We start from the raw sequence: 69,569 nt of genomic DNA, 5'->3' as shown, positions 1-69,569 counted from the left end.
TTCAAAAAGGACAAAAAACCCATATTCCTTTCTCCCATGGTCTATCTGTTGCGGCATATTTTGCATTTGCTGCTTGATGTTGCACTCCCTTGGGCAGGGGATACGCATGGAAACCAGTGCAGACCCTCATGGGCGCACAACCCTGACCTGACTTCCCTGCGCTTGTGCTCAGACCCTTGTCGGGGTGGAGGGTGGCAGTGGTCACTGAGCAGGAAGAGACAGGGGAGCGGGCAGCTGAGGCTCCATCCTCAGAAGCAGAAAGGCTGAGGGAGGCAGAACTGGGCAAGAGCCACGCCGCATGTCCCATCATCCCTTCAAATGTAGAAGTGACACAAACTTAGAAGATCACTGTGAATTTCAGGCAGTGACTCCAGAGCATGAAACCCCAAGAGAAGAGCCCCCTTCCAAGAGTGAGGCATGCTCTTGACTATGAAGTGGACCCTGGGATCAGTATACAGTAGGTGCTCAGCAAGTGCTTGATGACTAGGCACTGGGGTGTAGAGAGGGACAGGGCTCTCAGTTTGAGGACACATCTACAGAACTGACAATAGTAGCTGCTCATTCCCTGTTGAAGGACTGGATGATTCCTTTCTCGATCCTCATCTATACCCAGCTGGGTTTAGACCCTCAGTTTCCTCATCTATAAAATGGGAACGATAACAAAGGTACGTACATCAGAGAAAATCATGGAATGCATCCCATTTCTGGCATGCAGAGAAAGCCCAGTATTATCAAGATTATTATGCCCGATGCTAGAGACATAGCAGGCATTTAATAAACGTTTGAGCTGAGGCTTCCTAGAGAATATGAGATTGCAGCAAATTGGATGTAAAACTTCTCTTTACCTTTTTAAATCCGTCTGATTATCTTGTATCAGGATATAGCTGGTGTGGTCACAAAGCAGGGAAAAAGCTATTGATATCCCTGAGTAACAGCAAAACATGGAGTGGCCCCAGGAAGGTGCAGGGAGGAAGTCCCTTTTCGTTTGAAACTTTTTTAGTGTCCAGTCTTTCTTTCTCCTTCCTTCCCTCATTTTGTACCTGGGTCCAACTTTTTATACGTTTTTCAAAAGAAGAGCAGCCTTGGACCTACGAAAATCTGAGCCCAAGAAGCCTCCAGAAAGCTAGGAGGTTTCTAGCATCTGCCCCGAAACAACCAACGCAACTCACAGGCATAGTGAGTCACCTCCACGCCCCACCCACTGAGCACACACTGCAAAGTCCACTCAGGGGGTTCACCGGGGGTCTTCAGGGATCCCACCAGCAGGGCGCCTGTTCAGCTGCTTCTTCAAGTCCCTGTTGAAACCAACAGAGAGTACTTAGTTTTGAGGTTTATTTACAAATAAGCTGATGGTCAGATGGGCAAGACCCATGCCTCCGGCCAGCCCCTTGAAACTGTTGTCAATGAGTCCCCCGTTGGGGCAGGGAGTCTCTAAGGACAGGGAAAGATGGGGGCCCGAGGGTATCATCTGCCAAGACCTAAGGCACCTGCACCCATACTTCTGCCTGTGTGTCCTCAAAACCCTCTACTTTATTATGATTCTTCTTCCAGAGACCTCTGTCCTTTGAGGCAAGTCTGTAAACCAATGTTTGCTTTTTAACATTTTGACAAGGGACAGTTGCGGGGGAGTCACACCGTCCTTCCATGCTGTAAACGCAGGTAACGAAAGGATTGGCTGAGGGTCGGTGGTGACTCACTGCTCCGACATTTTACTTGAACTAGCTGTTTCTCTCCCAGAAGACTCAGAACATAAGCACCTTGAATGGACGGGTTGCATTTAGGACTCCAAATAAGTTCTGCTTTCCCATTTTTGTTTTCAATCTATGTGCTCTTTCAGGGACTCAAACCTGTTACCATTTTATCAGCAAAATGAGACTTTCTACTAATTTGGTGGGACAAGCCTCGCCGGGAGTGATGTGTGTGTCATGGAATTGTGGTTGTGCATTGGAATGGCTAATTCCCTGATGTCAGATGCTAAGGAAGTGGCCTCAGCTACTGAGCATCAATCACGTCACTGCTGGGTTTAGACACAACATGAACTTATATATGGATGACAGCACCACTAATAATGAATGCCAGTGACCTAAACAGGGAATAACTTCAAATGAAACAAAATGCACCTCATATCGTAGTTACCCTGAAAGACACAACTGGCTGAATAAAATCTGGTTAAATGAAACCTAGCAAAGGGTTGATAATTTTGGTGGAACTTGATGATGTGTGCATGCCCAACACGGTGTGACCCAAGTCCCCTGGGAGGGTCCTCTAAGTGAGTTTGGTTGGAGGCTACCATTCACAGTGCCTTGCATTTGCAGAGCGGCTCTTTCTAAGCCCAGTCCTGGGGTTATCTCCGGGATCATCCCACATCCCAGCGGGAAGATGGGCCAAGTCCCCACCTGACCTCATCTTAGGCAGAGAGGCTTCCACGGAAGTGTGGGCTGGCTGTGGGGAGTTGAGGCCTAGCCCTGCTCTTTTGACGTTTCACCCCATGTTCTCCAAACTCTAGCAAGCAGCTTCCATAGTTCATTAAATTGAACTGAAAGTCTGATGGCTTGTAAAGCAAATTCTTTATAACTATTATAAAGGTTTCATTGCTTAAGCATATAATCTAGCAAAACTGCCATGCCCCCTCCACTCCCTAAATTCTAAGACTTGCCAGGGAAGTGAACAGTGTCTAGTGGACTGCAGGAGTAACTGCACTCAGCCCAGAACTCCCTGGAGGACACAGGGAAGGTTCTGGAAAGTTGGTGGTACCTCACAGGGAGAGACGTGGTGCTCCAGGCCCCAACTTCCTCCTGTTCAGATACTCACTCTGCCACCCACCAGCCAGCTGGGAGTAGTTACACAGTCTCTGCCTCAGTTTCCCTATCTGTACATGGGTTGTTCATAGCCTCCACCTCAGAGGTTAGTAATGATGCCAGGCTCTTAGAACAGTACTCAGTATATGTGCATTCTGTGCCTACTCTATGCCAAGCACTATAGATAGAAAAATGAACAAAATAGGGAGAAATCCCTGCCCTCATGGAGTTTATTTACATCTGGGGCAGTTGGGGGCACACAGCAATCAATAGAGTGATTAGCCCCCAGTTAGGTTAGGTATTTCCAATCTTTGCCTATAAGCCACATATTTGCCCAAATTAGGCTGCCTCCTTCCCATGAACTTTGACTGTGAACTTTGACTGTGGGATGACATCTTATAGCTGTGGTGTTTTGCCAACCAGCAGCTCTTGGCACACAAAATGTGCTGCCAGCAGCCCTTGAAGTCCAGTAGGTGCCCTGGGCAGCCTTGTCCTCGACCCCACCCGCCTATTAAGAAAAGAGTGCTGTGTTTTGCATCAGCAGTAAAATGCATCAAGGTTTAGTCAATTGGAAGTTGTGTCAAAACTCACTACGGGTGGTTGAGGGCCTGAAGTCTCCCAGCATTCATTAACAACTATTGTTCAATGATTATCTCCCTGGGGCGTGTTGCAGTGAGTTGGCTCAAAGCATAGCTGACCCTGGCCATGATCCAGAGACCTGCCCCCTGATGTCAGTGGGGAGCCTCCCTGGGTGCAGCCGAGGGGCAGGACTATTGTTTTCCACAGTATTTAAAGCTGGGAGGTTCTGCCACCGAGCACGGCCTTCCCACTGGGAACACAAACTCGCCAGCGGGAAGAACCCGGAAAGAAACCTTGGATCTCCCTTCGAGATCATCTAAAGAGAAGAAGGGTAAGTAGAGCTTTGCATTTACATTTCGAAAAATTACAAAGATGAACTCATTTTTTTCCTGAGAGTAATAACTATTTGGCAATGCACGGCCCTAGCAAAAGGCCGTCGTCGAATGTGTTTGAAGATGTCTGTTGTTGTTTTTGTTCTGGACGCTTGCGTTTTCTATTTCAGGTGACCTCACATTCGTGCCCCTTAGCAGCACTCTGCAGAAATGCCTCCTCGACTGCAAAACGGCCTGAACCTCTCGGCCAAAGTCATCCAGGGAACCCTGGACAGCCTGCCCAAGGCAGTGAGGGAGTTTCTTGAGAACAGTGCTGAGCTGTGTCAGCCTGATCACGTCCACATCTGCGACGGCTCCGAGGAGGAGAATGCGCGGCTTCTGGGCCAGATGGAAGAGGAGGGCATCCTCAGGAGGCTGAAGAAGTATGACAACTGGTAAGCTCGGCCCGCACTGACTGCCCCAGCCCCCTGCAGGCAGGGCTCCCCTGTGTCTCCTGGGGGTTGGTGGAGAAAGGTGAATGAAGGCCTCTCGGGAGTTTCAGACTCTTGAGAAGTTGATTGCAATGGTCAGAACCATACAGATTTGAGTTTTGTGACGTTAGTGGGCTAGCCCAAGCTTTAAATGAGGTGGTGTGCACAAAAACTCTGCCAACTAGATTCTTGATAAAAACGAAAGACAGCCCCCGTCCTACAGACCAGCTCCTAGTTGAGTAAATGCCCACCTGGCCATGTCTTAGATGGTCTGTGTGTTCACACGGATGGACTGTTGTTAGCATGCTCAGCACTCTGCTAGGCATGGAAAGCCACGGTATTGAAGGAGATGGTTCGCTGCCTGTGGTGCTTGGCTGAAAGGAAGCCTGTGATTTTTGCAGCTGGTTGGCTCTCACTGACCCCAGGGATGTGGCCAGGATTGAAAGCAAGACAGTTATCGTCACCCAAGAGCAAAGAGACACAGTGCCCATCCCCAAAACAGGCCTCAGCCAGCTTGGTCGCTGGATGTCAGAGGAGGATTTTGAGAAAGCGTTCAATGCCAGGTTCCCAGGGTGCATGAAAGGTGAGCGGAACGTTGATTTGATTGGGAAAAATAGCAGAGAACCTTTTCTTATGACTTCTATCCTAATGGTAATTCAAACAGTAATGGAAGCTCCCACCACCTCAGATATCTTCCAGTTCCATACATGAAGTTGGCAATGTATCGAAAACGCACACCCTCTTCTGCTTTTACAGACTGTCTTATACAAACGTGGAAACTATTTCCATGCATGTGGGTTTTAAATAGCTTGGTGGGACCTGGTTGTGTATGTATGAAAACTCTTTAATTTCAGCAGGCTCTTCACTCTCCAGTGGCCTCTCCTAACCTAGGGGGGCTGGTGGCCAGCAGGGTGTGGTGGTGTTAGTGGAAGACTGTGAAAATGGGTCTACCTGGGAAAACAATGCTGGTTGTGTTCGAAGTCCAAGGTCGTTTCTCACCAGTGCCCACCCATCGAACCCTATAGGTCGCACCATGTACGTCATCCCGTTCAGCATGGGGCCGCTGGGCTCGCCTCTGTCGAAGATCGGCCTCCAGCTGACGGATTCGCCCTACGTGGTGGCCAGCATGCGGATCATGACGCGCATGGGCATGCCCGTCCTGGAAGCACTGGGCGATGGGGAGTTTGTCAAATGCCTCCATTCTGTGGGATGCCCTCTGCCTTTACAAAGTAAGTGTATTATTTCAGAATCAAAAGTCAAAATAAAAAAAGAAAGCTGAACAACAAACCCCGGCGGGCGCCTCGGGGACCCCCAAGCAGGGCGCGCTGACGTGGCGCCCTGACGTGGGAGGGGTCCTTGTTCACAGAGCCTTTGGTCAACAACTGGCCCTGCAACCCGGAGCTGACGCTCATCGCCCACCTGCCTGACCGCAGAGAGATCATCTCCTTTGGCAGTGGGTACGGCGGGAACTCGCTGCTCGGGAAGAAGTGCTTTGCTCTCAGGATAGCCAGCCGGCTGGCCAAGGAGGAAGGGTGGCTGGCAGAGCACATGCTGGTGAGTCTGCAGGAAGCCCTGAGGTGCAGATGAGAGACCCTGGGGGTGGCAGAAACAAACAGCATTACAGTTCCCATCCGGCAAGACCCAGTACACCTTTCCGAGCGTGCAGGTTCCCAGACAGATTGGGAAACCCTACCAGTAATGATTAGTGCACACGTATATGTCACTTTTGAAGGCCCCCAAACACCAGGGGACCATAGAGATCCTTTGGACTTCATGATTCTGTGAATGTTTGTTTGCACTGATACCTGAAGAAATAGATCTTGAGGGCCTACATTCCAACCTCTGGGCTGAAGTACCAACCTCGGGGAGAAGGAAACAAAGATCACAATAAAGACTCTTGTCCCCAGCCGGGCACAGTGGCTCAAGCCTGTAATCCCAGCACTTTGGGAGGGCGAGACGGGAGGATCACGAGATCAGGAGATCGAGACCATCCTGGCTAACACGGTGAAACCCTGTCTCTACTGAAAAATACAAAAAACTAGCCGGGCGAGATGGCGGGCGCCTGTAGTCCCAGCTACTCGGGAGGCTGAGGCAGGAGAATGGCGTAAACCTGGGAGGCGGAGCTTGCAGTGAGCTGAGATCCGGCCACTGCACTCCAGCCTGGGCGACAAAGCGGGACTCCATCTCAAAAAAAAAAAAAAAATGAATCTTGTCCCCAACAGATCCTGGGTATAACTAACCCCGAGGGTGAGAAGAAGTACCTGGCAGCAGCATTTCCCAGCGCCTGCGGGAAGACCAACCTGGCCATGATGAACCCCAGCCTCCCCGGGTGGAAGGTTGAGTGTGTTGGGGATGACATCGCCTGGATGAAGTTTGACGCACAAGGTGACTCTTTTAGACCCAACTGTTGGTAACGATTGGACTCGAGTGAATTATTGACCTTCAAAACATGCCACGTTCTCCTTGATCCAGTGTTTGGATTTTTAAATTCTGTTAGTCCAGAGTTGGCCAAACCTTAGAAATATGTATTCTGTAAGAATTCTTCAATTTAATATTCAATCTGGATTGAAACTGGGCCATATGTTGCTGTTTGTTTACATACATACATTTGTTTAAATGGTATTGGTGGAAAATTGTGGAGGAAGCAAGAATTGTAAACATCTCAAAGTTGCATATGATGCTTGGATGAAAAGAGATAAATGTATATTCTAGGGAGGGAAGAAAGATTTGAGAAGTTGGCATAGAAATTAGTCTGGCAAGATATAAGAGTATGTATTCTGCTTTGCCTGGCACTCACTACTACTTCTCTGGTTTAAATCTCCAGGTAATTTAAGGGCTATCAATCCAGAAAATGGCTTTTTTGGTGTCGCTCCTGGGACTTCTGTGAAGACCAACCCCAATGCCATCAAGACCATCCAGAAGAACACCATCTTTACCAACGTAGCCGAGACCAGCGACGGGGGCGTTTACTGGGAAGGCATTGATGAGCCGCTAGCTTCAGGCGTCACCATCACTTCCTGGAAGAATAAGGAGTGGAGCCCAGAGGATGGTGCATCCCCGCCAGAGGCCTCGGTGCGCCGGGCTGCAGGGACTGCCTGTTTGAGCCAGGCACTCACGGGCCTTTCTCCATCTTACAGGGGAACCTTGTGCCCACCCCAACTCGAGGTTCTGCACCCCTGCCAACCAGTGCCCCATCATTGATGCTGCCTGGGAGTCTCCGGAAGGCGTTCCCATTGAAGGCATTATCTTTGGAGGCCGTAGACCTACTGGTGAGGCTCTCCTTCATTTAGGCTGGGAACATGGGTGTGCTGGGTACCAAAGGGCATCTGTGAAATCTCTGCTTTTCCACGACCTTGTCAGAGGGTACCCAGGGGCTTCCTTTCTTGAGCTTCCTTTCCAAAGAGCCAGAAAAATTGGCAAGTTCAAATGTAGAACCAACCCTTCTGGTCACCTGGAACCTTTCTGAATCCTTAATCTATCATAGCTTGATCAAATTTTACTTTTTACTTTGTGGCCTCAGTCATGTAGCTTTGACCTAGCAGTTTTCTGCAGTTTAGCTTGGTGAATGCAAAACTAGCTCAATTACAAAGTTATTGTCTTTCCATGTTGTGAATAACACCACTGGTTGTAGAGGCTGAATTTTAAAGCCTCTAATGAATGTTTTTTTTTTTTTTTCCTGCTAAAGGTGTCCCTCTAGTCTATGAAGCTCTCAGCTGGCAACATGGAGTCTTTGTGGGGGCGGCCATGAGATCAGAGGCCACAGCAGCTGCAGAATATAAAGGTAAGTCAAAGTCCTGATTTGAGACCACAGAGAAGTGGGATTAGCGTGCTCTTCATCACTCTTATATCTCTCTCCTTCTCTGTGTCTGTGTGTGGGGAGAGAGAGAGAGAGAGGAGAACAAAGCATGCTGATGTCAACCATCAATGGGGTCAGTTTTGCCTAGGAGAGCATCATTTACCAATGGAAGCTCCCTGTCTAACAGGCAAAATCATCATGCACGACCCCTTTGCCATGCGGCCCTTCTTTGGCTACAACTTCGGCAAATACCTGGCCCACTGGCTTAGCATGGCCCAGCACCCAGCAGCCAAATTGCCCAAGATCTTCCATGTCAACTGGTTCCGGAAGGACAAGGAAGGCAAATTCCTCTGGCCAGGCTTTGGAGAGAACTCCAGGGTGCTGGAGTGGATGTTCAACCGGATCGATGGGAAAGCCGGCGCCAAGCTCACACCCATAGGCTACATCCCCAAGGAGGATGCCCTGAACCTGAAAGGCCTGGGGCACATCAACGTGATGGAGCTCTTCAGCATCTCCAAGGAATTCTGGGAGGAGGAAGTGGAAGAGATTGAGAAGTATCTGGAGGATCAGGTCAATGCTGACCTCCCCTGTGAAATCGAGAGACAGATCCTTGCCTTGAAGCAAAGAATAAGTCAGATGTAATCAGAGCCTGAGTGCTTTACCTTTAAAATCATCCCCTTTCCCATCCACAAGGTGCAATAGAAGCGAGAGAGGGCAAGTTTTCCCAAATTGATGCCACCATAATAATCATCACCGCCGTGCCCAGATCTGAAAGGCACACTTTGATTTTTTTGAGGGTAAGAACCACAGAACACCAGCTAGTAGCTAATGAAATTGAGAAGGGAAATCTTGGCATGCCTCCAGAAATTTACACCCAATGCATAGTTTGTTCAAATTTAAGGTTACTCAGGCATTTGATCTTTTTAGTGTTTTTTCACTTTAGCTGTGTGGATTAGCTAGAATGCACACCAAAAAAATACTTGAGCTGTATATATATGTGTGTGTGTGTGCGTGTGCATATACGTCCACATGTGTCTGTGTGGTATATTTGTGTATGTGTATTTGTATGTGCTGTTATCGAAACTATATTTAATACCTTTGGAAAAATCCTGGGCAAGATGACCTACTGGTTTTCCTTGAAAAATGTTGCTGGGTTATTAATAAGTGTGCTTAAATTATTTTTATACACCATTGTTCCTTACCTTGACATAATTGCAATATTTCTCCCTTACTACTTCTTGGAAAAAAATTACAAAATAAAGTTTTATAGAAAAGATGGATTTGCTTTGCTTGGTTTTTCTTATTTGAGCTACCAAGCAGAGTGAACTCTGATTAAACATCTTGTGATTTAAATCCTGCCCCCTCCCCAAGAAGGTGGGGACGTTCAGAATCACACTTGAAGAGCAGGTGGGTTGTCTGGTCCCAGGGAGAAGGAAGGAGCCGATGGGGAGGAATGAGTCAGGGAACCGTAGTTGGCGTTTTCTGAATTTGTTGAAGCCGCTAGTTGGCGTCCTTTAACAATTCTACAAACCTTTAGATGGTGAGGCTTCTGTGGCTGGACTGGGAAGGTTTAATGTATGCTTTTTGACAATTTGGGTCTGGAGGGGGCTTAGGCTTCCACAAAAATTACATTGTGGACAGTTTCATAGACTTTTGCCTTTTAACTCTTCAAAGCAACAGTTTTCTCAACTGTCATCCCCGCGTGGGAGCAGGGGAAGACAACTGTTCTTGAGAAGGAAAAGCCGACAGGATCTGGGTTGAGCAAGCATTAATTGAGCGCCTTCTGTATCCTGGACATCATGCCAACACCATGGGCTGCCCGAGAACAGAGGTGGGTGGTTTGGTCCCCAGCTCCGCCTTGAACCTCACCTGCCCTCCTCTACTGCCAGTGTTTATTGGCTATTCCAGAACGGTACAAACAAACCATAAACTTTATATTATAGATTCATTCTGTGTAAATACTATTATCTTCAAGTTGTAGTTTCTTTCTTGGGTCCAGGCTGTGATACTGGCTTCACCCCTACCACACCCCAGCGGACAGGCTTGTTCTCATGTCACGCTCCACCCCTCCAGTCTCCTCAACTGGAAAACTTGCCTCTTTTCCTCACTTCCTCTGCTCCTTACAATGGCTTCACATGGAAGGTGAAGCCGAGATCACCCCAATTTTACAGGCGAGGAAACTCAGGCCAGGAGTGTCCATCGGGGCTGAGAAATTGCCAGGATTTCCTTCCCCATTAAGGAGCTGAGAGTCCTAGCTCCAGACTCATTGGCTTGTTCTAACATCAAAACCACTGATGGGAAAAACCACCTAGTGGAATTCAATGCTATCTGCTGTATTAGTTTAAATCAGTGGCATTCAAACTTGTTTCTCCTTTTCACGGCAGAACACGCTCTTGACATGTACTTGACTCAGAGTCTTCCCACGTCTAAAGGAGACAGAGCTCCAGGCAGCCCACGTGAGGCTGGGGAGGGAGTCCAGAGTGCAGGCCACTGGCCTCCATTTCCCCACCCCTTGGGGGCCTTTGGGCAGCTCCTTGAACCCCTGAAAGAGGCCTCCAGGATACAGTTTGTTGAAATGCATGCCTCGTGCCCCACTGTCCTATGATGGGCTTTTGGGACTCTTCACTCCCCCAGCAGGCAAAGACATTGGCCATCCCCGAATTCCTTCCCCTCCTGCACAGCGTCACCAACCTGCCGAGCAGCCTCGTGTTGGACCATTTGCCAGCAGGCCCTGCAAGTCTCGGGGACAGCCTAGAGGAGGTGACTTACATGCGCAGCATAAGAGTTTTCAGGGGACCAAAAGGACTCAATACATGCCATTGGCTCCTGACTCAGTTTCCCCAAGCCATGCCTCCTGAGTGCTCCATCTGTCTCCAATTCCTGGTTTCTGTGTGGGGACCTCTGTCTACAATAAACAGGATACTATGAGCTCATTCTTCAATGTCCTCTTGTCGTGCTTTCAGATGATTCAAAATACATAAGCTAAGCCCATTTGCAGGAAGCTCATAGAGGACGAGTGGCTCGTCACTTGAAAATATGGTTGGAGTGAGATGGAAAGCCCAGAGTCTCCTGATTCCTGGTCTACCACCGGACCACACAGCTCCAAAACCGACACTGGAACTGACGTCCTCTGCTGGAATCCAATGTAAGAGCTGCCCCCTGACCTCCAGGAAGCTGTGTTGGAGTCTGGGTTAAAGACCAGAAAACAGTAGTTACGCAACAAATATTGAACCAGGACAACAAACCTGCCCTTATTCCCAGTTGAGTCATTTAGGGGGCACTGGCAGGTAGGCAGGTGGTGTGGGGTGGCTAGGTGGAGCCGGGCACACTTGGGAGCCAGGAATTACAGGGCTCTCTCTCTTCTCTCCCTCTCCCCTGGGGCCCACCCTAACCTGGAGCCCCCTGGGCTGCTCACTCGGCCCTCTGGGTGCCAACAGCCTGCACCTTCCAGAGTGCACGGTTCTGGCTTTAAGACCGCAGGGCATGGGCCCTACCGAGCTCCCTTGACCTGCAACTCTGCCAGAGGGCACCAAGCCAGGGGAGGAGCCTCTGCTTTGTCCTCGCTGTCAGCAATTGCAGCAATGGCCCCAGTGAATTCATCTATGAGAAAGAGCTGGCCACCTGCTTCCTCCCTCCTGCCCTTTTCCCTTCCCTGGGGGCAGTAAACACTGGCAACCTTGAACACATCACAGCTCTGCCAATGGCCAGCGGGGTCTTCTTCTGTCTCCTCTGTGCCACTGGGGTCATAATACCTCTAGTAGAGTCCGATAAGGATGAAATAAACTAGCCCAGTGCAGTGCCGAATCTGCAGTCAGGAGGGTCTGTGTGTGAGCCACAGCCCTACACCTCCCTGGAAGTGTGCCCTTAGGTGAGTGCACGAAATACTGAGCTTCAGTTTCCTCGACTGTAAAACGGGCATGATGATTACTTTCTCCAGGGGGTTGTTGAAAAGCATGAGATGACGCCAGCCAGGAACTTGGCACACAGCTGGGCCTGGTGGGGGTGGCTGTTCTTGTTTTTATTTTACCCCACTTCTCCAGGCTATGGGAGCTCGGGAGCTCGCTCCCCCAGCAAGCCGCTGTCCCACTGGTGACCGGCTGTGGCTCTGGAGTGGAAATCTGTCCTCGGTGCAGCCTCCACAACTCCTGCTTTCACTGTACATTTCAGGAAAAGGAACTGAAGAGCGAAGTCAATCAGGAATATCAGAAGCATTTTTTCTCCTGGTGTAGTGAGCCCATCCCTGTAAGGAGCCACCTTTACCCTTCTCAAACATTTTAGCAAAAGACTCAGAGTTTGGGTCCAGGAATTCTACCTTTAAGAAGGTAGAAAAATCATGAAAGTCTGCACAGATTTCGTTGCAAGGATGCTCATTATGGGGTTGTTTATCAAGGCCAAATTTAGGAACCAACCTAAATGCCCAACAATAGGAGATTACTTAAAAGAAATTGTAGTTCTTTCGAGAACAGACAACTAGGCAGTCATTTAAAATGACTCTGCAAAAGATAAGTTATTGACATGCAATAATTGCCACCTGCTTCATCTGTAAAGGTAGACAATGAAAGCGTATTGAGTATTTGTACATTTATGCTTAGAAAAAAAACCTTTAAAAATACCATACAATGGTAACAGTAGCAGCTGGGTCCTGGGTTGGATGGTTGGGGGAACTGCACTGCGTCATTCATATTTTCACCATGTCGTTCAGGCTACACGAACTCCCCCCAGAACTTTGCTGCAAAAAAGGGAGCTTGGCAGAGGCAGGAGTGCCCCCAAATTGAGAAAACCCTGAATGAACTGAGTTTACCCCAACAATCTAAAATAAAGTTTCTTCCACGGGATGAAATGGGGGCTTGAGACAGAGATGAATTTCAGATGGGTTATCAAGCAGATGAACTTGTTTCTGCTTTCCTGAGGTTTTGTCTGGAGTTTTTCTGCTCCTCCTCACACAGGAAGCTCAGCACAGTGGAGGCCCTTGAGAGGGGTTCAAAACATAGGCACTTGTGAAGGCCCCGCTCCCAGGACCCCTAGGCAGATTACAGGAAGAGTGGCCGGCACCGGGTCGATGCAGGGCTGATTGTTGCAGAACTGTTTCCACGCACCATGTTCTCTCTACCATCTGGGCCCTCTCTTAGCTCCAGGACGAAGCTCAGAGCTTTCTCGGATGCCGCAGAGCCGGGATTTAGGGATGCCGCAGAGGAGCAGCGGACGTCATTTGGTCCACAGTAGCACTGTAGTGGGACCAAGAACACATTTGCCTTGTTGACACCTGCTTGTGCCTTTGCATTGGACACTTACTCCTGGGGGCCCTGGGCCTACGCAGCCTGGGCTGCCTCAGAGCTGTTTCGTCTGTGAGCCCCTTGGTAATGGGATATGTAAATGTGTGAATGTTCACCAGTCTGAATGGCAAAACTCCTCTCCAGGCGAGGCAATTTGCAGCAAAATATGCTGTAAATATTTGTTCAGCCTGGGAAAATGACTCTAATTGCATAATTAAACTCGTTGTTGATGCTGCTTCCGGACAGAATAACTGCAGAGGAGGGCCCAGCCTGCAGCTGCCCTTCAGAGCTTTTTCAATAGAGGGACTGACTGTTTGCAGAGACTTTTCTCTGGCCCCCGTCTCTTCACAGGGAGAACGAAGAAAGGAACTGGAAAGAGGTTGTCTGTGGGGGAGAGGAGGGTGTGGAAAGGTCCCAGAATCAGAGGACCACCAGTGCGGGGCCTCGCAGATTCTCCCTGAGGATTAGGGCTATCTTCCAAATGTCCAACACACATTCCACATTCCACGGGCAGCTGGTAACTTAAGCCAATGATTCGTTCACTCAAATGGAAAACTATTAGTAGATTGAAAGAGATTTGCTTAAAAAGACATTAGATCCCAATTGGATTCAAAACCAGCATTCCTTGCTAAGGTAACCACAGAAAGACAATGCGAAGTGAAAGAAGCAGACCACACAAGACCCCTGTATTGCATGAGTCCATCGATATTAAGTGTCTGGAATAGGGAAGGCTCTAGAGACAGAAAGTAGTTAAGGGGTTGCCGGAGGTCAGGGAAGGAGGCAATGGGAAGGGACTGCTGACCCCTGACACTGACAGCTGCAGGGTGTTTTGTGGGGGGTGATGAAAATATTCTAAAGTTAGATTGTAGTAGACTTTCCAGAATCTTGTGAATATATTAAAAACCATTGAATTGTGCATTTGAAATGGGTAGGTTGTTTGTTTTTTGAGACAGAGTCTTGCTCTGTCACCCAGGCTGGAGTGCAGCAGCGCCATCTCGGCTCACTGCAAGCTCCGCTTCCCGGGTTCACACCATTTTCCTGCCTCAGCCTCCCCAGTAGCTGGGACCACAGGCGCCTGCCACCGAGCCCGGCTAGTTTTTTGTATTTTTAGTAGAGACGGGGTTTCACCATGTTAGCCAGGATGGTGTCGGTCTCCTGACCTCATGATCTGCCTGCCTTGGCCTCCCAAAGTGCTGGGATTACAAGCATGAGCCACCACGCCCGGCCTGAAATGGGTGGGTTTTATGATAGGTAAATTATAGCTCCATGAAGTTGTAAGTAAAAGAATAAATATAACCAAGATAAAATATACCAAAGGCTTTGAGTTAGAGGCCTGCATTCACCTTGTTGAAAAGAGAACTGAGGAAGGAAGAGGTGGGTGCACCCCACTGAGACCCTCTCCTTTGAATCTGGAGGAGTAAAAAAAAAAATGGAAAAGGATGGACTTTCTCCTTATAGATTCAATGTCATTTAATGCCAGGCCAATGATCCTCCTAAAACTACCACGAATACCATAAAATTATGTCATGTCACCAGCAACTGGATGAGAAACTGAGGCCATAGAGGGCAAAGACCTGCAAAAGTTACTTGGCTAGCAGGTGGGAGAGTAGGAGTCATCAGGAGTCTCAGCTTCTAGGCTGACCCCACTGGCATTGAGTCAGGAGACCAAGAACCCCACCCCAGCCTCTTGGCCCATCAGGAAACCCACACAAACTGCTTAGGCAGCTGCAGGGAGGGTTTGGCTCCTGTCACTGCATAGGGGAGGGTCTAGACACAGGGCAGGGGCCCTGGACACAGAGGCTCCAATATGGCAGGAGGGTCCTATTTCCTTCTCCCCTCTCCCTAGCAGCAGAAATCTCTGGAATGGAAGTATTCACTCCAGCCACTAAGCTCCTGGTGTGGCCTGAAGACGGTCCCTTCCTCTCCAAGTCTATTTCCCCAGCTGTACAATGAGCACTCTGCCTGGGTCCCTGGAAGTCTTCCCTGCCATGAGGTTGGAGTCACATGGTTCTTTGGTGAGACTCTTAGAATTAGGATTTAGTGAGTCCAGGTCTAGGCGTGGGGAGAGTGACAAGGCAGAGAGTGTGGCTGTCTTCACGAAGACATGATGGGAACAATTCCACCCCAAGTAGTTCACTGCAGCTTAGCAGCGCGCTTGAAATCCCACCACTGGAGATGCCTCCCACTCCCCTCTTTGCCCCACTTGATGACACCATCTATCCCCACCTGCTCCTGAGTTTTTCCAGTTCCAAGACCTGGGAAAGGACAGTGGGGAACACGGGGTTTAGACTCATAGGCATAACCCCATATCCCCTCCGTTCTGGCCCAAAGCCTGGTTCACCCACAGGCCACAAAGGTCAGCTAGAAATCCCCAACCTGCTGCTGGTTGTTTGTCTGCAGAGGCACGTGTGAGCTGTTTAGCTCAGACCTCAAGATAATTGATCTGTCTTTAAGAGAAGCCTCTGGCTTCTCCCAGGGAGATGAAATTGGACCTGTTCTATGGCCCAGAGGGCAGCCTGAGGACCCTCATCCCAGTAAAGCCAGCATCTGGAAGACCTTGTTTGCCATGCCAGCTGCCAACCTCTGGAGGGTTCAAGGTTATTTTTCAAGGATAGGTGAAGATAGCTCCATGCACCCAGTGGAAGCTGGAAGAGTTTGTGAAATTCTCTGCCAAGGCCAAGGCTCCCAAATCTAGGTGATCAGACACGTGAGCCTGGGCTGCCCAAGACTGGCCCTGGGAGACAAATCTAGCTCAGCTGGAGCCTCCTGGGCTGAGCCCAGCCCCTGGAGTTGGCATTAGCCCCCTGCCCCATAGTCTCCCTGGTTAATAGAATACTCTGCCCACAGAGGTGAACTCAGGTCTGGCCTCTATGGGTGCAGAGGCTGTGGCTGTCTGTTTGAAGCCTCAACAAGGGTTCATCACCATTAAGGATGGAGACCAGGGAGCCGGGGGGCCGGTGACTCAATCAGCAGCTGCTCCCCTGTTATGTAAAGTGGAGCTCAGAGCCATTAGCCGATAGGAGATGAAATTTACATTTTGAATTAACTCGGATCATCAGAATGCTTCATCTCGACCTAGGGAAATTAAACATCAAGTTGGAGGGAACTGTGAGCAGGAGGGGTGGGGGCTCGGCCAAGCATGCCGGATTGACTTTTTCTCTTCATTTTTTCAACAGGCTGCAGGCAAAGGGGACAGGAGGACGCTGCTGTGAAGTCAGTCTTAAAGAGAGAGGGAGAGAGAAAGTGGAGTTACTCTTTTTCTCTGTTTTCCTTGGGCAGAAGCACAATAAATCAGCATGGCAGAATTAAATTCAGATCTGTCCGATTTCCTCCATCTCACCCTCTGCCAATAATGGTTATTTATTGAACACTTATGTGCCCAGCACTTAACTAAACACTTTATAGATAAGGCAGAAGTGAATTTGTCTTTCCCCTTCTTTGTTTCCCCAACCCGCGTTCCTGAGGGGTCTGATGAGAGAAGTAGAGAGAACGGGTTTTATGAACAACACAAAGTGCTGAGTTATGTTAGGAAGAGTCTGCTGGGTCTTTTAGAGGCAGCATTTGGGAATCTGAGTCGCTAAAGCCTCCTGTGACCACAATGCACAATGAAACCTGCTGCTGTGTCCCAGGGGCCCCGTGGACGGCACCCCCTGGAGGTGTGCATTGTACCTCTCCTCTCGGAGCCCAGACGAGAGACCACAGAGCTGTTCTGAGTCAAGCCTTGCAGGCTGGGATGGGGACTCAAGAGGAAAGGTGAAGGTGTTTCCATCTTCCTTTGGCCTCGGAGTGTGTCTGTGATCAGCTCCTAGTGAGAGTTTCCTTCCTGGAAAGGGACTTAGTCCAGATGTCCTTCTAACTTGGGTTAGAACAGACTTCCTGTGTTCAGTCCATCCATCAGCAACCCTGCATCCATCCTCGATCTGCTGTCAACTCCCCAACAACTCAGGCTGTGGGAACAGGGTTTCTCTTTCTACTGGGTCTTCCTGGCCTCATGGGCAAACTGACTCCCAGGAACTGGGTTACAGGTAACTCAACTTTCTGTGGGTTCACTTGATGCAACCTCATGCCCTTCATGCCCTGCCCCGAGACGCGTCAGAAGTGGTCAGACCTCCTTGTACCATGGGTATTGGTTCTATCCTTGAAGTGATGTTCCCTGGGGCCCCTCTAACATGGGGGTTACAGTCACTGCATAAGTGTGGAGAACAACTACTGATTCAAGTCTGTGCTGGTAACAGCAGGGTCAACTTTTCGTGTTGCTGAGCACGAGAGAATGCGCTCTGAGGAGTGACATTTCTGTTCTGTTCCCAGCTGGCGGATGCTTCCCTAGAATGGCAATTCTTCAAGATCAATCTGTCACTTTCCAATGAATAGTTATCGAACAGCCTCTGACTGCCTGGCACTTAGAGTCAGCCCAAGTGCTTAGATGAGCTGATCAGGACTGTCTTTCTTAACGAATTGGCCCCACGGGGGCCCTGTCCTTTTCCTAGGGTCACTGAAAAACTTCAAGCCTCAAGGTATAAAGAGTAATATTTTCTCTAAGGAGAATCTACGTTACTTTTCTGCCCCATTCAGAATTGCCTGATGGTCAGTCTCCTGTTCCATCCCCTCACATTTTGGAATTCTGCTTGGGCAGTGAGGGAAGGTGCATTTGCAATCTGCCTTCCTTCCTTCCTTCCTTCCTTCTTTCCATCCATCCATACTTCTGTACGTCAGTCCATCCATCCATCCTTCTATCCATTGATTCATCCATCCATCCATCCATCCATCCATCCACCGATTCACCCATCCATCCATCCTTCTGTTCATTTGATTCATCCATCCATCCATGCTTTAGTCCATTGATCCATTTATTCTTCTATCCATCCATCCATCCATCTACTGTCCATCCATCCATCCGTCCATCTGTCCATCTATCTATCCATCTGTCCATCCATCCATCCATCCTTCCTTCCTTCCATCGATTTATCCATCCATTCATTCATCCATCCTTCTATTTGTTGTTACAGCCCTTTATTCTTCCATGTAATTATTCTTTCTCATATTCTCCAACTATCTATGCCTCTGGATGCTTGTCATCCATCTGTACATCCATCTAATGGTCCATCAACCTCCAATAAGTCACTCTTCTGATCTCCATTCAGTCCATCAATCAGCAACCCTGCATCCATCCTCAATCCATCCTTTCATCTTATCACTAAGGACACATAGCTCCCCATCTGTGAGAGCCAGAGTTTGAATTAGCCCTGCCTGGCTTTTCCACATGCCTTCAGGATACAAATAACTGCACCTGGACATAGCAGACCAGCTAGGTGCCCTGAGAGGTGTAGATAGGTTGTTTCAAAGTTTCAGAGGAAAGAAAAGGAGCATCAGGGAAAGCTCCTCAGAGGAAGCAGTGTTTGAGTACTATAATAAAATAACATCATATTTGGAAAGTCAAGATATAACTAGAAAAGTGTAGGCATTCCAGGGGATTATGGGATCTGAGTGAGGATTGGGTGGATGGAGGTAGAGTGGTTGGAGAATGAACAGAGGGTGAGTAGAAAGGTAGATGCTGTGTAGACGGCTGGAGGTTGAAGGGATGGATAAGTGGGTTGGTCAGATTAAAGGGTGTGGAAGTGGGAACAGAAGAAAGGTGGTGTGGCCCCCTCCCATGCTAGGGCAGATTATGAAAAACCAGGCCGTGTAACTGAGCAAAGGTTGATTTATTAGACAGGGAGGTAGAGAAGCTTGTTGATGACAAGTGAGCTCCCAGGGAGAGTGGCCTTGTCCAAAAGCTCCTCCAGTATTCTACACCCTCTGCATTGGGGGTGGTGATCAGTGCTGTTCTTCTCAACTTGGGGATATGGGGGCCAGAGACACCATGGAGTACAGGCCCCAACCCTCTGGCTGTTCTGCAGTCTGCTATCAATCAAGTGCTCATGGCTAAAACTCCAGCCAACAAGGAACTTGAACGGCACAAGTCTAGAAAACAGGCTGTTGTCAAGAGTTTGACTGATGGTTTGGAGCTCAGAAAAAGTTTCCCCATGGTCATTTCTTAATGGCCGTTTCAGAACAAAGGGGCAAAGGAAACCAAACACCTTTCCAGGATCTCGCCTCTGGCAGGAGAGAAATTGAGGTCTTTGATGGTTTCAGATGTAAGTGCTGCCCTGCTGTTAGGCTAAAATTTCCAGTATTTGAAAAGTTCCAAGCTAATTTTCAGGGAGGAAATTAGATGAGAAGTGGCTTTTAAAACATGGAGAATCTTATGTTTAAAAACTTGGGTTGCCAAGGAAACTCTCTCTCCAATATTTCCTTGCCACCATGTTGTAAATTAAGCCCCTAACTGAAAGGTAATTAAGGTAATTGGTGGCACCGCTGCAGAGAGAATGTGGCAACGCAGCCGGAGAGAAGGAGCCCCCAACTTTTTAGGGCACACAACCCCCTTAGCTTTGGGGAAGCTGCATCCATTACTGCATGTGAGGCCCTTGAAGGCACCTTTGGAGGAGAAGGCAGACCAGCAAACAGCTGTGAGCCATGCTTAGTGAAAGGCCACGGAAAGGAAATCTGAAATGTCACGCTGCTACCCTGTTGGTTTCGAGTAGGTGAAACCTCCATGAGTCAGTTAATGAGCAGATTGGGAAGGCTACAGTGTTCTGGCCCCCTGTGGCCAGGTTAATGTATGTGGTATCCGGAGAGAGCTTCAGCAATTGTTTTCTGCCACCTTCGGGAAGAAGGCAATTTAGCATTTAGTTTGTGGTCCCAGCCATCCAGCAATCCACCTGTCCATTCATCTATCTCTCTATCTGTTCATTCATCTAACTGTCCATCTGAATATCCATCTACCCATCATTTATCCACTCACCAAGTCAGCCATCCACCCATGTATTTGTTTATCCACTCATCCATCTATCTGTTCACCTGTTCATCCATCTACCCACTCTCCCCACATACACAGCTGGATGGATGGACATATCAATGAATGGAAGGATGGATGTATGGATGGGTGGATGGATGGATGAATAATGGGAGGTGTGAATGAGTGGACGGAGAATAGACAGACGGATAGTGGATGAGTGCATAGCTACTATCCATCTGTCTACCTATCTCCATTTACCTATCTATGCAGCCACCCACCTACACATCCATACATCCATCATCTATTCGTCATCCATCCTCCATCCAACCATCTATCAGTTCATCCCCTACCCATCCATCTAGTAAGTAAACATTTCCTAAGCATCCATAATTATAGTGACAACATCTCCCACTCACTGAGAGACAAGGTATGTCAAGGCCTTTCCAGGCACAATCTCTTTAGATCCTTTCCTCAACACTGTGACTTGAGTTATTATTCCCATTCCAGAAACGAGGCAGTAGAGAGGTTCTCACAGCTAGCAAAGGTGAGAGCTGGGATTTTAACTCTTGTCTACACCCTGGGTGCAAATTCCTAGGAGGGGGGTAGTGGGTTTTATCATCACCTATCTCTGCATCTTTGAGCCCAGAGAACAAGACGTGAAGGAGGGTGGGGACAGAGAGCTTGGCTGAAGCACGGGGAAAGAGACCTGTGTCTCAGGCTTCAGGGGCCAGGGGCTCTCAGTGACCCAGGTCCAACTGCCTTGGCCCTGACTTCCTGCCCTAGCACACTCTTCTGCACTTTTCTAGGCCTTTCCTCTTCCCACGGGGTAAACACTGCCAGCGTGGTCAGGTTGCTGGTGCCAAGGTGAAAAGTCCATGGATCAGAAACCTGGCCCCCCCTGGGAAGTGCTGTTCCCAGAAGCTGAGACCTTTCTTCCAGTAAACTTTGGCCTCCTTCTTTCTGGCCCTGACTCCCCGTGCATAGGGAGGCCAGGTTCACATCAAAGGGGTGGTGGGTGGGAGAGAGGAGTGTGCAGCTGAGCACCCCATGGCCCAGCACTGCACTGTGCTGGGGCTTCAGGTGCTTCTTCATAGTCAGTTCAGTCAACATCCCAACGAGGGGCAGGTCTCAGTCTTCTCATTTTGCAGAGAAGGAGACTGAGGTTCGTAGTGGCAAAGTAACTCTCCCCAGGTCACACAGGTAGTTTCAGGGAGAGAAGTCTCATCTTGAACCGTGATATCAGCAGGCAGCAGCTGGAGCCACACTGTAGTGGGCCTAGGGGTGAGTGAATGGCTCCACTGTAAGCCAGTCACTTCTGAGCTGGGTGACCCTAAGTGAGTCCCTTAACCTCTCTGTGCCTCGTCGCCCTCTTTCTGCTTACAGGGTTGAGAAGACTCACAGAGGGGGTGTACACCAAGTGCTTTGGATACTCTGGGCACTCAATAAATGCAGACTCCACGCGGTAATTGTCTCCTGTGTGTACTGGAGTTCTGCAGGGAGAAGTCTGTTGGGTAGAAGAGTCCCGCTGCTGCATGCTGGCTGAAGGGCTGCAGCTGCGCATCGCGGAGGCTGAAACACCGGGAGAGGTGAGGATCGATCTGCTGTCATTCAGCCCCAGCAAGCGCACCCTGAGGCGTGGCGGCCCCTCCACCACTGTTTCAGACTGCAGTCCCGGGAGAGGCTGCCGCCTTGCTGAGGGGTAGGTGGGAGCCGGTCCCTGGGGACGTGTCCTTCACAACCTTCTTCACAGGCAAAACCCAGGGACAGGTGTTAAGAGCTGTCTGTCATCCATCTAATGAACATTTGTTGAGTGAACCTCCGAGAAGCAGGAGCTGTCTTGTCCTTATCTCCTCTGACTCTGGTGCCCAGCACACAGCCTGGTGATACGCACTGGAGCTGACCCTCCCAAGGGCTCCTGTGTACCAGCAGAGAAAGCATTTCCAACAGGCTGCCTCTCCAAGCCCAGTCTACTCTCTAGGGCAGCCGTCGCCTGTGTCCTGCTTACTGGGCTTAGGGGGCCAAGATAGCCAAGGTCACTGGGATCCGAAGGGACAGAGTGGGATTTGAACCCCAGTGTGTCTGCCTCCGCCCCAGAGGCACTGCCTCCGCCACTCTCTCCATCTGCTGACCCCCAACTGCTTTGCAAATGTTACCAGTGTCTACCGGTTGGCAAAGGCTTCCTCAACCCGGGAGCATCTACTGAGTGCTGTCTCCATGGCAGGGCCTGGGGGACTCACGGGAAAGCCAGACACAGCCCAACCTGGGCTGAGGGCTTCTGAGGACACTGCGCCTGCTATGGTTTTCTGTCAGGGGTACCTGCCCAGGAGTCAACTCTGGAAACACTTTGGAGCTGCTTCCCAAGGCCAGAGAGAAAGTCTGCCCCACTGCTCCTTTGTGGAGTAAAATCAGAATATTTACTCCTTATGGAGTTTGCCCCAGGTGCCAGGGGCTGTGCTGAGCCCCTTCCCATGGTCTCCCCTGAAAGCCCCTGAGGGAAATGCTGTCTTCATTCGCATGTCGTTAATGAGAAAACCATAGGGAATTAGCCATGAGCACCACCATCTTTCTTGTCCCTTCGAACATCTCCAAGTCAGATAATCATAACCATAGTGGCAGGCATTCCACATTCATACAAGCTGGCAGTCCATCCTGCCTTGGCCCCCGGCCCAGATAAGCAGAGGGAGGCGGTGCTGCACCCTGCATCTCTATGGATGGGGAAACTGAGGCTCGGGGCCGGGAGGAGGCAGATCTGAGGGCTCCCAAGTTTCTCCTCCTCTCGCAGACAGACTAAGAGAGTCACCCAAGGTCATCAGAGCTGCCGCGGCGGCAAGACAACAATGTTCTGACTTCTGGTCAGGTCCTCCTTCCATCACGACGCTCCAGCAAGGGAGGGGAGGCAGGCGTGGGGGCCGTCAGGGGCCTCTTTAATTCATGAGTTACTGGCAGAAGCACAATCTCCAGGGAAGATTGATGACCGGCTGCAGGTATTGGTGGGTGGATTCATAAAGCTGTCGGCAGCGGGCCGTAAATCAAATGAATATTCAAGATTCCGCCTCGGGAGCAATTCCCTGGCTCCGACAGTAACAAGATGGATGTGGGTAGGAAGGCAGGCGTGGTGGCCTCAGAAGCCCTCGGCCCCGGAATGAGGCACCGCACTTGCTCAGAACTTCTGCATCTGCCTGGGAAATTTGGGCAGCTCAGAAGAGGGAGGAGAGCAGATCATGGACCCCAGACCCAAACATGGACCCTATGTTGAGGATTATGTTTTATTGAGGCATCATTTACTTGCCGTAAAATGCAGAGGTCTTAAGTGGAACGTGGGAGGAGTTTGGACACCTGTGTGTAATCACCACCCAGCTCAAGGTCTAGAACACCCCATCATCACCCCAGAAAGTTCCCTTGTACTCTTCCCTGCTCACCCCCCATCCGAGCCCCACGCAGCCACTGCTCTTCTTTCTCTCACTGGAGCATGTAGACTCCTGTTGGGGACGTGGACTTGCCTGCCTGTTGTGCTCAGCTTTCTCCGCGTGGCTGAGCTGGGAGCAGCTCCCTGTCCTGCTCCGCTGTGCGGTCCCCCATGGCAAGCATCTGCCGCCATGGTGTGGGCCATGCCACCCTTCATGGCCACCTGGGCTGTTTCCACTTTTGCCGTTCTGAAAGTCTGCTGTGAGTTCCTGCAAGGGTTTTTCTGGGTGCTTTTCTTCGGGTAAACACCTGTGAGTGGAAGGAAGGGCTGGGTCCCAGGGCAGACATAGGTTTACCGTTTTAAGGAACCGCCAGACAGATTTCCGAGTGACGATGCCTCTGCATTCCTGCCAGCAGTGGACCAGAGTTCTGGCACTCTGTCCTCATCCTTGCCAGCGGTGTTTATGACACCTGTTCAGGTGAGTGCAGTGGCACCTCACCAGGAGACCCCCCCCATTCTTTGCTCAATTCACCAAGTCTCCCCCGGTCCTGGGACACAGCCTTTGCTGTCCTCTTACGAGCCCTTGGGGAAGGTAGCTCATCTTTGTGGCTGAGTTCAGGAGGCGAATCCCCAGGATCTGCCCTCCCCACCAGGCTGCCGCATGTTCCTGGGGCTGCCGAGGCTGGGACTCAGAGCTGCCTTTTTAAGAACCCTCCCATGGCTGCCCACTGCTCTCAGGAGGCAATGTACTCTCCTTCCGGTGGTCACGAGGCCCAGTGTCATCTGAACCTGGCCATCTCTCTGCCGCCACCCCAGGCCACCATCCCACCTGCTAACCACGGTCTACTGCCTGGGATCAGGTCCCACCCAGGACCTTTGTCCTGGCTGTTCCTTCTGCCTGGACTCTATTCTCCAGCCCCTTCTGTTGGTAGCTGTGTCCAGGTAGAAGGAACGGCCACTGCCTCTGACAGTGGTGAGACTGCTGTGGGCTAGATGCTGGGCATGCTCATCGGGGGTCCCATCACCAACCTCATCCTCCAGACAAGGAAACTGAGGCCCAGCAAGGTCACTGGAACTGCTCAAGGTCATGCCACAGGTCAGGGACAGAGAGGAGACCCGCCTTCATCTCAAGCCTGTGGAATCATCCTCTCCTCTGGAGTGGCCTGGCATCTTGTCTGGGAAGGAAGCTCTGGGCTGGCCTCGGGCATAGGCTAGATAGTATGAAACGTCAGCCCCTCTTGGGATCCACACTCCCCCAGTAGGGCAAAAGGCACACTCGTGCCTCTTCCTCTTCTGGAGAACATTTCCCCATTTCCCAACTCAGCATCAACTTCTTTCCTAATTCTGGGCCATATTGCTTCACCGCCATTAGCCCCTACCACAGACAAGTGTTACGTGGGGTGGGGAGGCTTTAAAAGTTAACACAGGAGAGAGGTGGCCAGCACCACTGGGTTTCCCCTACTATCTGGAGCCCCTGTGCATCCTGGTACAAGACCGGCCCCCAGGACTCATCAACATCGCGGAGGTCAAAGTCTCCGCAGGTGGGACAACCCAGAGCAAATCTTGTCCCGTGAACTCTAGTCCCTTTGTATGCTGTTCGTCCAGGGCAGGCTGGTGACAGAAGACACTGTGAGCCCCACCCAGCCCAGGTAGCCCTGCCTTCTCTCCCCAGAGCCGAGAGCACTGATAGCCTCAATTGTTGAAGAAAGGGACCTGTCCCAGGGTCTTCACTTTCTAGGTCCTGCCAGCAGCCCTGATTTCTATTGATAAAAATAAAAATCATTCTACTGATATCTAATATTGCTGTCATCCATCAACCCCCCTCAAATCAACTCCCCAAAAAACAGTCACCTCAGATTCTCCCCATTGAAGTAAAAGTTTCTTTTCCCAGACTTCTAAAGTCCGAGAACAAACCTTAGCAACACAGGCACGTCTCCTGGGCAGAGGCGTGCGTCATGGAAAACTTGGAGGTTGGTGATTGGGCCGCCTCTGCTGCAGAGTCAAGTCCCCGAACGCTTGAAAAACAACATAATGTATTCCTGTCTGCAGCTCTGAGCAAAAGCTCATTTTGTGTCCTGTGTTTCCATTTCCTGAGGATTAATAAGTGTGGAGGGGAACTCGGGCTTCGTGCCGAATATTTATTTAGTCAATATACACATCAATTTAGCAAATTAGAGATCGCAAGCCATTTCTAAGCAATGCTGTAAAAATAATAGCTGTACTTTAAACTTGTAATGGATTTTGGTTTGGTGGGAGGTGGTGGCTACTACGTGCCTGGCACTTGATAAACACAAAGAAGTTTAGTTCTCCTTAAACTTCAGTGGATGTCTGAGTCATTGGAGATGTTTGTTTACAAAGCAGACAGATCCTGTTACCCAGGGCACAGGCTGAGGGGCCTGGTGGGGGGGCTCTGGAACACAGGGAAGAGTGGGCTTCCGGTGAATGACCCTGTGTCTACCCCCCCGGCTGTGGAGGGCAGGGTTTCTCTGCCCCGGGGCTGCTGTCTTGAGGGGCTGTGTGCCTGTCCAGGGTGGGGGCTGCTCTGCGCACTGGAGAATGTTCAGCCTCACCCTCGTCTCTGTCCACTAGATGTCAGCAGCAGCAGCCCCCTCCCCAGTTGCGACAATCGGAAATGTCTCCAGACACTGGTACATGGCCCCTGGTGGGCAAAATCTCCCCTGGCTGAGATCTCCTGATGTAGCGCAGGGTTCTCAGCTTCTCTGAGCCTCATCTCTTCATGGAGACACACATTCTCATGAGCAAGGGTTCTATCCCACAACCCCGTGAGAGCACAGCTGCTGCTCACATGGCAGAGATGAGAAAACTTTGACTCAGAGAGGCACAGCGACTTGCCCAGGGGTACACAGCACCCGCAGCTGACCTGGGGTACGCAAGGCCCTTCCAAGTCCTTGGAATGCTTAGTGGCCCCTTCTCATCCCTCAAGCCTCTGTCCCAATGTCACCTCCTCGGAAGGGCCCTCCGTGTCTCCCTGTGCTAGCGTAGGCTCTTGCCCCTGCTCTTCCGATGCGCTTTCTTACCCCTCTGCCGTGTCCCCCACAGGACTTGGCCTAGCAAGCATCGTGACTGTGTGCGTATTGACTTGTCCTCTTCACTGTCCCCCACTGGCCTATGGGCCCCTCAAGGTGGGGGGTTCCTGAATGTGCTCCCTGCTGTTGCTCCAGGCCTTGGCGCAGAGCAGACGAATCACAGAGCAATCAAATGGCTCATTGGAAAGGTTCCCAAGGCAAGGCTGCTGGCTGCACCACACCATTCATTCTCCACATATTCTTTGCTAACAAGGCCCCTGATTTTTAGCTCCTGGTCATATGGAAGTGTGACCAAGTGCTGGCCAGTAAGATGTAAGTAGAAGTCTTGTGTGAAGTCTTTCGGGAAGTGTCCTTACAGGAAGAAGTAAGCCCCTGCTTATCCCTTTCTCTTTCCTGATGACTGAAGGTGGGATGTGATGGCTGGAGCACAAGCAGCTGCCTTGGACAACGAGGTAGAAGCTCTGTGTTGAGGATGGAGGGTCAACACGGTAGAAGGGATCTGGTCTTTGGTGACTTCTAGAAGTTGCCTTACCATGCCAAGCTGGGCTTCTCTTACATGAGGGTGAAGTCATCTTCTGTTTCATTTAAGCCATGCTGCCCCTGGGCCTCTGCTCCATGCACCACACTGAACCCTAACCAGTCCTCTAGGCTCTGAGACTGCCCAGGATGGAAAAGGGAGCAGATGTTGGTTCTGCCCAGGCTGTTCTCAAATAAGTGGGTCCCATGAGGTTCTTTAATTATTATAGAAGGAGCTCGCACATGCACTGTTGAGGCTAATCTGCCCATCTCCCAAGGTCAGGGGATCATTTGTGCCCCCAGGTGACAGGTGTGGTGCTGAGGGTCACAGGGATGTGAGGGGAAGGAATGAGCTAGAATTCAGCTCCTGCAGTACCAGATCCTGGACCTGTGTTCCTTAGATGACACTGCTACCTCTGACCTTCAGTCATGCCCGCCATCCATCCATCCATCCATCCATCCATCCATCCATCCATCCATCCATTTCTTCATTCACTCAATGAGTGTTCACACTATGCTTGCTAAATGCTGGGGACAGGGTAGTAAACGCTACAGCTTCTAGAATCCTGGAGTGAAACAGACTAGTAGGTGGAGATAGACCGTGAGCCACCAGACAGAGAAACAGACATGGAGATTACAAAGCACTGGGCAGGGAGTCAAAAGGGGAGATGGAATTGAAAGTGACTAGTAGGGTGGCTTCAGAGAGAAGAGATGGGAAAGTACGCTCTGATCAGGGGAAGTGAGGTTGAGAAGTGAAGAAGTGGGAACTGACGGCTGTGAGAGCTGGTAACGGTGCTCCAGGGAGAGGGAACAGCCAGTGCAAAAGTTATAGGCTGCGGGTGGCCCAGGCAGGTCAGGGGATGGGGAGGCTGGAATGGGAGGGGCCAGTCTTGAAGAATTTTTGGTGAGGGGATCAGACCATGTGGAGCCTGGTCAGTGAATTATAAGAAGAGCTGGTACTACACAGGCTCTTACTCAATGCTTTGCATGTCATAGTTGATATTTTTGGTACCGACTTGTATACCCTTACCATTCATCCAGTGGTGACCAGCAACAAACACCCGTGACTTCCTGGGCTCGGAGACTTTCTCAGACCACTGCAGCTGTTCTTCCCATGCACTGGCAGGCTGTTCACACACTCCCTGGCTAGAAGCATCCTGCAACCAATATCTGCCAAGATGGGTGGATACATACCTCAGCTCCCTCACCTCCCGGCTAGAATAAACTTGATCTCAGGGTTATTGATGGTGCACTCTTCACTGGCTCCCAAAGTTCCCAAGAAGAGTTGAGCCCACAGGGACAACCTACCTGCTAAGATGCCCTGTGTTGCTGCCTGCCTTCCTCTTCCCTGGCTCACTTTCCCCTCTCCTCTGCTGGGGCTTCCTGGGATCACTCATGTTCTTGTCTCCGAGTCTGCTCCTGGGACAACCCAACCTGAGACACAGAATTTGCTCATTTAGTCCTCATGGTGATCCCAGAGAGGAGGCACTATCATTGCTCCCATTGCAGAGAAGAAAATCAAACCGAGGCACAGAGACATTAAGTCATTTGCTTCAGGACACACAGGAAATGACAGAGCTGGGACTTGAACTCCATGGAGGCTCCGAGTCTGTGTGTTGACCACCCCATCTGCAGCATCGTTTATACTTGGTCCTGACTATGACTTGAGGTAGGCGGGGGTTCCATGCAGACCAGTGGTTCTTCAGCTGTGGTTCTTCCCTAGCGACAGCAGCAGCACCTGGGAATTTGTCTGAAAGAGTGATTTGGGTGGCTCACCCCCAGAGCTCGATTCTGTGGGTCTTGAGGTGGGCCCAGGAGGTTCTGGTGCACGCTCAAGTTTGAAAACCATTGGTGTAGGAGAGTGGTGTAGACATGACGTGCAGGAGAGGAATGGGAAGCAGCAGAGGGGTCTCCATCCCAGGGAGGAGAGGCTTCAGGGGAGAGAAGGGGTGTGGGGGGTGGAAAGGGGTCAGATTCAGGCCACATTGGGGGTTGAGCTGACAGACTTGGAGGTGGATGGGGTGTTGGGCGTGAGGGAAGGAAAAACCAAACATGACCCCTAGATGTTTGGCTTCTGCCAGCAAGTGGATCTCAGCAACATCCCCAGAGTGGGGAACACCAGGGGAAGCTGGCTGGGCAGGGCTGAGGGGTCCATGTGAAAATGAGGGGGTGGCATGCATTGAAAGGGGGCTGCCCCTTGACAATTCTGCTATGCCCCTCTCCCCAACCCTGTATTTTCCAGAAGCAAGACTCTTTCTGGGAGCCTGACTCCCTCTGAGAACAAGCCTGGCTGAGCAGCTTTGGGACGAGTGGGTTGGGGCAGGAGCCGGGGCCACTGGGTGGTGGTGAGGGGGGAGGGGTGGTGCACACGCTGCAAAGTCCAGTCCTGCAAAGTCCAGTGGCCTGTGAAGGGAGAAACAACTGTAGTACCTGGGGAACCTCTGTTCCTGGAAGAGATGGTCAGGCAGAGGCTAGCTCACCCCACACCCCAGCTGTGATGTCCTGACTCCAAAACATCTAAAGCTCAGGGCGGAAAAAAAAAAGATAGCCGCATTTCACCATTGCATTTCAGAGCTTTCAGACAATGGTTGCCACCCAAAGATGGAAGCTCCCAAGGCAGGTCACCCTGCTGCGCAAAAAGGGCTTTGGCTGGGACATCAGTGGGCTCCCTGTGAATGGTCACATCGGAGAACAGAGTTATCCTAACATCAGCAACTGATTTAAGAAGTAGGCGATTATTTTAAAATAGCATTTTAAAATATTTTCATCATTTAACTGTGTGCAGTATTCACATGCCCAGAAAAGCAATCTCCATTACAACACAAGGATGCATGGGCAAGGATTGGGTGGTGGGGGAAAGGGGAATGCTTAGGACTTGCAGAACTATGGAGTTCAGTGGAGAGCTGTAGAATGGAAAGGAGCTGAAGAGATGGCATATCAGGAAGGAGGACTGCCACAGAGAAAGGGATGGTGGTGGGAATGACCGTGTTGGCTCAGCTGGCAAGATGGTCCTCTGAGCTCAGTAGGAGATACCTGTGATGGGCCAGGTAAAGAAGCAGGTCTAACTGGAAAGGCAGGTGTGGATTCACTGAGCACAGGAGTGTGATTTCTCAGGGCTGGCAGGTAGAGAAGGAAAACAGACACTTGTTTCTGGAAGGGGATAAAATCTTTGATTTTACTCAATCTGATCCAACATATATTAATTGTGCACCTACCACGTGTAGGCACAGTTGTACACAAGAAGATACAATGGTGAACCAGACAGACACGGCCCTGTCCATAGAGCGCACACTCTGAGGGTGACAGCTTAGAGAGCATCACGTGATGTTGTGGTGGTGTGGCCTGATGGGGTGAGGGACCTGCCAAGGTCACACATGGCTGGATCAGAGTCCCAGGCCCTGACTGCCAGCCCAGTGCCTTTCAGCCTGTCCTTGAGCAGGGACTCCTGGGAACACACTGTGGGTGTACCAGGTGGCCCCAGTGCCCTCGTGAGCAGCTTCAGCAGAGGGTAGTGAACTCTCCACCCTGTGGATCCTTCTGGAAAGAAAAGATATGTTTTCTTGCTGCTGGTGGAACTTTAGCCACAAGGAACCTACTTTTCTCCCATATTTCTCCATTCTGAAAGGGGTCTCTCAATTTGGGGCTGAATCTCAGACAGACCGAGGGGAGGGTGCCCCCCAGGCAGACTGCTCCTCGGGCATCCTAAGCATGTATCCTGAATTCACAGGAGGCATGGAATAAATTTAGACCAAGGGTGGAGAAGGCAGCTGTCAGAATTTTCAGCCTCCTTTCTTGGCCTGGGCAATTCTGCTCAGCCCAAACTTGCTTAGCCAAACCAAAGCCCTTTGGGGCATGGCTGTACCTCCTTAGAAGACGTCTGAGGTGGTATCTGCTGTTGTCCTGGCACATCTTCAGGAAAGAGGTCTCATCTCCAGTTCAAGTAATTTATCCTGGAATTCCTTGCAACCATAAACACACAAACCCTGAGAGGGGCTTAGATAAACGTGAATTTCTCCATCTTATCACACTCCCACAGATGTCTCAGCAACGAAGCAGCTGGGGCCAGGGAGCATCTAGACTCACTTCTTAATTGGTCTCTCACTTAATCGTAAGCCTTCAGCACTTTCTCACCTGGGTGTCCTTTCTTCATGCTATGCACATATACAAAGCTGCCACAGAGTCATACAGTTTAGGACTAGAAGGGATCTCTAAAAAATAACCAATGTGTTTTGGGTGCTACAAGCCAGGGACTGTGTTAAATGCTCAACCAGGATGAGCTCATTTGGCTTCCATTGTGAAACTGCTGCCTTAGGGAGCTGCCCAGTCCAGCCTCTCAGAAGAGGGAGAGAGCCCCCACCACCCTGCAGGGCTCCCCTGATTTGTCCTGAACAGCCCTGGTCTTTTAAGGAGGCTTTTGAGGTTGATGTTGCCCAACATTAAGCAGAAGCGAGGAGGAAGCAAGATGGAAAAGGGGCACCCACTTGAGTGAGCTTGGACCCTCAAGCTGGCCCTGCAGACCCCACTATGTCCTGGAAAGGCCTGGGGGGAGGTTCCGCCTCGCTGTCTTCAGGGTGGTGATAGAGCCACCCATACTGCACCTCCAGCCCTTGTAAGCTCTGCCCGTGCTCTCATCCCTGCAGCCATGGGAGGTGGGGGCCACCTCTCATGCCCACAGCTGGCTCTTTGGGTCACGGTGAGAATTAAATGAGAAAACACATGTGGAGGGCTTAGCATGGGGCCCTGTGACTGGCAATCCGTGACAGATGCAAGCTTCTCCTGAGTCCCACTTTACAGATGGGGAAACTGAAGCCAGAGAGGATAAGTGACCAAGCTGGGTTTATGACTGATCCTCTGGAGCCCTGATCCCATGCTCCTTGTGGACTTGAATGCTGGATGCCGCCCAGACCCTGAACACGTGTCCAGGGAATCAGGGCACCAGTAAGGAGGATGAAAATGAGGCTGTGCACATGGAGACACTGGTGTTTTCCCAGCATGCCATATTAGGGAGGGGCTGTCAGTGCTCTCATGGTATAGATGGGGAGACCAGACCTTTTTGCCTGAGGCCACACAGGGAGGCAGGATTTGAATTCAGTTCTCTCAAACAGCAGAGGATGAGTGCTTAACACTACCATCCCTACTGGTTCCTTCTCACAGGCAGAAAGGCAGGATCCCCCTGAGGCAGGCTCCCAAAGGCTGCACCGTTTCTGCTGACACCCCCAGGACACACCTGGAGGTGGCCTCGGTTTCAAGGCTGTTGGTGGCCGGAGGGTGTCATGGGGAGCGTAAGGACCCCGCAGCTTCACTGCCTGGGCTGGCGTCCTGCACAGCCACTTGCCACCTGTGTGATCCCAGCCTGTGTCTGCTGCTCTGAACCCGGCTCAGAGTTGGATAACTAGAGAAGAGCACGTGGCACAGCTGGGATTGAACCCAGTCAGTGTGGCTCTCAGTCCATCCCAACTTCTTGCTACCCACTGCCTCCAGGTCAAGCATGTAAGGCTCTTAGCACCGCTGGGCACACAGCAGGTTCCTCACAAGCCCCACTCCTGCTGTGTGCCACGGCCACCCCGGTTGCCCACCCTCTGCTCTGGGCTGTGTTCTGACCAGGGCCTGGCTCCCCAGGAGAGAGGAGGTATCCAGGGCAGAGGTACCAAGTCTGGGGGGTGGCCCTCTGTGAGCCCCTGGCCCGCTGGGCTCCTGGCTTGCAAATAGCCCCCTCCCCCGGAAATGCCTCCAGATTTAAACACACCCATGTGCTGAGAAAAATACCAGGCCCCCTGCCCCCAGTGAGCACCAACCAGCACCAGGGATTTTGCTGTCCCGGCAGTGGGGTGTCCCCCGTGTGTTCCCTTCAACATCCATCTCCCTCTCAGGTGGCTTTGCAAGGCCTTGTTTTTCTTGACCAAAGTCCTGAGCAGAAGGGATGAGCTCAGATGGGGTGGGGCTGCTCCCAGCTAACCCATAGCCAGAGTCTCTGAGAGCTAGAAGTTTCCAGCAAGAAATCCAGCCCAAGCCAACTCCGTTAATCATTCTCCGTGGATTCGGGACTCGGCCTGGATAGAGTTTTCAGACCACAGGACAGCCCAGGCCCAGCATGAGGACGGGCACAAACATTCCAATGGGAGTGCTCTGGTGACCTGCCCAGGGAAGGGGCAGGGGCAGGGGTGGGGAGAGCGAATGCCCACCCTGTGGCTGGACAGAGCCAAGGGAGGCCCTGCTGTGATGCTGGAGGAGCGTTCCCCTGGGCTTGCTCACACCTCCTTCACCATGCTCCTTCCAGAGTCAGAGGGGTGGGACGGGATGAAATGAGAAATGGACTCTGGGAAACTGACCCTGGACAGCTGCAGAGACGCCCTCCTGCAGCCCACAGAGCAGGCTTCTGTGTATTCCTAAACACCCATGCGTACTTTGCGGAGTGGACTATGCCGGATTCAGACACGAGAAAGAAAAGAGAAGCATGGTAACAGGTGCATGAGATCAACAAGGAGAGGCTCAGGCCTACCGGGCACACACTGCATGCCAGGCACCATGCCCAGTGCCCGGGAGCCACCTGTCTAATGCTCCCGCCATGCGAGCAGTAAGGTCTGTCACTGTATCCACTTCTCAGGGGGAACACGAGGCTCCATCGGGTTAGACCTTTGTCCAGGCCCCATGGTAAGAAACGGCAGAGCAGGCTGGACCGACCTCCGAGCCAGGTGTGGAGCAGGCCCGGGTGGAGAGGGGCGAGGTCCACACGTCCCCTCAGAGACCCCAGTCCAACAGCCGGTTCCCCGTGACGTGGTGTAGGGGTGGCTGTCAACTCTTAGATCCTGGGATCACAGACCCCAAGGCCAGGACCCAGACCTACTGCCCCCAGCTGGAGTGGAGGGGACGTCACTGGCAGAGACCTGGGGCAGTGGGTGCAGTGTGGCCCCACGAGGGCCCAGTGGGGACCAAGCCGGGCGGGCAGCTGCACCCACTGACTCCTCTGCCTTTCCCTCTGTTTTGTTCTGTCCTCTCTCACAGGGACACCCACAGCCTGTGTTGCTCCAGGTCCACGTCTGCCCAACACACCTGCCTCCAACGGAGCAGCTCTTCGTGGGGCTGGGGCGGTTCTCCTAGGAGAGCAGCCTACACTACAGGCCCATGAGCAAAGGTTGCCCGGAACAGGGCACCTGAAAGAGGCCTGGGGGCTTGAGGGCATGAGTGTGTGAAGAAGTGGGAAGGGAGCTCCATGAGAGGGAATAGCATTATGGAGGGGCTCAGAGGCAAGGGTCAGGCCGGGTGTGCCTGAAACTGGCTGCACGGGTGCGTACGGTGTGCTGAGCTCTGGCTGGAGAGCAGGAGGAGGAGGAGGAGGAGGAGCAGAGGGCTGGGTCTGGCTAACTGAAGGCTGAGTTCAGGAGTTCAGTGTTCTGATCCTGGGGGCGATAGGGAGCCACTGAAGGTTAGGGCCAGGGAGTAACAGGACTGGAGTTGTAGCTCCCAGGATCCCCTGAATGCTGAGAGAATGGACGGAGGGGCCAGAGGGACATGGGAGGCCAGTGGAGAGATTCCTTCCACAGCCAAGAGAGATGTGGTGGCTTGGCTGGAGGTGGTTTTGGAAGTGGGGAGAATGGGTGAGTGGAGGATTCTAAAAGTGGGTTTTGATGGGACCCTCCCCAAGGAGGCTTCACCAGAAGCAGAGAAGATCTTCCTGAGTCCCAAGGGAAGATGTGGGGACGCTACCCTGTTGCTGGGGCGCCGGGAGGGGGCCTGTTGCGTTTCTCATTGCTCTGAGGGCTCCTGCCCCCTCTTTGGGGAGACAGGCTCTTCCCGTTTCACCAAGGAGCAGCTGGAAGCCCTCAGAGCAATGAGAAGGGCAAGGAGGACCCGGGAGCTGTGCTGGGACTTGCCACCCCCTACCAGGGGAAGACACGCTGGCAGGGAAGGGGTGGTCCAGCCGGGAGGCCCCTCTGGATGTGCAGGCTGAGATTGAGGTTCGGGGTTTGGGTGGGGGCAGAAAGGCAGTTCTGTCTGGACGTTGACAGTCAGCAGAGGAGGTGGGAGGGAGCTTATCACTTCCAGACCCATCCTGCAGCCCCTCATCTCAGGCAGAAAGTCTCTGGATGGTCTAGGACACCTCCAGCCCTGGCCTTAGATAGCCCCTGTCCGAAACTGGAATCAGCCAGAAAATCAATGCTTAATCTGGTGACTTCAAGAGGAACATCGGCCACCACCTCGGAACCTGGACCCAGACCTGCGTTTTCGTAAATACCCCGGCTTGGAGTGAAGTCCTTGTTCAAAGTCCCCCACTGGTTAGTGGGATTCAAGCCCCAGCTGAGGTCCAGAGATCGTGCACTTGGTTCTGCGTGGGGGTGCGTGGCAGCCAAGGAAGTGGGTTCAGAGGCCATGGGGCTTACCAGGCACCTTGATCTTTCTGGGTCCAACTGTGGCCCCCAGGGAATCTGAGATGCATCCTGGCTGCCAAGGCCCCGGTCCAGGAATCACAGTGGGCTGGGGTGATGGGACCAGCCTGGCTGGGCACAGGGGCCAGAGAAAGGAAGGGAAGAGATGGCATCCAGGGGCCCCCAGCTAAGGGCACCAAGGGAAGAGGACATCGGGCCTTGGGGAGCTCATGGTGCTGTGGGAGAACAAGCGGAATGAGGGTCCCCCATGACAAAAGCAGAAACCCAGGCTGGGAGGGTCCCTCACAGGCAGGTGGCAGAGCAGGGATGCGAAGCAGGGGGAGCCTGCTGCAGCCGCCACCTCTTTGGGTGGGAGCGTGCTTCACTCGGGGGCTTGCTCTCTGTGTGAGGCTGACTTTTTCTTGTCCAACAAACGCTTACTTGCTGTGTGTCAGGCCTGTCCAAGCGCGACAGGTGTCCACTCCCTAAAACTCCCACAATAACCCTGAGGTCAGTGCTGATGGGAAACCAGGCACAGGGTGGGTGGGCACTTGCCCGGAGCCAGGCAGCCTGGGAGAGGGCTCAGCTACCCAGACAGCTCCAGGGCAGAGTGCATGCTCCGGAACAAGGAGGACCAGGAGGCCTCGATTTACCCTTCAGCCCGGGTCCCACAAAGGGCCAAGGTCAGGAACTGCCCCTTCTCTGTCCTTAATCTCACGCCAGGACCTGGGCCAAGTAAGAGGTGAGTCCTCAAGGCTGCCAGCCACAGCCTGTGTCGGAGCCTCCTGGGGAGGGGCTGCTGAACCTCTGGTCACACCCGACTTCCCCGTACAGTGCCTGGGGCCGGGGCCTTGGAGCTGTGATTTGCATCCAGTCCCTTGGCAGATGTCAGCTACCACTCACACTGGGGTCTGAGTACAGGCCTGGCCCTCGAAATGGTGCTGCTCATTTCAGAAGACACAAGCGTCTCAAGCAGAACACAAGGGGCCCATAAGATGTGGGATAGAGTTTACGGGACACAGAGAGAAACCCCGCCTCAGATAAGGCCCGGGAAGGCTACAGGGTGGAGGAGGAGGTCAAAGGGCCAAGTTAAGAGGCAGGACGTCCAGGCGGAAGGCACTGCCCAAACAGAGGCCCGGAAGCTGGAGAGGGGTGTTCCTAGCTGCAGTAATTAGATCCCGGGAGCAAATAAGGAAGAAGATATAAGAGAAGGAAGATGGGTGGGTCGAGCCAGACCCTGAAAGACCCCGAGGGATAGGTTAATCGGCCAGGTTTCCAGACCCACTGGGCATCAGGGTCACCTGCAGGAGTTCATTCCTTCTCTCATTCAAGAGGTGCATACTGAGTGCTACTGTGGGCCAGACATAGTTCTCAGCCCTGGGGAGCCCAGGGGGAGCTGATGGATGAGACCTCTACCCTGGTGGAGACAGAAGTGGCATCAGAGGACAGAGACTGTAATTAAAGAAACAGCATATCAAATAATGGCAGATCCCTCCGGATGCTCAGAGGCAAATAGACCAGGACACAGTAGAGAGTGCCTGAGCTGGGAGAGGGGCCATTTGAACCGAGTCCCCGAGATGAGCCAGAGGGGAGATCTCAGAAGTGGGTGGGAAGCCCCCAGAACAGATGGACGCTGGCAGCCCCTGCAGGGACTGGACACAAAGCCGCTGAAGGATGCATTGAGGCCATCACCTCTGGGCAGATGGTCATGCGCAGGGCATCACCTGTGCTCTGCAGATGAACGGCCTGACTTGAGATTTGAGGGTCTGCAGAGATGGGGTGGGTGTAGGGGGTCTCAGAATCAGAAACTCTGACCCTGGGTGAGACCTCGGGGACCAGCCCCTGGCCCAGGGGTCCTGAACCAAATTGAGGCAGAGGGCTGCATCCATGCCCCCGCACCCTCCTGCCCTGTGAATTCAAGTATGGGCTTTGTTTGCAAAAGCAGATCAGGGGCGCCACCTGGTGGCTAGAGCTGAGGCCATGGCCGCTTCAGCCCAGGCCGGGGTCCAGGGTGGCCAGGGCTCAGGAGGCCGGTCCCTTTAGGTCACTTCTGATTTTGTAGATGTTTGTGGTTACACAATTAATATGTGTACCTTGCAGATACAGTAGAAAACCCAGACAAAGCTGAAAGAAAGCAACCACCTGGAATTTCGCACCCAGAACAAACCCTTCTTCACCTGTGCACGGATTTCTTTCTAGGCTTTTCTTTATCCATCCAAGCATTTTCATACAAAAAGTGAATCATACACCACAGAGAGTCTGTAACCTGCCAAGCTGTTTCCCACTCACCGCTAGATCGTGGCTCTCTTCGTGCCAATGAATCTGCTTTTACAACATCATTCCTGCAGCTGTGCACGCCCTTTGGGTGTGGCCAGAAAGTGACTGAGGCCGACTGAGCCCTGTAGGTTGGATTTCTTTGGAGCAAAGTGAGTTTTCTGGAGTTTTTTCACTTTGTTTTTGACTCCCTTGGGGAAGATAGGAACTTCAAAGCCCTAATTTCTCTGGTGCAAAACAGATTTTGACAAATCCACATTTAGGGGTAAACGTCATGGTGCCAGGGTCCAACCCCTGCCGCCTCCCTGTGTCTGAAGCTGGGAGCATAGGGGCACTTGCCACTCATGCTGTGAACTGCCCTGGGCCCCTCTGGTAGCCTGAGGGTTTACACTGCCTGAAGTGGACGCACAGGCAGATCATATGCCTCACAGGGCTGTTTTGTGTTCAACAGGTGGTCTTTGTAAAGCACTCCATGCAGCGCTCAGCCTGTGGTCAGCCCTTGGTAACTGTCAGCTTTGTTACCATTCAAGGGACTACAGGGTGTGGGACAAGAGCACTGCAGCTCCCCAGGCCTGTGTTCTCGTCACTGGCTGTGGTATGGGGGCCTGTTCTCGTCACCTGCTGCAGGGCTGGAATGCCTCCTTGGAGTCCTGGTGGGGCCTGACTTAGTGGGTACCGAGTTAGATCACCCTTTGCTATTCATGAGGCTGTGGCTGTGCCAGGAACCGCAGGCGCTGTCACAACACAGCCACGTCCCCTGACATCCACTGATGTCCCCTGCTCTGGGGCTCTCCGCCGATGATCTCATTTAACCCCCTGTTTTGCAGATGGGAAAACTGAGGCTTAGGGATTCAGTGAAACCTGTAACACCTCACAGCTGGTCAGTGGCGGAGCCTCTGGGGCTTGGGCCTGGCTGCCACTCGGGGAGGTCTTGTTGGGGCCTCTTTCCTTTGTCAGTGACTCCAGGACCTCTGGACAGAGTGGGAGGAGGTGACGTTCAGCAGAGTGTGGCCATGGTGCTGTGTGTGTGAGACGGGAGCCTGTCTGGAGGCCTGGGCCCTACCTGGGCACTGAGCTGTGTACGTGTATGTGTGCACCCCGGTAGGGGGGCGCTGAGGTTCAAGGTAGCGGGTCACTTGGGCATGTCACAGTACAGAGGGTAAACCTGCTGTCCACCAGGCTTGGGGCAGATATGGCTTCTGAATCCATCCTACCTGAGCACATACATTCAAACCAGGAGCTAGACTAGGAGTCAGAGAAGGAGGGGCCAGATAGAGAGGAGGGGGCGGCTCAGGGTGCGGCGTGGTGAAGGTGCATTACCCACAGCACTGATGCGGCCACTTCAACGAGCCAGGCCCCTGCTAGTTTCATCCTGAACACAGATGATCACCCCATTCTGCACATGTGGAAACGGAGGCACAGGAGGACTAGGTACTTGCCCAAGGTCACACAACTAGAAACTGGTTGGGCAAAACCTTGGGTCTGGGGTGGACCAAGTTTGTGTCTTTGGCCCCACACTGCTGTGTAGACCTGGGAGGCATCCACTTGCATGGCGAGCCAGGGGGGCCTGTGGGCCGACTGTGAGTTCAAATGGGCTCTCTCTTCATCCTGCAAATGAGGCGCCGCCCCACCTCCCTACCTCCCAGACAGGAGGGGTGATGATGTGGGTTTTCTTCCACACTTGGAGGTTGTCTGTACTCATTTTGTGCCCTGGGTTTAATCCTAGAGGACCATTCACTGGCTGTGTGACCTTGGGCAAGTAGCTTAACCTCTCTGTGCCTCAGTTTTTCTCCATGCGAAACGGGGTAAAGATCCCTTTCTTTGTGGAGTTGGTGGAGGGACGAAGTGAGTGAGTGCCTGTGGGAGTCCAGAGAGCATCAGCTTCTGCAGGGGTCGGGACGTCGATGCCACAGGAAGGCTCGCAGGCAGCGTCCTTGGGAGTCATGCAGGAGCTGGACTGGGCACTTGAGCGGGGTACCCAGGTTGCAGGGGTGTTCCCCACGATAGAAGAAAATCAGCCTCTGAAGGGTGCTGGGTTTGTGCTCCTTCTCCCAAATTTGGGGTACTGGCATCAGCTGGAAAGGAGCCCCCTCCCCCCGGGGAGGGCAGAGCAGGAACTTCACCTGGGGTCTGTGGACGGGCTGCAGAGACCTTGTGCACCACCCCGGAACCGTCGGGGAAACGCGTGTGTCTGGCTGCTTTGTGGGGAACAGGAGGGGTCACACCGGATCCCCTACCCCGCCTGACTCCACCTCAGGCCTTGGAAGTTTCCGAGCCCAGCCTGGTGAGTGGCGGCCGGCGGCGTACGGCCAGCAGGGGGCGCTCGGGCCAAGGCTGTGAAAGCGCCGAGCGCCTGCGAGGCCCGCTCCGAGCTCCTCCCTTCCAGGCCGCCCCTGCGCCAAGACCTGCGGAAGGCGCGGGCGGGGGCTGGCTCGGCCTTAAGCCTCCGGGATCCCGAATGGGGCCGCTGGGACCACAGCTGGGGCAGCAGCCCACCAGTGCCCAGCTGGAAGCCGCCCCAGACATCTCAGCCCGGGGCGGGTGTCACAGAGTGAGTTTTGACAATTTCCCGGCCTAACCCCACCTGTACAGACGGCTGTCAATCAATCCCTGGGAGGGCCTAGGCTTCAGCCCTCAGGTCTGGGAACCACTGGGCAAGGACTCCCTTCATCCTTAGCATGAGCTCGCACCAGGCACGGTCGGTCCCTATTTCAGCCCATTTTACAGAGTAGGAAACCGAGGCTCGGAGGTGGCAGGACTTGGCTGAGATTACAGTCAGATTACACACACAAGGGGCTGTGATGCCAAGCCCCATTATTTTTTCTTTCCATTTATTCTTTATATTCGTGATATTAACAGCAGCAGCAGCAGCAGCGCCTGTGACGGACCTTCTCAGTCTGGGCCCTGCTGGCACTCTGAGCTGGATGTCTGTGTGAGGGGCATGGGGTGCGCTGCTCGTTGAAGGGCATGGGGTACCCTGCCCATTGAAGCACGCTCAGCAGTGCGGGCTGCGTGAGCCTCCGGGGGACGATGCCCGTGTTCTAATCCCAGAAGCTGCAACATGTTACCTTACATGGAGAAACAGACTTTGCAGGGGTGATTAAGTTAAAGATTGTGAGGTGGGGGTTCATCCTGCATTATCAGGGTGGCTTTGATGTCATCACAGGGGTCCATCTAAGAGGAAGGAGGAGGTGAGAGGGAAAGGCGGAGGTTCAGAGCCGGTAAGCTGTATGCTGGGGGCAGAGAGGAGTCACAAAAATAGGGCGGATCCAGGATTCACCTCCAGGATCTCCCAGCCACGCAGTTCACCCCCCACGCCCCCGACCTGCAGGCAGAGCTGGGAGGGCCAGGCCTGTCCCAGGCTCTGTAGCCAGGGGCACCACACCCCTTCCGCCCCGTCCCCACCCCCGGCCCCCCAAGTGACATTCCCGCCTTCAGGGCTTTGCTGGCATTGGCCCTGTGGGACTGCTTCTCCAGCAGCTGGTGGCACTCAGCTGATTGTGGCAAAGGTCACTGTGCCCCGGGGTGGGCATGGGGGGGTAGGTGAACGAGACATAGTGGGGGAGCTGACCAGCCAGGGGCTGGGCAGTGACAGCCAGGCCGCAGTGATATGTCCTAGGCAGCTTTTTCAGTAACTGTTTAAGAGCACTGGCTTGCAAGCCTGCCTGATGGCTGGGTTTGAATCCTGTCTCTGTCCCGGGGCAGTAGTTTAACCTCCCTGAGTGGGCTGCCTGGGAATCATGCAGGGGTGGCTGCATTGTGCTGCGTATCCACAGCTGTCCAAGGAACCCCTATTTCACAGAAGCTCTTGCAGAAGGAGGGATTTCATGGAATGCAAAATCCTGGTCTTGCCGGCCCCTCCCCCGCTGAGGCCGCGTGGCTGCCTGTGGGTGGGTGCCGGTCTGCTTTCATCCATGGGAGCTAGCTCCCTGGCGGATGGCAGTGTTAACTCCTCCGTGATGGGCTGACCACCACGACTGGGAAAATCTGGTTTTCAGTCTGAAATTTTGCACATGGGTCTCACTTGTCAGCCATGTGGCTTCGGGCAAGCCTCCCTTGGTCCCTGTCTCATCATGTACTTAAGAGCGGGATTGAAGAATGCTTAGAAAATGCCCTCATCACAGAAGGTCCCCACCATTCTAAGCACCCCTAAATTCAGGGGTGAGCCTGGGTTGGCTACAGATAATGACTCTCATCCCCATGCCCAACTGGAGGTGGTAAATACTGGGGCGGTTTAGAAATTGCTTTTGTCCCCTGTGGGAATGTGAGGTCTGGAACCATTGCAGCCACTTTGTCGCCAGCAGGGAGGAGCTCTTAGTGGCTGGAAAGTCTCGGTGTGGAGCCTGAAAAAGCTGAGTCTGTGGGAAGCCATGCAGAGAGACGGTAGGACGGTGGGTCCTGAGCCACATTGTTTGAGCTTCTGGATGAGGCCTTACCTGAACTCTGATAGTTTGCAAGAGTCAATAAACACACTAAAAAAAAATACTCGTCTTGGTTTTGATTCAAAAGTACCAATAGATCTGCAATATCCCACCTACAATATTTAACAGATGCCTAAACATACAGTCATCCCCTGGTATCCCCAGGGGATTGGCTCCCGGCCTCCCTGTGGATACAAAATCCATGAATGCTCAAGTCCCTGATATGAGATGATATAGCATTTGCATATAACCTATGCACATCCTCCTGTATACTTTAAATCATCTCTAGATTACTTATAATACCTAAAATAATCTACATGCTATGTAAATGGTTGTTATACTGTATCATTTAGGGAATAATGACCAAAAAAGTCTACATGTGTTTAGTACAGATGCAGTCATCTTGTTTTTCAGATATTTTCAATCCTCAGAACCCACACATACATAACTGACTGTATTTTTAAAAATCTTACTGGTTTCGTTTTTCCCACTTGAAAGTTTATTCCCACATTCACTCAGCCTTCCATTCCAGGGCACAGCCAGTGGCTTCGTAGGTTTTCTGTGCAGTGTCAGGCTTCAGATTCTCACAACTCCTCAGGCAGGGTTGTTGGTTTTTTTTTGTTTTGTTTTGTTTGTTTGTTTTTCTGTGTGGTCTTTCCTGGCATGTCTCCTTTTTTTCAGAGAGACCATCCACCAGTCTCTTCCTGAGAAAGGGGGCATGGAAGGTAAGCGTATTAGTCCATTCTCACGCTGCCAATAAAGACATACCTGAGACTCAGTAATCATAAAGGAGAGAGGTTTAATTGACTCACAGTTCAGCATGGCTGGGGAGACGTCAGGAAACTTAAAATCACGGTGGAAGGGGAAGCAAACATGTCCACCTTCACATGGCGGCAGCAAGGAGAAGTGCCAAGCAGAAGGGGGAAAAGCCCCTTATAAAAGTAGCAAACTATCAGATCTTGTGAGAACTCACTTAATATCATGAGAACAGCAGCATGGGGGTAACCACTCCCATGATTCAATTACCTCCCACCAGGTCCCTCCCACGACACATAGGGATTATGGGAACTACAATTCAAAATGAGAATTGGGTGGGGACACAGCCAAACCATATCAGAAAGTTTTCGAGCCATTTTATTGGATAATATCCTTGTCAATCCGTTCTCCCAGTGAGCACTTTGCAGGGGGATAGCAAAGGCAGGGTGGAGGCATCTCCCTGAGTATTCCGAAGGCATTTTCCTCCACCCACCATGTTGCCACTGAGCCACCTTATGCCATTTAAGTTCCAATAGTTTTTCCTGGTGTGTGACCATTTTTATTTTGTCTCCAAAGGCTTTTAGAATCTTCTCTTTATTTCTAGTTTTCTAAAATTTCATCATAACGGATGCCTTGTTTGGGGCTTTTGTATTCATTGTGCCAACTATTAGGAGGGCCTTTCCATCTAGAAATTCATGGTGTTTCATTTTGGGACTTTTGTATTTTTAAGATAATCTATACCTCCCACTTTCCTCATACTTTCTACTTATGAGATGTAGGACTTACTTCATTTATCCAGTAATTTCTTTTTTCCCCTATTATTTTCCATCTTACAAACAAATCTTTACATCTGGGAAGCTTTTTTTCAACTTTTTTTTCCCAACCACCATACTATTCCTTTTTAACATTTTTTCAGCTTTCATGCTTCCAATGTCAAGGAGCATGTCCTGGTTCTCCTAAATGTCCTTTATTCAACAAATCACTCTTGCTTTCTGGTTGTGATAACCTCGCCTCTCTTGGAGGGTGTTAGTGACTGAGCTTTGATGTTTTCTTCTCTTCACTGCATTTTCTCTTCTTCCTTCTAATTTCTCTTGTATGTTTGCTTGCTTTTGTCTGACCTTCATATTAAAAGCTTTCTTCAAAAGTCTTGCGAAAACGTCTTTTTACATAAAGAAGTTCATTTGAGTAGGGCTTTCTGTAACTAACAGGCTACTAGTGACCCCTCAGTCCACCCCACCTTGCACACTCCCAAAGTGAAAGCCACCACGACCATTAATTGCATCTTGCCCCCACATTTTGTGAGGGAGGCAGAGAAGAAATTCTTGGTGTTGCACAAAGTAGGGACAGAGGTACAGGGAGGGTCAAATGATGGGCCCCTGGCACAAGGAGGGCCGGGCAGCACCTAGACCAGAACCCATCCTCTGGGCTGCACCTGTCCCTGGCATCTGCCATCTCTGTGTGAGGCCACTGTCCATCCCACGCATCCGGCCTGTAGCCAAGGAAGATGGTGGGAGCCTGACACCCACTCCCTGTAGGAACCTTGGAAGAGCCTTTAATCTGTGAAGTTCCTCAGCATCACAATTGTCCTTCAGATGAAGGGATGTTTTGTCTTTCTTTCTCTAAAGAAAGACTTTCTGTGTTTGAGGAATTCTGAAAAGTGACACCCATACATACCCCATTCCCTGAAGTAGACACTTGGTTTTTGTGGGTGCAGCACTGCTTCCCTTTTCTGACCCCAGAACCACTCTTTCTTGGGGAACACATCCCACATGGCAGACCTCACCCACCCCTACCATGAGAGAGCACATTGGACCCCACAGTAGTCAATCAGGCAACTGCATTCTCCCTGATTGGTTCAAGGATCAGCATATGACCCATGCACAGCCAATCTGAATCCTCCCTGCAACATACTCCCAGCAGCATTTGGTTTGAGGGCAGCTTTTTCTCCCAGGGTTTCCACATTGGCAGACCGTGAGCCTTTGGTGGCTGGGGCCCTGTGGAGAGAGCCTCATCAGAGGGATGGAGAGAAAGAAGCCTGAAAAGAAGGCTTAAGCCTCTGGATCCAAACATTCCTGAACATGAGTGTCCCTTGATTCCCCAGTTGCATGAGCAAATATATTCACCATTGTGTCTGAGCCTGGGGAGCTAGGCTTCTGCCATTCAAAGCCAAAATGCCCTTGAGTCCCTCTGTAGACTCTTCTTCTTGCTCTAAGCATCCGCTTTTGGTTGCCTGGTAAAATCCCACAAGTGAGGAGTCCTGTCTGAGGTCACCCAGAGAGGAGGAGAGCAGCTGGAATGAGAACATAGAATTGCATCTGTGAGCAGGTTGGTGGTTTCAGAAAATCATTTCTAACTCCTGGAGCAAATTCCTCCTCCCCGCATCGAGCTCTTGGGGCTGCAAGCTCCATTTGCACACACCATCGCAGAAGGGAGGGGCAGATGGGCGGACTAGGCAAAGCACGGGCTGAGAGGCGGATGGACTTAATCATTCTCTGCTTTTAACGGTATCTAGTTAATTTCCTTCCCAAGGAGACCAACATTGACCTTCACCTTCGGCCCCCATTAACTGCTAGCAATGCTTTGTCAGCGTATTTATGACAAATTAATTACACAGGGAAAATCTTGCTGGGAAAATGAGTATTCTGGTTCAGACTAGGGGTGGAAGCTGCATTTTGATTCCTCATTGACAGGGGGCCTGGTTATCCACAGAGTTTGGCCAAACTTTGAGGCAAGCAACTGATTTGTAGCTCCATGCAGAAGGAAGACATGCCCAGAAAGAGAGCCAAACGTCATTCTCATCCCCTCGTGCCTAGTGACTCATGTTTGCAAACTGGATACTCCATGAGAAAATACTTTGAGGATCCCAGATCAGCATGGTGGTTGAGATAACTTTGCCTACAGTATGGCTGAGCAGCTCCAGTCCATGGGACAAGAGCCCCTATCCTCCATAGTCAATCCAATGGCTGTACCGACCCAGTCCTCCCTGTGGGCTGACTTGTGCAGCAGTGTCTGGTCCAAACTCCCAAGCAGCAATGGTCTGGTCCCTACCTGCCTCCCCAGCCAGCCTCCCTTCACTCTTCCTTGTGCTGGGCTCTCCGGCAATACCCAAACCACGGTGGTTCTCTGAATAACTCAGCTGGTTCTGATCTGCATGGCTTTACTCCAGTTGTGCCCCTGTCTAGAGCACCATTTCCATCCTACACAGCCTCCTCCCGCTGCCTGGTCTTGAAAAATGGGCTCTCGAGAGTTTATTCCTCCTCCAGGAAGCCTCCTGAACCCCTCTAGGCTGTGTCTGGGCCCCTGTCCCACACTCCCATGATTCCCTGTGATTGTTCCTGCTCTGAACTCCCTGTCTGTGTGTGTCCCCCTCCTGGCTCACTGTGAGCCAATATCAATGACAGGGCTTTATCTCCCACTCTCAGTAGCCCAAGGGCCCAGCACAGGGGTTAGCCTGCAGGATGTGGTCAGTGAAGGGCCTTGTCCAGCACACACTGGACCCTGGAGATATAAGAGTCAAAAGCCAGGGCCCCTGAGCCCAGTAAATTCCTCATTTGAAGGTGAGGAATGCAGTGGACTTCTGAGATTCTAGCCTGTCCAGCATCCTTTTCCTGGTAACTTTAGAAAACAGCTGATCCATCACCCTTAGGCCATGTGACTGGGGGTGGTTCCGGAGATAAGCTATGTGATACCAGTTGGCCAATCACTGCCTTCCATACCTCTGGCCAATGAGTGGTGGGGAATGGGCATACAATTAAAGCCATCTGTTGTGGCTTTTGCTGTCAGGAGAGTCATCCCTCTCCACTGGGTAGCTAAGCTAGTGGTGTGGGGGCCTGGAGCTGCCAAGGGCTGTCTTTGAAAACAGAGGAAAGCAGCAGGGAGGTGGAGTGAGGCTGAGTTCTAAGACATCACCTGAGCTCCTGGATCTAGACATTCCTGAAGCAGGCTCTATGCCTGGACTTGTCCGTTAGAAGAGTCAGTGTATCCCCTTTTGTGCTGAAGCAGGCCTCAGCTTTCTGTCATCTACAACCAAATGAGTCTTGATGGACATAGAGCTAGACTAATGACAAGGAAATGTTGGGACAGTGAATTGTGGGTTTGATGTAGGGAGCAGAGGAGGCTTCAGGAGCAGACAGGAGGCATCCAGCTAGGCTGGGAGCTCTGAAATCTCCCGATAAGGTCATGTCTCAGGTTGAGTATCAGTGAGCTAAGGGGAGTGGGTGGGGGAGGTGAGGGAGCAGCTGCCCTTCAGAAATGGAAATCCCAGTGGAACCGGCTTCAGCACAAAGGGGACCTTTCAGTTCTTCTAATGGGTAAGTGCTAGGATAGGTTCTGCTTCAGGAATGACTGGATCTAGGAGTTCAAACAATGTCTTATGAATCCCCTTTAACAGATGAACTGTAATTTCTACCTGTCAGTCTAGGTTCTGACCAATATGTCAAGGCATCCACCTTAAAGATCCTCCCCATCAAGTTGGGCAAGGAGACATGAATTTGTTCAATAAGTGTTTGTACTGAGGCCCTGTGATGAGCCAGCCCCTCCCTGCCAAGGTAGACCTTAGCCCCAGGGGGCATCAGCTTTTGGGTGTCAGATGCCAAGGCCAGTGAAGGAGACACAGCAGAGTGTGACAAACGCCCACCTGAGGGCTGGGTGTGGCATTGGAGTTGCGGGCAGCAGAATGCCTCTGTGTGTGCATGTGTGTGTGTACACGTGTGTGTGCACGTGTATGCCTATGTGCACATTGAAGGAAGGACACAGCCCTTGTTCCACAATCACCCTGCCCGGCTGATCACCACCTCCCTCTATCCCTCTCTATCTTCCTCCACCATGCCCCACCAAATCCCTCCACTACCCACCCCACCCCGTGGTTCGGGAAATGTTGCAGAGCCCATAGCCCTTCTAGGGGAACTTAGCCCCTAGCGGGGTGGTCAGGTCTGGTAAATAACAAGTTGACATGGTTTGGCTGTGTCCCCACCCAAATCTCATCTTGAATTGTAGCTCCCATAATTCCCGTGTGTTGTGGGAGGGACCCAACAGGAGGTAATTGAATCACCGGGATGGTTTCCATCATACTGTTCTGGTGGTAGTGAAATAAGTCTCATGAGATCTGACGGTTTGATAAGGGAAACCCCTTTCACTTGGTTCTCGTTCTCTCTCTTGTCTGCTGCCATGTAAGATGTGCCTTTTGCCTTCCACCCTGATTGTGAGGCCTCCCCAGTCATGTGGAACTGTGAGTCCATTAAACTTCTTTTTCCTTATAAATTACCCCGTCTTGGGTATATCTTTATCAGCAGTGTCAAAGTGGGCTAATCCACAAGCACTCTCTGCTGATTGGCCAGAAGAGGTCACCTGACCCATGGGTCAGCCAGTGACTTCCAGCAGTGCCTGGGGACCAGGGGTGGGGGTGGGAAAGAATTTTCAGTTTGGGAGTTCAGCTGAAAAATCCTGAGAGATCAAGGCTGAGGAGAGAAGATTCTAGAAAGGTCGGGTGATAAGGAGGTCAGGTGGCCACGAGGGGCCTTGAGGAAAAGTGGGGCAGTGTTTCAGTTGGCTCAGGCTGCTATAATAAAATGCCTCACCCTGGGCAATTTATAAACAACAGGAATTTATTGCTTACAGTTCCAGGGTCTGGGAAGGCCAAGATCAAGGTGCCAGCAGAGTCAGTGTCTGATGAGGGGTTAGTCTCGGCTTTAACGATGGCACTTTGTTACTGCATCCTCACATGGCAGACAGGCAAGCGGGACTAACAGACCCCCTCAAATCCTTTCATGAGAGCACTAATCCCACTGGCCCTCTTGACTCCATCCCCTCCAAAAGGCCACACATCTTCATACCACTGCACTGGGGATTACGGTCTTTTCTTGTTTTTTGTTTTTTGTTTTGAGATGGAGTCTCACTGTGTCACCAAGGCTGGAGTGAGTGCAGTGGCACTGTCTCAGCACACTGCAACCTCTGCCTCCTGAGCTCAAATGATCCTCCCTCCCCGGCCTCTGGAGCAGCTGGGACCACAGAAATGCACCACCATGCCTGGCTATATTTTTGTATTTTTGGTAGAGACAGGGTTTCACCATGTTACCCAGGCTGGTCTTGAGCTCCTGAGCTCAAGTGATCCGCCCACCACAGCCTCCCAAAGTGCTGGGCTTACAGTCATGAACCACTGCGCCCAGTTGGGATTATGTGTTGATATGAATTTTGTTGGGACTCAAACATTCAAACCACAGCAAGTAGCCATGATGGAAGGTAACTCAAGGCAGGTGCCCCGAGCCCAGGAAAGAGTGGAGAGAGTGGCCTGGGTCAGGCTAGGCTACCGAGCCCCACTCCCATCTACCCACCTCCTCTTGGCACACCAAGGGTTCCCCAAAGCAACTCCCTGTCATCTACTCCTGGCCATCAAAAGACCTGGCCTGAACTCATCCCCACGCCAGGTCCATCCCCCAAAACTGACTCATGCAGGTGACGTCTGGAAGTAAGCAGGTTAAACAAGACACTTAAGGAATACAGAGAGCAAGAGGCTAGTGTCCTTAGCATGTGCCCACCCCCACGTGTCCAAGCCCCACGTGAGGCTGTGCACTAAATCCCACCTCCCCACCAGCTCCCCTAGTGTGAGGTTTCATCCATATAGTCGCTGCCTTCTGCAGCTTTGTGACTCCTGTTTCCAAGAGTCATAGCTTCCAACTTGGGGGTGAGCTTCGAGGAGCTGCGAGTGATGGGCTGACCAATGTCTTGAGGAAAGTGACTTCTGGATTGTGTGTCTGTGGGACGAGGACCTGGGGAAGAGAAGATGGGGGGTCAGCTTAATGGGCACGTGCCCTGGGCGTTTCCACAGGGACCCGCTCTTGGAAGGATCTCAAGCTCAGCTTGAGCCCTTTGTTGTTACTGTCTAGATTTGTACTAAGTCTTGAACAGGGAGCCCCACCTTTTCACTGTGCATTGGGCCCCCAGATCATGTAGCCAGTCCTGTCCTAGTTTCACAGCAGTGAAATGGAGGAGCAGAAATGATACTAGAAAGCCCCCATCCCAGGGCTCTCCCAGTCCTCCCAGGGGCCCCAAAGGACGACTCTCTATGCCCTGGCACTGACAGTCTCTGATCAGCAATTTCCTCGAACAAAACAAAACAAAACAAAACAAAAACATTCCAGGCCTTACACCTCTCAGGATAAGGTCCTGCCTGCCACTCGAGGAGGAAGTGACAGGCAGACCTCATTTTATCGCACTTTGCCTTATTGTACTTTGGTTTATTACACTTCATAGATAATGCATTTGTTTTTCACAAGTTGAAGGTTTGTGGCACCCTGCATGAAGTGAGTCTATCAGTGCCAATTTTTCCAGCAGCATATGCTTACTTCCTGTCTCTGTGTCATATTTTGGTAATCCTCACAATATTTCACACTTTTTCATTTTGATTATATGTGTTATAGTGGTCTGTGATCGGTGGTCTTTGATGTTGTTATTATAATTGTTTTGTTTTGGGGTGCCACAAATATCACCTGTATAAGATGATGAAGTTAATTAATAAATCTATGTGTTCTGACCTGTCACTGCTCAGCTGTCTCCTCCTCTCTCTCTCTCCGCAGGCCTCCCTATTCTGTGAGATGCAACAATATTGAAATTAGGAAAATTCATAACCCTACAATGGGCCAGGCGCCATGGCTCATGCCCGGAATCCCAACACTTTGGGAGGCTGAGGCGGGCGAATCACCTGAGGTTGGGAGTTCGAGACCAGCCTGACCAACATGGAGAAACTCGTCTCTACTAAAAATACAAAATTAGCTGGGTGTGGTGGTGCAGGCCTGTAATCTCAGCTACCCAGGAGGCTGATGCAAAAAAATCGCTTGAACCTGGGAGGTGGAGGTTGCAGTAAGCCAAGATTGCACCATTGCACTCCAGCCTAGACAACAAGAGCGAAACTCCATCTCAATAAAATAAAAATAAAAAAAGAACCCCAAATGGCCTCTATGTGCTAAAGTGAAAGGAAGAGTTGCATGTCTCTCACTTTAAATCAAAAGCTAGAAATGATTAAGCTTGGTGAGGGAGGCAGATCCAAAGCTAAGACAAGTTGAAAGCTAGGTCAAAAGTTAATCAAATTGTGAAGGCAGAGGAAAAGTTCTTGAAGGACATTAAAAGTGCTACTTCAGCAAACACATGAGTGATGAGAAAGTGAACCAGCCTTGCGGCTGGTGTGGAGAAAGTTTTAGTGGTCTGGATAGAGGATTGACCAGCCACAATAGTCTCTTAAGCCTAAGCCTCATCCAGGGCAAGACCCTTGCTCTATTCAATTCTAAAGGCTGAGAGAAGTGAGGAAGCTGCAGAAGAAAAGTTGGAAGTAAGCAGAGGTTGGTGCATGAGGTTTAAGGAAAGAAGCCATCCCCATAACGTGAAAGTACAAGGTGAAGCAGCAAGTGCTAATGGAGAAGCTGCAGCAGGTTACCCGGAAGCTCTAGCTAAGATCATTGATGAGCACGACTACACGACAGAGCAGGTTCTCAATGTAGACGAAACAGCCTTCTATTGAGAAAAGACGTCATCTAGAACTTTCATAGCTCGAGAGAAGATGTCAATGCCTGGCTTCAAAGCTTCAAAGGGGGCAGGCTTTCTTGTTGGGGACTAATGTAGCTGGTGACTTTCAGCTGAAGCCTCTCCTCAATTACCATTTTGGAAATTCTAGGGCCCTTAAGAACGATGCTAAAACAACTCTGCCTGTGTTCTATGAATGAAGCAACAAAGCTAGATGACAGCACCTCTGTTTATAGCATGGTTTACTAAATATTTTAAGCCTAGCATTGAGACTTACTGCTCAGAAAAAAATGTTCCTTTGAACATTTTACTGCTCATCGTCCATACCACAGGAGCTGGGTGTTCAGGATCCTGGGCTGAGGGCCAAAAAAAAAAAAAAAAGGTTTTTTTTTTTTTTTTTTCTGCTCGTTGACAATGCACCTGTTCATTCAAGGGCTCTGATGGAGATGTAAAAAAAAGTTAATATTGTTTTCATGCCTGCTAGCACAGCATCCATTCTGCAGCCCACGGATTAAGGAGTAACTTCAACATTCACTTCTTATTCTTCAATAAATACATTTTATAAAGGCGTAAGTGCAGTACAGAGTGATTCCTCAGATGGATCTGGGCAAAGTAAGTTGAAAATTGTCTGGAAAAAATCATCAATCTAAATGCCATTAAGAACACTTGTGATTCACGGGAGAAGGTCAAAATAACAACATTCACAGGAGTCTGCAAGAAGTTGATTCCAACTTTCGTGAATGACTTTGAGGGGTTCAAGACTTCAGTGAAGACAGCAACTGCAGATGTGGTGGAAATAGGAAAACTCGAATTAGAAATGGAATATGGAGATGGGACTGAATTGCCGCAATCTCATGAGAAAGCTTGAACAGATGAGTTGCTTCTTACGGATGAGCAAAGAAAGTGGTTTCTTGAGATAGAATCTATTCCTGGTGAAGATACTGCGAACATTGTTGAAATGACAACAAAGGATTTAGACTGTTATATAAACCTAGTTGGTAAAGCAGCAGCAGGGTTGGGGAGGCTTGGTTCCAATTTTGAAAGAAGTTCTAGTATGAGTAAAATGCCATCAAACAGCATTGCATGCTCCAGAGAAAGCTTTCGTGAAAGGAAGAGTCCATTGCTGCAGCGGACTTCATTGTGCCTTATTTTAAGAAATTGCCACAGCTGCCTCAACCTTCAGTAACCGCCACCCTGATCAGTCAGCAGCCATCAACATCGAGGCAAGACCTCCACCAGCATAGAGAAGATGAGTGGCAGAAGACAGATGATGTTTAGCACTTTTAGCAATGAGGTATTTTAACATTAAGGTATATACATTGTTTTTTAGATACAATGTGATTTGAGTGCACACCTAATGGACTACAGCCTTGTGTGACTATAACTTGTATGTGCACTGGGAAATCAAAAATTTGCATGACTTGCTTTATTGGGGTGGTCTGGAGCTGACCCATAATATCTCTGAGCTATGCCTATACATGTCTCTTGGCGACAAAGAGAGATGGGTGGGTCAGGGCAAGGGGTAAGGATGTCATCAGCTCCTCTGCTGGAACCTCACGGAAGAATGTCAGGATGTTGCAGGACAAATTTGGGCGTGTGGCCATTTCTTTAACAACACAGAGCTATGTTCTTTCCAGAAAAGGGAGTCTTCAATGGTCTGGCTTGAGACCCACAGGGCTCTGCAGACGGCCTGTGCTGTGGGGTCCTAAGCCTGAGGGGGGATGGAGGGCTGGTGGCACACGCTCTCCTGGGGGTCCCCAGTGGCCTTGGAGATTTCTGAGACTCCTTTTGCTGCTGGAAGGGAGTCCATGTTCCCAGATGCTCATGGCCTGCGCTACTGGCCTGTGCTCCTGGCCCCCGTTCCGCAGGTGTCACATGGGGCTCCCAGGGGTCCTGGAGGGAGAGTTTGAAGGCAAGACACGTGGGGCCAGAGTCTCCTCAGTGTGCCGGGACAGCAAGGACATGGCCCTTGGGGTGAGAAGACCCTCTGGACTTCCAGGACATGCGTCCCCTGGGTCTTCAGGCACTGGAGGATGGATGCTGGCCAATCCTCCAGATTCTGAGAATCCACGTTTTCTACCCACTGGTGGGATTGGGTGTGACCCCTTATTCCAGATCCCAAAAGGGTAGGAGTGGAAATCCTCCTTCAAATTCTTTCTTCATATGGGAGGCATAAATCTCATCCTGCCCCTCTCCTGCTCAAGGCCCCCGTGGCTCCCAATTGCCTTAGCATCGACTGCCTGCCGCCTGGAGCTAGACCCTGGCTCTGCTCTCCACACTCAGGTCACCCTCAGACCCCTGTGGGCTCCCATACTGTCATGTCCTCACCTCCAGGCCATTGTCCACACTGTTCCACCCACCAGGTACACCTGCCCTGTATGGATCCGCCTTGCATGGACCTACCCTACTCTCCAACTGCCCCTACCCCAGGCCCCGAGCTCCCTTCTGCAGAGTTAGGATCCTCAGGTTCTGCAACCAGCCTGTGCAGCTTCCAGGGACAGAACTGTGGCTGGGAAGGTGAACCACGCTGGTTTCCCGTCTCCCCTCTTCCTGTTGGCAGTGGAGCCCCTCCCCTGTCTCTGCTGAGCTTAGGCTGCCTTGACGCAGGCGGCACCTCCCAGATCCCCCGTGGTTAAGTGCTGGCCCTCAGAACAGCACAGATGCGGTGGGTGGGCTTGGTCAAAGACAACTGTGGCTCTCTGTACCCTGTCTTGCCCCTCTGCTTGCTGGTGCCAAGTTCAACCCCACAGATGAGGATGGAGCCCCAGGGACAACTCATCACTGAGCTAAAAGAGTCCCTGGTCTGCTACCCTCACCCAGACATGAGACCTGGGCTTCGAGCAGGCGGGGCCACCATGTATGGCGTCTCCACTGCGGCAGGTCAGCCTGTGCCCTGATGCAGAACCTTATTTGCACAGCAACCCAGCACCTTTCTGGGCCCAAAACAATCGTGACAGCAATAACACTCCTATCTCCTGAATGCTGGCAGGGCTGGTGCAGGGCTGAGCTCCGCCTTCAGATTTTATCTCAGCCTTGCAACCACTGTAGGGGTTGCTTCAGGCTATTCTTACCATCCCACTTTCCAGCTAAGGAGACAGAGGCTCCCGGTTGAGGTGACTTGGGTGGGCCCCTCCACTAGGGGGACGGAGCCTCGAGCTCTGACGGTAGAGCTGCTGCTCCTTGCTGTGGGTGAGCATTGCCTCCAGACTCTGGGAAACCAGAGATTAGTGAATGATCGATGAGAATGAATGAATGAATGAGTGGAAGGTGGGGAGAGAAAGAGAACACACAGGGGTCCACTCTGTCCCCCAGCTCACCTGCGTCCTCCCTTGGCTTCCCATCTCCAGACCCTGCGACTCCTCCTGGGCCAGCCACCCCTGGGCTGATAGACATTTTGTTGCTGTTGCCTATGGTGGCATCCTCGAGAAAGCATGATTTCATGTGGATTCTCTGGGCGGCATCCCCCTTGGGGTGAGTTCTCGGACTGGGCATTCTTGCTTCAAACAAAGCTTCTGGGCCGGCAGCAGTGGCAGAGACTGTGGGTCAAAGGGAGAGAGGCCTGGAGCCAGGAGCAGCTGGATAGTGGCCCGGAGCCCTGACCCCCAGACTGGCTCACCCTCCTCCCCAGACCTCCCACCAGCGGCCCACACCATCCCAGGCGCACAGCCTGTGCCTGCCCACCACACCTCCACAGGTGCTGTTGGGCTGCCTGGGAAGCATCTTTCCGCCAGCTGGTGGGTCTGCCCCACTGATCCCGCCCAGCTGATCTGGACGCCAGTGTCTTCTGGGATTCAGCTCCTCTCTCCTCTGCTGCCTGCTTCCCACTGCACTGGAACACTGGCCCCCACTTTTGGTTGAAATCTTATGGGGGCTCCCAGCCTGGCCCCAGCCCCTGTCATCTGGCTCTGCCCTTTTCCACCCAAACTTCTGAAGAACCATCCACACTGAGTCTCACCTCCTCCACTCCACAGACCCCTTCTGCTCCCTGGCTCCCAGAAACCACCCCCACAAGGTGACCACCACCCCTCTCGCTGAACCCCACAGATGCTTCCCTGGGCTCGCCAGCCTGGCCCCTCTCTGGTGACTCCTTTCCTGGGGCCTCTGCTTTCCTCCTCCCTCTCTGGCTTCCCTGCTGGTTCTTCTACCCCAGCCCGTCTCTGCATTCTCACTGTGAGGGAGGCCTTTGCCAGGGCCCTCTGGTCACTGCAGCACAGCACCTAGTAGGGCAGCCACAGCATCTAGTAGGGCACCCGTCTTCCATCCTCCCCAAACACCGTTCCTCCCAAACATCACCCTACTCCAGCTGGCCCAGCCTCTGCTTCTCTGCCCCTTTTACAAATGAGGAAACTGAGGTTTCCTGCCGTGGGTTGTAGGGGATGGGGATCCAGAGTGCTAGCTTTATTTTATTTATTTATTTATTGAGATGGAGTCTCACTCTGTCACTCAGACTGGAGTGCAGTGGTGTGAGCTCCGTTCACTGCAACCTCCGCCTCCCGAGTTAAAGCAATTCTCCTACCTCAGCCTTCTGAGTGGCTGGGATTACAGGCACATGCCACCATGCCCGGTTCATTTTTGTTGTTGTTGTTGGTATTTTTGGTAGAGACATGGTTTCACCATATTGGTCAGGTTGGTCTCGAACTCCTCACCTCAGGTGATCCACCCACTTTGGCTTCCCAAAGTGCTAAGATTACAGGTGTGAGCCACTGTGCCCAGCCTAGAGTGCTAGCTTTAAAAGCCCCACCTGCTCTACTCTGGTTCAGCTGCCTGATGGAAGGAAAGGAATTTCCCATCATGCTTCTCTCCCCACAAAGATTCTGGCTCCAGTTCCTTCCAGTGAGGACCCATGGGGTGACAGGGGTGGGTCTGGCCTCTAGATCCCCAGTTACCTGGAGGGCTGCCAGGGGGGATGTGGGCAGGGCCCTCGGACGGGACGCCGTGAAGCCTCATCTCGTTGCTGTGTCCCAGCTGCACCCGTCTGAGCATGGACCGCTCCATGTGGATGTCCTGGGGCCCCCAGGGATCATTCAGGGTCCCCTGAGTTGAGCAATGACCTGGTGCCATTGAAGGGAGGTGGCGGGGACCAGTAGAACCTGGCAGGGGACAGTGGCACAGCCTCACCAGAGATTACTGCAGGCTTCTTCCCTCCCCTCACCACCACGCACAGTCCTGTCCTCTGAATTCTTCCTAGACACCATCAAACTGGGGGCCAAAGACTTCAGGCTCTGGCTTAGACAGCAAGAGTACCTGGCAGAATAGCTCATTTTGGGGCTCCATGGGTTCTCAGGACCGGGGCTAGTGCCTGGGTGTTGCAGGGACACTCACAAACCCAAACAATGAGCTCCTCCTTCTGATTCCCAGTCATTCCCGAGCCTTCTGACCTCATAGGGACAAAGTCTCCTTTGGTGCTAACACCAAAGGCTCAGAGCCTCCCGCAGTGTTTTAATTGCCAGGGACAATATTTATTTTTATGGTGATTTTAATGGTTTTCACTTAAAATAATACTATAAAATTGTTTTAAAATAAAATTTTAAAAACGTGCACTATTCAACATTAATTCCATAATCAGACATGGGTATGGCCAGAAGCGGGAAGGTGGGGCTCAGAGGATTAAAGCTGGGGAAACCATGATCTAGATTCTAGAACAAAGTTCCTCATTTCACAATTGGGGAAACTGAGGCTGACAGTGGGGAAAGGTTCTCCCAAGGTGACAGGGAGTGTCCCGACTTTGGGGCTGAAGCTGTCACTCACAGGTGGCAAGGCTGGGCTGACAGGTGGCTCTGTTCCCTCTTGCCACAGTGCCCAGCATAGGGTAAGCGCTCAAAGTGCAGCACCGCATTTCATCCAAACTAGGATGGCACAGGTGGTGAGATGCACCCCAGTTTCCAGCCTCTTAAAATGTGGGGGAAAGTTGCGTGTCTCAGAACAAATACTGTACTGTGATCACCTCCCGTGTGGCATTCCGCGGAGGGAGAGGAAATTGAGTCGTTTCTCATGAAAAACACCGGACCCCATTGAAAATGAGGCACAAGGTCAGGTGCAACACAGAGACACCCCATCTTAATTTTAAAATTTTATTAAAAAATAAAAATTAAATTAAATTTTAAAATGACGTACAAGGTATCAGAATACAGGGAAATCAGGAGAGCTTTGATCCGGGCATCCTCATTCTCAGGACGGCCATAAAGGTGGACTGTGGGGATCTGGAAGCAACCCTTTCCCCTTGGGGGGCTGAATTCCCCGACTCCCCATCCCTACCCTTTGCCCCCACCCGGTGGATCAGATGGCCCCCCACCGAGGTCCCCTCCCCGGGCTCTCTCGGGTGACTCACCATCCTCCCCGGAGGCTGGCTGTCTTGTAATGATGTTCCCATGTCCAATCTGGATGGCTTCGGAGTTTGCAATGGAAATCCGGCCGTTCGGTCCATTCTGGCAGATCATGTTGATTGGATTGTGCTGGTAAATAATTGAGGCCGACTCTGCTCTTCTTCCAGAATCTTCTGCAAAATAATATTCAACTCGATCCCTTCGCCCCTCTCTGTGGGTCAGGGGTTCCCAATACCAGTCGGCAGCACCAAATTCTCCTGGGGGGCTTGTTAAAATACCCTGGGCGTTCCGAGTCGGTAGGGCCAAGTGAGAGGCCAGAGCTGAGTGTTTAACAGACACCACAGGTACCTCAGAGGGAGCCTCGCCTGAAAATAGCCCTTTGAGTCACCCTACCTGTGTCCTTTGCTGTCCCCTGGCTGGGCCGCCATGATTGCTGGCTGGGAGGACTGCAGGGGCCCCACACTGCTCTCCCTGGGGGGCAGCCACAGCCCGGACCCCCGAGCACCTGCACCATTGCCCTTCTCCCTTGAGTAGTGGCCGAGAGACAGCAGCCCATTGGCCAGATCAGTTGCGCTTCGCGCCCATGACATTTTAGATATTTGAATTTGTCACTAGTGTTTAAAATCAGGTGGCTGTCACGCATTATTCCTTCCTCACAGCAGCCCTAGGATGCTGAGACCCCCTCGGACACCCATCGTGAGTAGCAGAGTCAGCCCTATGGCAGTTGAGGCAGGCACCTGCCCAGACTGTCGGGGCCCATCACCACCCTCTGGGGTCTCGGCTCCTGTGCCTTTGTGGGCCCTTCCCCCATACACAAATATTTAAATTACATTGTATGTCAAGGATAACCCAGGCTGGATTTTTAAATTAAATTAAATTAAATTAAATTTTTTTTTTGAGACAGAGTTTCACTTTTGTTGCCCAGGCTGGAGTGCAGTGGTGTGATCTCAGCTCACTGCAACCTCTGCCTCCCAGGTTCAAGCTATTCTCCTACCTCAGCCTCCGGAGTAGCTGGGATTATAGGCGCCCGCCACCATGCCTGGCTAATTTTTGTTTTTTTGGTAGAGACAGGGTTTTGCCGTGTTGGCCAGGCTGACCTCAGGTGATCCGCCTGCCTCAGCCTCCCAAAGTGCTAGGATTACTGGCATGAGCGACCGCGCCTGGTCCATTTTTAGATATTCATTATTATTATAGTATTCATTTCTTCTGATTTTAAATGAAATTAAAATTAAAACATTTTCAAGGACCCCTAAGAGTGCCATGGGCCTGTTGGATCTTGGCCCTGTGCCTATTAGATCTCACAGGGAAGACGACCCTGGGGCTCCACCTAGTAGGGGTCTGAGCCTAGTCTTGCCTTCTCTTCTGCCAACTTTAAAACCCCAACTTGGGCAAAGTGCTCAAAGAAAACTATTCCCAAACTCAGACTAATACCTGCACCCCAGAGCTGAGAACATTGGGAATGGGCCACCTCCATCCCATTCGCTGGCCTTCTGCAACTGCAGCCCTTGGGCCACGCCTCCAGGAAGCTGTTCCTGGTTAATCCTGCCAGCACACCCCTTCCTCCTGGAAGCCCTTGCAGTGAACTGTCAGTAGGACCTCCAGAAGCTTCTGGCAGTTTCTGGTGAGCTGCTCAGCAGAGCACCCAGCAAAGACCAAGCGCTAGAGTCATGGTTTCCCTGTGCAGCCCAGGTGCAGACCAGCGGGGGGCCTACCTGGGCGGTAAATCGTCCACACTTTGGACTGCTCATCCACGTCCAGAAGGTGCCTGCTCTTCATCCTGTACAAGTCTCGGTTCACATCTTTTGCTGTCCTCATTCCCAGTGCCTGGGCGATGACCAGGGCCCTCTGGGGACCATGGTCTTTGAGAAACCTGTAGATGTCTTCCTCTGGGAGGCAGGAGGGCCAGGTGGTTAGGGAGGAGTCGTAGTATTTGCATCTGCCCCACCGCTTCCCAGCTGTGTGGCCCTGGACCCAGCCCCTCGAGGCCTGATTTCCTCATCTGTAAAATGGGTACCACGATAACTGGGTCATGATGACGCACCGCAGAGGTGCCCTGAGGGTGGGAGATGTGCACACAGTGCTCTGCACTGGGCCTGGCACGCGGTGGGTGCATGGTGAGGGTCGGCTATTGTCTGACTGGAGAATCACAGATTCTCCCGCTGTGAGGGCTGGGTCTTGGCTCTGAACACGTTTGGGAACCACGTGGTGGGTGGGGCAGGGCCTCTGAACACTGGTGAGATCTTGTACCCTCAAGGAGGGCCGGGGGTTCCTGAGGAGTGGGATCCTGTGTCCCAGGAGCTGAAGGGGCATGCAATGACTTACCCCGCTGCTGGCTGAACTGAGGGTTAGGGGCCTCTGGAATTGTAGCTGCATATTGCTGGGGCCTCTCGGCTGGAGAAAGAAAGACGGGTCAGAGGGTTGGGGGACAGAAGACAGCACCAGGCCTCCACCCCACAAAGGTGGGCAGCACCCTAGGGCTGAGTTGCAATGCCGGTAGTTGCAAACTCAGACTCCAGAGTTAAACACACTTGACGTCAAGTCCTGCCTGTGCCCTGGCAGCTGCGGCTTCCTGCTGATTTACTTCTCCGGGGCTCAACCTCCTTTGCCTCCTGGGGTTGTGTGAGGGCTGAGTGAACCCCAAAACAGTGCCCAGCTAATCTTAAGTGCATGATAAATGGCAGCTCTTTCTGGCTGTGGGCTGTAAAGCTAGAAAAGCGGGGCTGGTGGGACTGAGTGTGTTCTCTGATTTGGACCATCGTGTCATTGCTGTTTCCATCATGACGATTTTCTATTATAATTGTTAGTATTCTGCTGAGTTACTTCCTGTGTGCAGGGCTGGGCTGAGCCTGAGGCAGGGCCTCCTCTCAGCAATCCCTACCAGCAGCCCTGCTGTCAGCTCCATCGACCAGAAAAAGAAACCAAGGCACAGAGATGAAACCCATGAGCTCCCACGTGGTAGAACTCAGATTTGAACCCAGGCTCAAATCTGTGCTTGTCCATTGCCAGGATGGTCCCTGCCTGGTCAGACCCACCTCCCCAGGGTGGCAGTTACCAGGGCTGGACAGGGCCAGCTCTGCAGGACCCTCGCCTCCAGGACCAGTCCCGCCCAAGCGCCAGGTGGCAGGGGCTGTGAGGGAGACTTTCAGCTCCTTTAGCATTCGGTAGAGGACTTGGTTGAGCTCCCTCTTGGGCACTTGGCATTCCTTCACCAGCTGGGGAAGCTTCACTGGGGAGCCAGCCTCTGTCAGCACCTGCAGGATCCTCTGTTCAAGGTTGCCTGGGGGAGTGAGCGGGGGACAGAGATAGGAACTGAGTCTCCCGGGTCCCCACAGATGAGCCCAGGCTGGAGGCTCCAGGAGGCACGTGAGGCCCCTTTTTGAGAGGTGTCCAGGGCAGAGGAGAGGACAAAGACCCCAGCAGATGCCCCTGCCCAGAGAGAGGCATGCAGGCTGATCAGAAATGGCCTGGCAGCCAGAGGAGGTGCCGCCTCGCCTGTGCCCTCCCCAAGTGTGGGTGCCGGGGGCAGTGGGGTTCCTCAGCTGTCAGGTGTCCTCAGGGCAGAGGGGAGTAGAGGGCAGAAGGACGGAGCCCGAGCGAGGCAGGGGGACCTGGGAGCACAAAGGCAAGTCCTGCCTGTGTGTACCTGATGCCCATTGCCATCCTCCCTGGGAATCGCCTCTTCTCAGCTCACCATCCTTCCATGGTGCCACTATCCATCGAAGCCAGAAACCAACCAGACATCAGAAACAGACCTTTCCCCCAATGCCCAGTCGTGGAGCTCTGGAAATGCCATTCTTGGATTTTCTGGAATTGCCCCACTCCTCTCTTCTGCCGGCACCACCCCCTTCCTCGCCACCATCTCCTGGGTGCAGCAATAGGCTCCCGGTTGGCCCGCCACTTCCAGTCGGGTACCCTCCAGATCTGGCTCTGCCGACCACCCAGCCTGACCTGCACCTGCCCCCAACTTCCCTCCAAGTGCTGGCCTGTTTGTGCTCCCCTCAGCCCCACTCACCCCAGCCCCTTTGCACACACTGTTCCTGCTGCCAGGAACACCCTTCCCTCACATCCCAACCTGTATGATGTCTACTCAACCTCCAGGCCTCCTCACATGCCACTTCCTTGGGAAAGCCTGTCCCTGTGTTCCAGAGTGGCTGGGATGTTGCTTGTGTGTGGGTCCCATAGTGTCCCCTGCTATACTTGCATGGCTCACTGTTGTACCTTCAGCATCCAGCACAGTGCTGGGCACACAGAAGGTGCTCAGGAAATGGCAGTTGAATGTATGAGTGACTGAGTGAATGAATGAATGAATGAATGGGACCAGGAGTGGTGGCTCACACTTGTAATCCTAGCATGTCAGAAGGCTGAGATGGGAGGACCCCTAGAGGCCAAGAGTTCTAGACCAGCCTGGGCAACATAGTGAGACCCCCCATATCTACATAAAAAGAAAAAAAATCAGGTAGGTATGATGGCACGTGCCTGTAGTCCCAGATGCTCAAGAGGCTGAAATGGGAGGATCGCTTGAGTCTAGGAGGTTGCAGCTGCAGTGAGCTATGAATGCACCACTGCACTCCAGCCTGGGCAACAGAGCAAGACCCCATCTCTGGAAAAAAAAAAAAAAAAAGGACTGAGTAAGAGAGTGTCTGTCTCTAGGGACAGACATTTACTCAAAAGACCCAGGCAGCTCCTCCTTGGCCAGTTGGCAGGTGCTGCTGTTTCCTGGCCTGAGTTTAATGAGCCCTAAGCAGGACCCCAAGAGATTCAAGGAGGAATTCTCCAAATGGCCCCTGCTCCTCCTGAGGCAGCTCTTAAAAATCAAAACCATTAGCTCACAGAATGATTAAAAAATCAAAGCCAGCTGCTCTGCCCGGAGATGAGGCTGGGGCAGACACAGGGTATAGGCAGCACCTGCAGCCAGCAGCCTGGGAGAGCCACGGTGGGCAGGGTCCCCACCTGTCACCAGGAAGCTTCTGCTTCAAGGACCCCGAGGGCAGTGCGTGGGAGAGAGGACAGTGCGTGGGAGAGCTCTTCTTGGAAAGACCTGAGTTCCCCTTCCAGGACAGTGACTCAGTCCTTTGTCATCTGGGCTTTCTTCCTCTTCAGAGGATTCTCTAGGTTTGCCCAGGGATCTTCGGTCGCAGCACTTGTAGGGGAAGGAAAAATCAGTTTGTGCCTCGCCCTGATGGCTACAATGCTGACAGGCTGCCATATGCAGGTGAAGAGCAATTAGAAGACCTGGGAATTCCCACTCCTGCGCCTACCAAACTCCCCCACCGGCAGCCAGCAGCATCCCCGTGCACCCGACTTCACACCTGGCTTCGCCTTGTCTCTCAGAGTTTTTTGTTTTTGAGACAGAGATTCATTCTTGTTGCCCAGTCTACAGCTGCAGTGGCGTGATCTCGGCTCACCGCAACCTCCACCTCCTGGGTTCAAGCAATTCTCCTGCCTCAGCCTCTCAAGTAGCTGGGATTACAGGCACACACCACCACACCCGGCTAATTTTTGTATTTTTAGTAGAGACAGTGTTTCCCCTTGTTGGCCAGGCTGGTGTCGAACTCCTGACCTTAGGTGATCCCCCCAACTTGGCCCTCCAAAGTGCTGGGATTACAGGTGTGAGCCACTGCGCTCGGCCGCAGAGTTTTGATTCTGGAAGGCTGACCCTAGGGAGCCACCGCCTCTGCTCCACGGACCCAAGAGGAGACGGGAGTCAGAGGTGTGGATGCAGGACAAGCCCGGGCGCTGGGCTGGACTCAACCGCTGAGTCCCAGGCTCCTGTGTCTGAAAATGGGGAATCGTAAAATGGAGCAGGTGTAGGCAGCAATTTGGTCACAAAAGGAAAATCAACTGGGGAGGAAGGCAAGGAAAGCCAGGGAGGGCTGAGTCTGGAACCTCTGTCAGCACCTGCGAGTCCCCGAAGAGGAAGCACCACAGGAACTCAGTGGCCAGCGCAGCTCCTGGCCACACCCTGACATTAGCCCTCCGGGGGCACAGTCTGGGTTGGCTTTTTAAAATTTTGATGGCTGATGTCCTGGGTTTGAGCTCCTAGCCCTGACAACTACTAGCTATGTGACCTTCCGCCGGCTTCAGGTTCCCCTTCTGTGAAATGGAGACAACAATAACTACTTCAAAGATTGCGGTGAGGATTAAAAACAAAACCAACCCATCCCCCAAACTGCAAAACCACACTTCACCTACAGTCCACAGTGCTTCGTGGAGACCCTAGAGAACAGCAATTGCTCGATACACTATTGGCTTTCATCGCAACTCTTCCAGGAATAAAATGAATGAAATGTTAGTTGAGGAAAGAACGCAACAAGAAGGAACAAAGGCATACGTGTACCTCATCAAAGCAAACGGCTTTGTTCTCGATATGACTCTGACGTGGGTGTTCAAACGCTAGCACCAGTGCTCGCCAGCTGTGCTACCCCGAGAGTGTCATTTCACCTCTCAGGGCCTCAGTTATCTATAAAATGGGAATGACGTGGCACTTGTTCCTGCAGGCCATTGAGAAATGCTTGCGAAGCATGTTTTGAGGTGCCTGGGGCATAGTCAGCTGTCGAAGGACAGCTTTCTACTTTTTTTTTTTTTTTTTTTGAGATGAAGTCTTACTCTCGTCACCCAGGCTGGAGTGCAATGGCGCCATCTCAGCTCACTACAACCTCCGCCTCCCGGGTTCAAGCGATTCTCCAGTCTCAGCCTCCTGAGTAGCTGGGATCACAGGCATGTACCATGCCCGGTTAATTTTTGTATTTTTAGTAGAGACGGGGTTTCACCATGTTGGCCAGGCTAGTCTCAAACTCCTGAGCTCAACCAGTCCACCCACCTTGCCTCTCAAAGTGCTGGGATTACTGGCGTGAGCCACCATGCCCAGTTGGTCTACTATTCTTTAGGTTACTGGTATTGTCATCATGATCTGGGCCAAACAAAACAGGAAGAAAGAGAAGTGGAAATCTCACCCCGGGGCTACCGCTGGTCCTTGGAAGGAAGGAGTACTGTACCTTCTCTGCCCGGGTCAGCAGGGGCCTGGGCCATGCTGACAGCAGCTGCAAGGAGCCTGAGAGACTTGGCAGGTGGTGCAGGCTTCTGCACTGTGGCCTTGAGAGGGTGGGCTAGATCGAGGCTGGGGCTTAAGTGGCCAAGCCTGGTGCTTCTTGCAGCTCTGAACCCACAAGGGAAGGGATGCCAACTTCCACCGGGCGGGTGTCAGCTGCTTACAGTCCGGAAATAGACGCCTAGCCAGGCCGGCCAGATTAGGTTTCAGGAGAAAAAGAAAATGAAACTTCTCTGTGTGTCTTTTGAAAGAAAGACAATTGGAAGCTGGGTGGATGAGCAAGACAGAGTTGGGGCCCTGACTTGATGTTGACAGGGAGGAGCTATAAACTTGGCAAGACCAGAGCGTCCTCTGAAGAGGCTTTTGAGACAGAGGACTTCCCTCACCTTCCCAGTTCCAGACACAGCCCGCCTGGACCACCACATTTTTATTTTCTGAATCAGCATCAGAGAATTAAAAAAAAAAAGAGCATGCACCATCTGGAGGGGGGATGTCAGGGCGTGGCATCACTCTGATGATGTCAGGAGCTGGGGCTGATTACCCGGTTTCTGTGTTTTTGTTTGTTTTTGAGGCAGGGTTTCTGTCACCCAGGCTGGAGTGCAGTGGCGTGACCATGGCTCACGGTAGCCACCACCTCCTGGACTCCAGCGATCCTCTCACCTCTCAGCCTCTCTAGTAGCTGGGACCACAGGCCTAAACCACCGTTCCCGGCAAATTTTTGTATTTTCTGTAGAGATGGGGTTTCATCATGTTGCCCAAGCTGGTCTCAAACTCCTGGGCTCAAGTGATCTGCCTGCCTTGGCCTCCCACAGTGCTGGGGTTCCAGGCGCGAGCCCCCACACCCGGGCCCCCTGGTTTCTGTGGTGCTTCCTCCCCGGGGACTCACAGCTGCTACAGAGGCACCATCCCTAGCTCTCAGTGGCTTTTCTTGTCTTCTACCCAGTTTATTTTCCTTGCCCACACTAGGGGCAGAACATTTAGGTGGGTGAGTGCCCTGAGATTGTTCTTGTATGTATCCATGTGAGTGTCTTTAATGAACACCTACTATGTGCTTTCCAATCTCAAGTGCTCCTCTAACCCATCTACAGGGTAGGGGCCAGTTCTGACTTCTTCTCAGGGGAGAAACTGAGGCTAGAAAGGCAAGATCACTTGTCCAAGTCCACACAGAGTCCATGGCAGAGCTTGTCCTGTCCATTCCCCAATTGTGTTTCCTGATCTGTAACACCTAGAAGTCATTGGTGAATCCCCCTTAGTGCACAGATGGCATGGAGTTCCCAGCCTCATCATAAAACTGGCTTATTAATTCCAGAGTCAGATGCCTGGGGTCAGCATCTGAGAACGGGCAGCTGAGTGGTTCGGAATGCAAGCCTGCAGTCAGCATGCTTGGGTCCAAACCTGGCTCTGCCATTTACCAGCTGCGTGACCTTGGACAAATTATTTAACCCCTCTGTGCCTCAGTTTCCCCGTGTGTAAAAGGACTTAATCAAAGGACCTAGCCCATGGGGTTGAGGTGAGGACTTAAGGGGCTAATCCAGTTCAGCTGTCGGGCTAGAGCCCCAGAGCCATCTGTAGTCATGGGCACCGTGGTCACCCTCACAGGAATGCTTCTGGGAGAGGACCCATTGCTCACATAACATTCTCAAAAGGTCCAGTGACCCCAGAAAAACTCAGAGCCACTGTTCTCTTCCAGATCACAGAAGGGGGAACTGAGACCCACAGAGGTGAATGCTGTGTGTAAGGCCCCCCAGCTCTTGGTAGCCAACAGGGTCGAGAGCTCAGCCCTGGAAGTCCCGGGACTTGGGGTCTGTGTCTCATCTGCAGAGGGCTGGGAGGGCTAGAGACGTCCGCGCTCCTTGCAGACCACATTTAGGCATAAGGAGCAGCTTAGCAGAAGATACAAATGGAAAAGGAGTCTGGAGGTTTATCTTGAAGCTATCTGTCTTTGCAGAGCGAGCACCTGGAGCCCAGGTCCTCGGCCCTGCCTGCATGTTAAGGGTTTGAAGGAAAAAAAAAAAGTCTCAACGCCCAGGCTGGCCCAGACGAATCAACTCCCACCTCTGGGGCTGGGGCCCAAGGGTGAGATTTTTTATGCTCCTGGGTGATTTTCCTGCTTCCAGGTTAAGTCTGTTGCAAGTCAGTAACAACAAACTGCAGGATGCTTTTATTCTCCTTTTATGTAAAAGCGAAAACTGTGTGTGTCACCCTATGAAACAGCAATAGTGCTCTGTAAATGGGGGGTAGGTGGGGTGCTGAGGGAGACGATGAAGATGCCCTCCAGGAGGGACTCCTGCTGAGCCCTGCAAAGCTGAGCCCCTTGGGTGTCTGGGGTGCCATGCCCGAATTGGCCACCAGGTGACGCCGCTCACCAACCTGGGTTAGGGCCCACCTTGGCTTCAGGTTCCCTCTAATGTGCAGGGAGGAGCTCCTACCCCAACCCGTGGTTGGACTCCAGACTTGACCCCCCAGGGCTCCAAGACATGCCCACCCCTCCCACTGCCTCGTCCTGCATCATCCTTTACCCTTCCTGTCTCTTCAGTCACTCATCGTGGTTTCTTCACTCATCTTTTCTGGAAAGAGTGAGATTCTAGCTGTTTATCTGCGAAGCCTCCAGGCAGTTCTTTGTGCTCCTCCGGCCTGGACTCCCAGTGTTGGTCTTGACACAGCTCACCACTCCCCTGTGGGGAAACCGTCTCTCCCCCTTCTCAAGGGCCCATGCTAACTTCTCCCCGTCCTTCCCTGGCCTCTGCAGCTCAGGCCTTGACCCCAGGTCGCTGGTTGAGGGATATTAGCTTGGTCTTGGATACCAGCCTTGCTTCTAGGAAGATGGCTTCTGCTGCAGGGGTGGAGGCTGGTGACCCTCATGGCTGGTCTCCATCCAGACTGTGCTTGGATGACCCCTTTCTGTTCCCCTGGCCCTGTCCTGAAGTCACATGAGCCCCCCCGGGGCCCGAGCCATTCTTAGGAGTCTGTAGCAGGGACCACTGTGCCAGCGGAGACGCAGGGCCTCGGGAAGTTCCCTGGACAAGGATTCTGTCTTGTCTCTTCTCCAGGGCAGGTTCTCCTTCCCAGCTGTGTGGCGCTACCTCTCTGGGTCGCAGTTTCTTCAACTATAAAACAGAGATAATAAGAAAAAGCATTTTTGACACTTAGTGTGTGCTCACAAAATTTACATAAGTTAGAAAATGTGATGCATCTCCGCAATATCTCTTTAGACACCAAACAAATGAAAGGGAGCAATAGACAAAGAGAAAGAAAAAAACATTTCACGTGGGTGGGTTCCACCTTTCTTTGCATTCCGTGGCACATCTGGAGATGAAGCCAGGAATCTGCTGTGTGCCTGTCACCCCACTGAATGGGAGTCTTACTTTTAAATACTTGGATTGCCTTTATTTTTCTTCTCTATTTAAGAGCTGTTTGAGTTTGACCCTAAGGATTATCTTTATGCCTCAATACCAGTGGCTAAAACAATAGAGTTGTGTCTTTTTCTTGTAACAGTTATAGGCTTTCCAGGTTTAGTGTGGTGACCCAGGGTCCTTCTACATTGTTGGTCTGCCATTTGTGGCCTTCATTCCCCGGTTTGCCTTACATTTTAGAATGGCTGCTCAAGCTCCAGCCATTACATCTGCATTCCTTCCAGCAGGGAGTAGGAAAGGGAACAAGGGCAGCTATCTCCCTTTAAGCACACATCTTGCAAGTTGCACACACATTCCACTAATACCCCATTGGTCAGTCTTGTGGCTCTTACCTGCAAGGCAGGCCTGGAAAGATGGTCTGTATTGTGGGTCACCATGTGCTCAGCTAACATTGGGGTTCTATGACTTTAAAATGGGGGACAGTAGATATTGGCAGAGACCTAGCTACCTCTGCCATTTCAGGGTTCCATTGTGTCCCCAAGGAAGGGGCAAAGATACCTCCTCTGCACCTTCAGGTGTGTCCATTCATGGGGTTTATTTATTCAGCAGTTGCTGTGCCTCCTTACTCTGCCTGGAAAGGGCCTCAAAGGCTGCAAGACTTCCAAGATGGCACCACTGCCTGCTGGAGTCCACATCTCCTTTTGCCTTGGAAGGTGCACTCCCTGTTCATGGCTTGTGTTTTTCTGGAAACTATTAGAGCTCTCCGCCCAAACCAGATGATAATTACATGTTACTGATCTTGAGTCTTTAAATTTTTCTCTCTCTCTTTTAAAAGAGAGATATTTTTACTGCACATTGTGTTGACAAAACCCGAGTCTCCTTTCTACCAGGCAGCCTGGATTTTATTTTCAGATTTCCTCTGTGAATTCACGCAGAGGGAGGAGGTGGAAAGGTACTGAATGTGAATAATAACATGTCTTTGGTCAGGGACAAGGGTCAGAGAACCAGGGGTGGTTGAAGAGGGGAATGAAGATTGCCCAAGGTCACAAAGTCGTCCTCCAGGGGCAGAATGAAGACTGAGTAAAACTGATGTGTCCAGGAAAGCAGGCTTTCATTGTAGTCCCTAGAGGAGTCTGCCCTGGCCCTGTTCTCTGCTCTCCAAGGCAGAGCTGTTGATGGGACCTCCGTTGTTTATCTGTGTCCATAGGAGCTGAAGAGACCTGGAGTTCTGGTCCTGGCACCCACCTTTTTAACTCCGTGCCTTGAGCAAGTTACTGCTGTCTGAGCCTCAGTTTATGTCTTTGTATATGGGGTCACAGAAGTACTTACCTTGTGGGGTTGTTGCACAGGTTAAATGTGATTGTGTATCTGTAGGTCCTAGCAGAGCATTGGGCACATAGTATGTGCTCAATAAACAGGAGCTAGGCATGTTATCACCATGTGATGCTCAGCTGTCCCTCTCTCTGGT

The 69,569-nt window shown here is 51.8% G+C and overlaps 2 protein-coding genes and 1 long non-coding RNA gene across 5 annotated transcripts in view; 1 reads left to right on the top strand and 2 right to left on the bottom strand.

Annotated features, from left to right (window-relative positions):
* Positions 1-1,490, bottom strand: part of LOC105507959 — a 3,875-nt gene extending 2,385 nt beyond the window's left edge. The window contains exon 1 of the long non-coding RNA XR_001001183.1: positions 1,340-1,490. This is a non-coding gene — a long non-coding RNA (uncharacterized LOC105507959). The remainder of the gene's footprint in view (positions 1-1,339) is intronic.
* A 2,100-nt stretch (positions 1,491-3,590) lies between these two features.
* PCK1 (phosphoenolpyruvate carboxykinase 1 (soluble)) lies at positions 3,591-9,251 on the top strand. Its single transcript, XM_011936682.1, has 10 exons — positions 3,591-3,708; positions 3,880-4,143; positions 4,581-4,762; positions 5,205-5,408; positions 5,546-5,733; positions 6,402-6,564; positions 7,004-7,228; positions 7,317-7,448; positions 7,865-7,960; positions 8,163-9,251. Exons 2-10 carry the CDS (start codon positions 3,920-3,922, stop codon positions 8,615-8,617), a joined length of 1,869 nt encoding a protein of 622 aa, XP_011792072.1. The 5' UTR covers positions 3,591-3,708; positions 3,880-3,919; the 3' UTR covers positions 8,618-9,251.
* A 39,668-nt stretch (positions 9,252-48,919) lies between these two features.
* Positions 48,920-65,002, bottom strand: ZBP1 (Z-DNA binding protein 1). Of its 3 annotated transcripts, none has more exons than XM_011936679.1 (8): positions 64,696-64,922; positions 60,753-60,977; positions 60,023-60,091; positions 59,413-59,586; positions 57,706-57,873; positions 56,264-56,467; positions 54,695-54,913; positions 48,920-49,630 (listed from the first exon to the last, which is right to left on the bottom strand). In XM_011936679.1, the coding sequence occupies exons 1-8, from the start codon at positions 64,727-64,729 to the stop codon at positions 49,461-49,463; spliced, it is 1,263 nt and encodes a 420-aa protein (XP_011792069.1). In that variant the 5' UTR covers positions 64,730-64,922; the 3' UTR covers positions 48,920-49,460. The 3 variants fall into 3 exon arrangements, with proteins under 3 accessions (XP_011792069.1, XP_011792070.1, XP_011792071.1); XM_011936680.1 differs by having other exon boundaries at positions 57,706-57,870; XM_011936681.1 differs by lacking the exon at positions 60,753-60,977 and having other exon boundaries at positions 64,696-65,002.
* Between the last annotated feature and the right edge of the window lie 4,567 nt (positions 65,003-69,569).

Source organism: Colobus angolensis, unplaced genomic scaffold, assembly GCF_000951035.1.
Source record: "Colobus angolensis palliatus isolate OR3802 unplaced genomic scaffold, Cang.pa_1.0 Scaffold156, whole genome shotgun sequence".
NCBI lineage: Eukaryota > Metazoa > Chordata > Mammalia > Primates > Cercopithecidae > Colobus > Colobus angolensis.
This window is presented reverse-complemented; position numbering and strand designations above follow the sequence as displayed.

What these genes read in the sequence shown, in the direction of transcription:
- ZBP1 (XM_011936679.1), bottom strand. Translation starts at nt 64,729, where the DNA reads ATGGCCCAGGCCCCTGCTGACCCGGGCAGAGAAG. An exon ending in GCCAGCCTCCGGGGAGGATG is followed by an intron (nt 56,468 to 57,705) that starts GTGAGTCACCCG and finishes GTCCCCTGCCAG; the next exon opens with GTTCTACTGGTCCCCGCCAC. An exon ending in GAAGCCAAGGGAGGACGCAG is followed by an intron (nt 49,631 to 54,694) that starts GTGAGCTGGGGG and finishes TCTCTTCCCCAG; the next exon opens with GTCCTCGTCCCACAGACACA.
- PCK1 (XM_011936682.1), top strand. Translation starts at nt 3,920, where the DNA reads ATGCCTCCTCGACTGCAAAACGGCCTGAACCTCTCGGCCAAAGTCATC. An exon ending in ATGCCCTCTGCCTTTACAAA is followed by an intron (nt 5,409 to 5,545) that starts GTAAGTGTATTA and finishes CCTTGTTCACAG; the next exon opens with AGCCTTTGGTCAACAACTGG. An exon ending in TGGAGGCCGTAGACCTACTG is followed by an intron (nt 7,449 to 7,864) that starts GTGAGGCTCTCC and finishes TTCCTGCTAAAG; the next exon opens with GTGTCCCTCTAGTCTATGAA.